Source organism: Myxocyprinus asiaticus, chromosome 1 (assembly GCF_019703515.2).
Source record: "Myxocyprinus asiaticus isolate MX2 ecotype Aquarium Trade chromosome 1, UBuf_Myxa_2, whole genome shotgun sequence".
NCBI classification, from domain to species: Eukaryota; Metazoa; Chordata; class Actinopteri; order Cypriniformes; family Catostomidae; genus Myxocyprinus; species Myxocyprinus asiaticus.
Window position 1 is genome coordinate 61,286,850 of NC_059344.1, and position 60,948 is coordinate 61,347,797.

Consider the following 60,948-nt stretch of genomic DNA (forward strand, 5'->3'; position numbering starts at 1 on the left):
TTCCTCCACATTGTGATGTCACACTGTGGTAGGCATTTGCATCTGACTGCCTCCACAACAACACATCAACGCCTACTTTACCTTATCACTTCTGTAGCTCTGCCCAGTAGTGGTGACCATGAAATGGCAAGGAGAGAGAGAGCAGGTAAGTCAAGAGCAGAGAGCCAATCATAACAGTGGGCGTTTACTGTCAAGTCTTAATAAAAACTAACCAAACTACATTGAAGACAGCACCTTACAAATGTTATTTGAATGCTTTACCATCACCCCACGCTAAGTGAATATAGATGATATTTCAGATTCAAGTGTTGAGCTGAGGATGGCTAATAAGCTAGCAGCAACACATTGCATGCGTTTGAAACATCACTTCCGTCAGCTGTTAAGCAGTGATTGCTCCCGTGTAGTAAAACAACATTAAGTGTTACATTTGGGACAATACTACACTTTGAAAATTCATTTTTAAATGTTTATCGTTGCATAGCATGTTGTATACAGTGCATACTGTTACGTGTGCAGCATGATAGCATTCCATTCCCAGCATAGCCTCTTGCTCTCTCTCCTTCTTACAAGGGTGCAGGTCTGGGGCAGAGGTGTAGTCACTACTCTCTACACCAGAGAGAGGCCATTTACAATGCTGCTGTACTATATCATGTTGCAGTTGTTGCGGCTTGTGATTGATGTCACAGGGTTATAGTTTCAGACATGAGCGAGCACAGAGCAATGCTAAACAGCTAGGCCTGTGAACACACTTAAACTGGGGCTCTATGTTCGGAATGGAAATATTAACTTGCTACTTAAAGGGATAGTTCATCCAAAAATAAAATTCTGTCATCATTTACTCCCCTCATGTTGTTCCAAACCCATATGACTTTATGTCTTATGCGGAATACAAAAGGAGGTGTTTTAATGAATAATGCAGTCTGTCTTTTCAGTAGAAATACAGTTAATTTTGCCTCATTTTAAAGCTCATAAAAGGACCCAAGTGTATCATAAAAGTAGTCCATGTGATTCATGCATCATATTCCAATTCTTCTGAAGAAGAAGACAATATGTTTTGGTTTGAAACAATGTGAAATTTAAGTAATTTAATAGTTAAAAACTTGATGTCTGTTGCACGTTCGTGAGCGCTGTGAAAGAAGCTTGCTCACATTGGCTCGGGTGTTCACGCGACAAACATTTTGAACAGTAGTAAACTACTGTAAATTGTTCTCAAATAACCTCAACACGTTGCTTGTGAGTGCCATCTAGTTATCACTTTTGAAATAAAAATGGTTATTTTGTATTATCAATTCAGTTTTGTGTAAAACTTTTCTAACTTTAGGTCTGATCAAATAATGAATCAAAAAGATGCTATAAAGATGTAATTTATTTAATTACACTGGAAAAGGAAGGCATTGCATGGGATATGGTACCAGTGCATTGTGCTTTGTTGTATACTGCACATTTTGGTAAATGCATACAGAAATTTGACCATTTCTGATTATAAAATACTTTATCCTATCCCAGCTTAATATGCAGAGTCAAATGTAAGTAAGCTATTTGTTCATTGATTTCCCTGCTAAGTGTAACACTGTGGCTCTGTGGCATTTTTAAACATTGCTCTGATAATTTGAGGACCCAACCAGCCCGACAAAGTAACATCGGCTCAACCAATGGTGTGAGTTTGGGGTGGAGCTATCTGTTTTTTTGAGCAACTGAAGACATGGGGAGTGTTTAGGAAACTTGAATGAATGATTTTTAAGATTTCCATTTGGTGACATTTCACCTTTAAGTTTAAAAACACAGGCATGCAAAAAGATGTCAAAACATGCCTCTGCTTGAAGCATTTTAAGTCAGTATCTGCTCACATAAAGAGCGAAGGGTTTAATATCTGCTGCCTAAGGTTTAGTAATTAAAACAGGCAAAGCCACCTGCATACTAGGCCTTCTAAAATGTTGGTTGTCTTGGAAATTATTTTGTATTCTATAGGTCAACTCAGTTACAGAAAAAATAAAATGCACACCTTTTTCTGTGTAATGCACCCAAAATGCAGTGGTCTCACAATGTCATTCACTCTCAAGCATTCCATTGTGTATAATGTGAGCTACAGTTGCTGCCCCTTCGAGCTGTAATCGCCCATTTTCATCAGCCAGTTGATCTTTATTAAGCAGGAAATTTGCACTGGTAACTGAGTCCAGCTTTAGAGCCGGTCTTCATGGTTTGAGAGGGTCGACCTCATGTGGGCGAGGTGTGTGTGTACATCAGTGTATCTTTGTGAGGGTGTGTGTGAGAGAGAAAGTGAGTGGGTGGTTGCTTGAATGGCCTTGGCCAGCAGAGTCAGTGTGTTCCACCTCTTGTTCCACTAATCGATCAGCAGATCGCATTAACAAGGCCACTGAAATGAATGGACACGGTGCTGCCCCACCTCCCAACCCCTCACCCCTGGCGCCCCTCCCTGTGTCATCAGTCTTGTCCTACAAGATGCCTCACACCCGGCAATGGCGTGGGAGAGTGACTGTGTCAGCCCACAGAAAGAAAGACCTCGTTGCGCCAAAGGAAGACAGAGGAAGACAACAAAGTGAGGGATTCTTCACATAGCTTCCCATTTTCATGCACTGCTGCCAGTAGAGAATCAAGTGTGTCCCCCTACTCTGGCACCTCGCTAGATATCTCTTGGCTCCCCCAACCTTTTATCTGCATTCAAAGGTAGCCCTATACCTTCCATTCTTCAAAGGAGTTCAAATGTGACCACCTTGCAACCCAATGCCATTTTTTTTCAACTTTCTCATTGGCCGGGGGCAAAAAGAAAAGACCAATGTGCCCTTTAGAGAGCCGTCATTCCCAGGCACTCTTTGAAGCAATAGAAAGGTCTTAAGGGAGCTGAAACAATTGGACATTAAATTGAATTACAGAACTTATCTATGTTAAACATGATTATGCATGCAAACTTGTGTTCCCAGAGCCAAAGATCTGCTGATATGAGCCTAGATTAAACCCATTTCTTTTTTTAAGAAACATACTGAAACTATAATGGCCATACTTTGCTCAATAGTACAATAAACAAAAGTATAGCCCCAGCAATAAATGTACATACCATTCTTAGGTCTTTAGTTGAATATGTTGTTGTTAACTTATTAATGCATTCACAATGTGTTAGATTATGAGTGCATAATCTGAAAAGAGTCTAAGACTCTGGTTTTTGTAGTTTGTAAGCTTTAATACACACAGGCACTGACAATGACAATGTTCGTATTAGACTGGAAATGCTTTCTTTTTCCCAATATATTGAGATTCACTTTAAGCACAAATGCTTTAATGGTCATACTACATGACTAAAAGATCCCAATATGTTATGTTGCGATGGACTTTCATTTGGCCTTAGTCATGAAACACGAGCAGAACAAATGTCATTGTAAATCAAGCATAAAGCCATTCGAAGGGAGGTTAAATGGCTGGCTGTCAGGTGCAGCCACAACAATATGGAGCAGAACACTCTCAAAACAGTGGAGATGATTGTGGACTTCAGGAGAAACAACCCAGCATTACATAGTATATAGTATAGTATAGTATAGTATAGTATAGGACCGTATTATAGTAGTATAGGACAATTGTACAGTATAATATTGGATAGGACAGTATAGTATAGTATAGTATTTTTTGAACTATTAAAAAGGGTTTTGGTGTCTCTCAAACCTCAAAGAACAAGAACAGTAATGAACCAAAACAAAGTGATGGAGGAAGTGAGAAAGAAAGCAGAAGAATGAGCGTGTGATCTAGCAGCTGATCAGACAGCTGATAGTGTAATGTTTTCTGAGCTCTTTGATGACAGTGGCCACCAGTTCATGTGTGAAGTGGGCCGTTCAATTTTGAGTGCACTTGTTCCTCACGGGTGCATCAGTACATAGTTTTAGGATGTTGACACATGGATCCTTAGAGATACCAGTTGGATTGAGAGCTTCTTCGTTCCGGAAGCTGTTTGAGAGTGCTTTACACAAACAAAAGGCAGTAATTAACAAAAACCTGATGTTTTTGTAACAAAAAAAAAATGCTGGTAGTTTGTTCCCCCTCAGTGATATCAACAGAGTCTCCTTCCTGTCCTGCATGTTAAAACAAGGAGCAAGCAGCAGCTTGATCGAGCTTCGAGGTTAGTTTGTCAATATGACTGCAGTCATATTTACAAAAGCTACTGATATAAAGACTAGGTTATGTTTTCAAAGCACCCACCACCTGAAACTTTCAAGCAAAAATTGTATTTCATGATTTGAAAGGAAAAAAAAAATGTGTGGGTGGGTGGGTTGGTGTGTGTGTGTGTGGGGGGGGGGGGGGGGGGGGGGGCGTTGGTATCCTTGAATTTAGTAATATAAGCTGTGGTTTTATCATCACTTTCTTGACTCATTATTTGATTGGACTGCCAAAAGTTAAGATGTTTTACACAAACCTGGATTACAAGAGCAAAATGACTAATTTCCAAAATGACAATTGAACATTCAATGTGGTAAAGTCATGTTATGAGGACGACAGTGTGGCATTATACATTTTAAAGCGTCTATTATTCCATAATGCATACTGTTTCACTTACTATTTTTAAAAAGTATAGGATACAGTATACAATATGCAGCATGCAGCAAGCAGTACACTAGTATTCCATTCTGAACCAAGCCTATTATTTATCTCATTATCTTTATGTTAACAGTTAAACAATAGTGTACCTCTTCTCAATTGGTTTCCGACCTATTTAGCTTTCACACTGTACTGTACACTGTTTCTGGTTTGGTTTGGTGCCTGCTCTGGTTTGGTCTGGTTTGGCCAAGCCATGGAATCTGCTGCAAAACATCTGTCTTAAACTTTCTCATGTCAGTCAAGAGCAGCTTTAAATGTATTTACTGCAGAAACAGCAGGAATAAGCCTGGGCTCTATTGTCATGCATGCTGCCCATCTCCCCCTGCCAATCACCCAGATAGAGAGAGAAAAAGATGAGGCAGGCCTGCGGTGCCAGACAGTATACATGTTCAGTGTGGATCCAGCCTGTAATGAGGTGGCAAATTACTGTGTTAAAGCCCAGTGAGAGAGAGCCCCTACTGAAGCCCACAGTCAGTCAATTTTCAAAGAAAGAAACAGACCCCTGAGGGCCTGACCTAAGAAGGTCCCCCATACGTCTACTTCTGTCAAGTGTTCTGCAACAATGCTGAACACTTTTATTGATCACCCTGGCAGACTTTTCACTGACTTGTCATTTCCTTGCAGCATTTGAAGTATTGATGTCTTCTCTTTATGGGACAGATGTGTGGAGAAAACAGTCATCTCTACAGATTGAGCACAAAATTCCTCACATTGCCTCTATAAAGGGGATTTGAGGTCATTAAATCATTCACACCCCATTAAAAAGCTTTTTTGATGGGCTTGTTGTTTATATAATGTGTTCTTTAAAGGAAAGGTTCACACAAAAATGAAAAGTGTCATCATTTAATCACCCTCATGTTGTTTCAAACCTTATTTCTTCCATAGAAAACAAAGTAGACATTTTAAAATGTCTTAACATAGTTTATTTGACTTATAACAAAAGTGAATAGTGACTCTGGTCAGTCAAGCTCCAAAAAGAACAACAAAACACCATAAAACCACAGTAAAAGGATTCAATATGACCCATGCCGTATATTCCAAGTATTCTGAAGCCATACAATCACTTTGTGTGATTAACAGAATTTTTTTTTTATTTTTTATTTTGAAGCCTTATTAATTACTTTTACTGTGATTTTATGGTGGATTTGTTCTTTTTTGAGCTTGACAGACACTGTTCACTTTAATTATTTGGCAAACAAATCCTTTGAACCCTGTTTTGTTTTTATTATTATTATTATTATTGCATATAATGACAGAATTCGAATTTTTGGGTGAACAATTCCATTGATTTCCTGAGTAGATATTTTTGAACATATACATCTTTGATAAACAAAAAAGTAGGGATGCACCAATGTATAAGCCACAGATATTTACGGCCAATTATTGTGCACATTAAAAATAGGCAGATGCCATTTGCACCCTGGTGCAAATAATGGTAAATACTAATTGCACCCTGGTGCAAATAGTGTCAGATATTATTTGCACCCATATTTAAATATTAACATACAGTATGGAGATCACTGCAGTTTTTATTTAGAGTCCCACAGACACATTACATTAACACCTAAACCTAACCTTAACCTTACCTTACCTTAGAAAAAATAACGTTGGTTTTACTACAGTAACCATGGTTTCACCATGGTATTTTTTAAAATTTAAAATAACCACAAAATTAACCATGGTTACTATATTACCACCATATTACTGTACTAACACCATTGTTAATTGCATTAAAGCTATGGTTTCTGCCAAAAAACATGGTTACTACAATATTGTTGTACATTGATGCAATCTACACGCAAGCGATGCCAACCTATGGGAACGAGTGTGATTGACACACCCCACCTCCAGATCAAACCCATGTTCGCACTCCCCGACATTCACCGTGACCAAATCACTGCGATGAAATCAACATTTATATTCATTTTTATCTATTATTTTAAGTAGTATTAAAGGAAATATTAAGAGTGGAAATAAGAAATCGGATGGTAAAAGAGTGGGACAAAACGTGGATTCAAACCGCGGTCGCTAGGACAACACTACACAATCACACACTGTCTTTACACCCCACGCCACTGCAGCAACATCTATTGTCTAGTTTGTCGTATATTTCTGTGGTTCCACCAGACTATTGGGGTGCAAATAGCTGCACTGTGTGGCAGATGCTATTCACACCGGGGTGCAAATAGACACTCCGTTAAAGATATCGGCATATCGGTCATAAGCATGAAAAAGTGTGAATAAAGTTTATAATTTTTCATTCTTTGTGTAAAAAAAAAAGCATTTAAAATACCTACCAACATTTTTGAAATCTGAAAGGTACAGCATGTTGTGAATTTATAATGTTCATATGATAATATGTAAAACGTGTGTTCTATTGTTTAGAACTGCAAATACAGAAGTGCAATAAAAAATTTAAAGGTGAATTTTTTTTAACTTTTTTTCTCCTATACATCAATCGTCATGTTATCATATTTTTAATCTTTTTATCTTGTTATTATCTTTTATTGTGGCTTTTAAAAATTTGGCCTGTCATGTGCTCAACAGATCCAATCAATGTTCAAAGGAATTTTTTGTTGTTAGAACAATAAAATAGCTTTAGTACCTCTTTTGCACATTTTTTAAAGCATATTCTTTAGCAAAACACTACTCTAGTTTTTTGCTAAAAACGGTATTGGTATCGGCTAAAGATTTTCACATTGATGCATCCCTTCAAAAAAAGACTATAGTCTTGCTATAGTATATGTACAAATAAAGAAAATGTATCTAAAAAGGGGCTTGACAGTTTTGAAAAATATAGACAACAAATAAGAACTGGACAAACTTAGCTCATCTAACCTGGCATAACTACTAAGTGACCCTTAAAACTTGTAAAAGGTCTTAACCAGTCATTGTTTAGTGGCGGTAACATTTGAATGAAAGCCACAGATGTTTGAGCTGGATCCCGCTTAATCAAAAAAATGCTTTATGATGCCGAAACCATATTATTATCGCATTACGCCAGCCGTCTTCTCAAAATGCTCAATCAACGGCAATTGCATTGTACAAGCACAATAAACAAGTCAGCCTTACAATTAGTGCAACACAGTGCGGTTAAGGAATACACACATTTAACCACTAAAACAAAGCCAGGGCTCTGTGTTTTGTGTATTGTGAGCTCACCAAAGGCACTTGAATCTTTCATTATGTGATTAAGAGGCCTGCCTTGATCCCTATCCAATTGAGTTGTCTCTTTCAGTCTGGAGGCCTAATTGGAGTCAGAGTGATTTAAGCGGGTTTAACAAGGTCACAATTTAACATTGTAGGTTTTTGTTCGTATTGACGAACATAAGGGCACAAGCTGTGTATGTGACGACCTGGGTATGAATTTCTGGTAAAGCATTTGAGTCTATACGAGTCGAATCCCCCCATCATTAATCTGGTTTCTTGTAAATGAAATAATGTTGCTTTCACTGCATTTTCCTAATTGTAAACAGACATTGAATATTTTATAAGAGAGCAGTGTCAGATGTAGTGACGTGAGTTGCTTTTCAACTATGCACATTACATTGTTGCAGCCAGCTTGGTGGCAAATCATAATTACGGTAAGAGAATAGTCATCACTGTTACATTGAAATATTTCTGGGAATGTCTATATTTGAAGCAGTGGCGTAGCCAAGGGTGGGCCGGGGTGGGCCTGGCCGACCAATATTAGACCCAGGCCCACCCAGAATATTACAGATTATTCTTTGACTTCAAATTTATATTTATAAAATAGCTTACAAAATGCATAAATTCTGATTTCTGAAAGTGTGAAAGAACTGTTTGAATGCGCTGCTTTTCTGTTATTAAGGAAAATGTGGTAAAAAAATAAATAATGTGAAAAATTTGGCCCATCCATTTTTATTAAAGCTCACCCAAAAGTACTTTCCTGGCTACGCCCTTGATTTGAAGTCCTTTAAAAGAGGCCAACTTTCATAAAAAAAAACGTATTTACATTTGCAAAGAAAAACTGTGCAAAATGCTTTCAGTTTCACAGTTTTGAGTTTCATAAACAAATCCTTAAAGGGCCAGTACACTGAAAAATTAAAATTCTTTCATTATTTATGCACCCTCATGTCATTTCTAACCCGTATGACTTTCTTTCTTCAATGAGGAATTTTTTTTTAAGAATGTTAGCAATATTGCTTCTACTAACAATTATTTTTATTTATCTTTCAATTATTTCTTTGATTAACCGATTAATCTGATAAAACAGACATTTCATTTGCTGTATTTAAAAAAAGATACATATATAAGAATTTGAATTTAAAAAAAAATAATGATACACAAATATATAAATATAAACAAAAAAATATAGATCTTATAAATCTTTCATTTTATATTTAAAAAATATAAATTTATGATTGCATGCTTTAAAATATAAATCTCATAAATCTTAGAAATATTAATTATAAAATATAAATCTTATATTTTTATATTTAAATATTTTTATATTCATATTTATATTCTGTATGAAATGATTGTAAATGTATTTTAAATGTTATATCATAAAATGCATACTGTTTTCGACAACAAAATTTGTCTCAGCCATTTATCAAATGAGTTTTATCACGCAAATGCATTTTTCACTGCTGTAAAGTGACGTCACTGATGGAGTTTCTCCATGCACTTCGATTAATCGATAATGTGGTTAAGTTGTTGCAGCATTAGTTGACTGTCCTTTTTCCATACAATGAAAGTGAAAGGTTGCTGGTCCCCAACATTCTAAGGATAAAAAAGGTCAGAATGACATGCGTGAGTATATAATGACCAAATTTTCATTTATGGGGCAACTATCCCTTTAATGGATGCTTTCAAGGCTAATCCAATCCTATTTTGTCCTTTATTTGAAGCCGAGAGTGACAAATCTGTGTGTGCATCTGTGAGCCAGAGCAGAGGTGGCTAATTCCTGCCTCTTGTGATAAAAACTTTTTGTCATTAAGAATAAACAGGGCATCTCCAAAAGGACTCCCTAATTGTTATTATCATTGAATGGAGCCATTAAAGCAGGAGCAATCAAAGGGGCCAGGCGCCGGCAGAATGCAAGGTGCCCACATCAATAGGACAGCGCTCAGTGCCTGTCGAGGTGGGTGCAAAAGGGGCGCCCTATGTTGTCACTCAGACCCCAGCGAGCTTTCTCATGGGAAAAGTAACACTTCGCTCTGCTCACCATAAAAGAGAAGAACGAGCCATAACAGTAACAAGTGCGACCGGTGTGGCCGTTTGATCTTAACATGTTATCTGTCCCCTTGGCTTTTTTGTTTTCTATTCAGAACATAACCGTGACCACTGAAGTGGTCTGCTCCATCTTCTCCAGGCACAAAAGTCTTTCACTAATTGCTGCCACATCAAATAAGTTGGAACAAGAAGGAATGGGAACCTCGCAACTGGGTTGGATTTCTTTTTTTTTTTTTTTTTACGTGTGATCTCCCATCAAAGATTGCTCTGGTGCTTTGAGGAGGTGGTGGAGGGCAGAAGGGTAGGGGGTGGTTATCACACAGGAAAGACCTCTTCACAGATTAGTTCTGCACCGGCAGCCATTCGCTATTCGATTCGGGAGCGACCAATCTGATGGCTGCCCTCTCATTGTCTTCTTGCGACAAGCAGGAACAGTACCCTGCAACCAGAGAACAAAAGCAAGGTCCAGTGAAACCCTGTGTGTTTTCAAAGTGTAACTCCTCTCCTTGTTGTCACGGCCCAGTGATATGACTGTCTTGGGGCCCTGTCCGCACCACACAGTGCAAGAAAAAGCTGTCAATTTAGGGGCCCTTTCAAAGGTGCATCACTTTTGTGCAAACAGTCCCTGAAAGTCACAGTCCATATATTTCCCAAAGCACGCTCCCGGTTAAAGAGCCATTGACTGTCTTTGGATCAAATGTGATTTGTCTCAACCCTCCCCCACCCCAGAACCCCCCTTCTCTTTTTGACCCTCGGCATTCTTGTTTCCCAATTGTGTCGTCTTTGTTGCAGTTCTGTTGGAAGTGGAGATTGATGGGGGAAGGGGACAAGGAGCAATCTCAGCCAGTGAACTGGTTGTGATCTGCATTCTGAATCTCTCATTGGATCTTGTCAAGGTTGCAACCTGGCGGCCATGGGGTGAACGGTGCCACCTTTATCCGTGTCGCTTTTGAAAGCGGGAAGATAAACATATCTGATGAACTCAATCCAATCCTTCACCACAGCTTATATTATATCAAAGTGCCATGCAAGGCGGCTGTTGGGTGGCGGAAGGGCGTTGTCATAAATTACATCTCGGGAACTTTACCCCATCCACACAAGCACTTGTGCCTTTTGACTCTTCCTCATAACAAGTCTCTATTGATAAAACTGGTCTCAAATGACAACTTCAAAACGTATGTGGGTAGTCGACATCAAATACTTTTGGGAAGTTGACATGTCTTGCAGTTTGACAAGTTATACTCCATCTAAAATTACTTTAAAGGGATAGTTCACCAAAAAAAATTATTTGGTCATTATTTACGCACCCTTATGTAGTCCCGTGTGACTTTCTTCTGTGGAGCACAAAAGGAGATGTTAGGCAGTATCAAAGTCAGCATTCACTGACTGTGTGTGTGTGTGTGTGTGTGTGTGTGTATATATATATATATATATATATAACTCAGCAAAAAAAGAAATGTCCCTTTTTCAGGACACTATATTTTAAAGATAATTTTGTAAAAATCCAAATAACTTTACAGATCTTTATTGTAAAGAGTTTAAACAATGTTTTCCATGCTTGTTCAATGAACTATAAACATTTAATGAACATGCACCTGTGGAACGGTCGTTAAGACACTAACAGCTTACAGACGGTAGGCAATTATGGTCACAGTTATAAAAACAGGACACTAAAGAGACCTTTCTACTGACTCTGAAAAACACCAAAAGAAAGATGCCCAGGGTCCTATGCATGCTGCATGGAGGCACGAGGACTGCAGATGTGGCCAGGGCAATAAATTGCAATGTCTGTACTGTGAGACACCTAAGACAGCGCTACAGGGAGACAGGAAGGACAGCTGTGGCAGACCATGTGTAACAACACCTGCACAGGATCGGTACATCCGAATATCACACCTGTGGGACAGGTACAGGATGGCAACAACAACTGCCCGAGTTACACCAGGAATGCACAATCCCTCCATCAGTGCTCAGACTGTCTGCAATAGGCTGGGAGAGGCTGGACTGAGGGCTTGTAGGCCTGTTGTAAGGCAGGTCCTTACCTGACATCACCGGCAACAACGTCGCCTATGGGCAGAAACCCGCCTTCGCTGGAACAGACAGGACTGGCAAAAAGTGCTCTTCACTGACGAGTCGCGGTTTTGTCTCACCAGGGGTGATGGTCGGACTCGCGTTTATCGTCAAAGGAATGAACATTACACCGAGGCCTGTACTCTGGAGCAGGATCAGTTTGGAGGTGGAGGGTCCATCATGGGCTGAGGCAGTGTGTCACAGCATCATTGGACTGAGCTTGTTGTCATTGCAGCAATCTCATCGCTGTGCGTTACAGGGAAGACATCCTCCTCCCTCATCTAACATGACCCTCCAGCATGACAATGCCACCAGCCATACTGCTCGTTCTGTGCATGATTTCCTGCAAGACAGGAATGTCAGTGTTCTGCCATGGCCAGCGAAGAGCCCGGATCTCAATCCCATTGAGCACGTCTGGGACCTGTTGGATCGGAGGGTGAGGGCTAGGGCCAGAAGTGGTTTTAACCACTATGCAAACCATGCAGTTGCATGGGGCACCGGACGTCAGGGGCCCCAGTAGGAAAGCTCCGCAAAAAATGCTTGAGGGGTGACATGTTGTTCAGGGTGCATGCTGTGGTCAGCGCTCTTGGAACGGTTCACGTTAGATGCCGCTGGGGTCGGGACAGCTGAGTAGGATTCGGGTTTGTAATTTATGAAAAAATGTAAGTAAATTAAAAATTTATATAAAAAAAAGCATTAATTTACACTAAGTAAAAAGTCTAGTAGATAAAAAAGTAGACATTCACACATACATATACATACCTACATATCAACCAAATACTAATGTAAAAAATGTCTGAAAATGCTTTTATATATATATATATATATATATATATATATATATATATACACACAGTATATATATTTTATGGATGCTTGGAGCCTGTCTAATTTCAGTTTGTAGTATGTTTCAGGTCTTTGGGGTATAAAACTGAAAAGAAATGGTGACCAGTTACAGGACCTAAAATATACACTTTCCCTTAACATACATGTAAATTTTAACCTAAAATCTTGATGTTGATGAAAAAAGGCCATGTTATACGTAACTACTCATATGTTCTTAGAAAGGAGGAAGGCGCACATCCACTGGCTGTTACGATGATCAGAGGGCTGCCGGCAGCCACTCTGATATGATGATATACTGTTAGCTTGAGTAAGTGGGCGGCTGCACTTTTTCCCATTGAACTTTAGTCTCTAAAAATAAACGCTGTAAATATTCCACTGATGTGGCCCAGTGTTGAAATCCCTGCTGTTAAGAACAACAGTTCAATGAGTGGCCTATTAAAAATTGCTTATAAATCTCTCATGCTATACTATTACCGAAAATTGGATTAAATATTTTTGTCAGCTTGTTTTCTTTCAATTAGGACAGGTTTTGTATTTCTATTTGGAACTTACTGATCGTAGGCCTCATTGACCTGAGCTTATGCACCTAATGTTTGAGTGAAAAAAAGCATTATTTGTGGATAATTTTGGCAATATTAAATAAAATATGAAAACATTCTGCACTATTTATCGCACAAGTGTGCTTTAATGTTTAACCTGGAAGTTTGTTTTGAAATGCTTTTATTTTTTTATTAAAAATGGCACAAAGTCACACTTGTGGTGTTCCCGGTCAAAATTACCGGTCATTGAAAATGAATGGGGGAGAACGAAAATTTTTTTTTGAGTGTTCAGGAGCATAGTACCTGCCTCAATCCCCAGTTGGCCTTGTTAAGCCCAAGGGTAATCGACAGGCCAAGGGCCATTGGCCAAGGAAGCCCGATGAAGCCCTGGAAGAGACAGTGGGAACGCATCTGGCCTTGGCACACACTAGCACACCCTCAATTGGCCCAATAGTGGAAATGCGGCTAATGTTTACTAACATACAAAAGCTTTCCCAAAGCTGTAAATAAATTCTCATAGGGCCTTGCTCATCATTCACTTTGTGAATCATCCTTGATTATGACACTAGACCACATGCCCTGGTTCATTTGAATATAAAAGTCTTGTTTTTTTGTGATCTTTCCCATTCATTTTCAATAGGCAGTCATTTTTGACCGGGAACACCACAAGTGTGATTTTTTTTTTGTGCCATTTTTTCACAAAATAAAAGTGCTTCAAAACAAACTTCCCTGTTAAACATTAAAACAAAGCAGTGTGTAACTTTTATAGCACAGGTGTTTTTTTATGTTATTTAATTAAGTCAAAATAACCCATAAAGAATTTTCACAAAGAAATTAGGTGCATGAGCTCAGGTCAATGAGGCTTATGAGCAATAAGTTCCAAAAAGAAATACAAAACCTGTACTAACTGAAAGAAAACAAGTTGACAAAAAGATCTAATCCAATATTTTGTGAGAATATAGCATTATGAGATTTATAAGCAATTTTAATTGGTCGGTCATTTTTGACCGGGAACATTACAAGTGTGACTTTGTGCAATTATTTACTAAATAAAAGTGTTTCAAACCAAACGTCCTGTTTAAACATTAAAGCACACTAGTGGAATAAATAGTACAGCATGTTTTCATATTTTATTTAATATTGTCAAAATCATCCACAAATAATGCTTTTTTTCATTCACAAATTAGGTGCATAAGCTCAGGTGAATGAGGCCAACAATCAGTAAGTTCCAAACAGAAATACAAACCTGTTTTAATTCAAAGAAAACGAGTTGACAAAAAGATCTAATCCAATTTTGGTGATAATAAGCATAATTAGACATTTATAAGCTATTTTTAATAGGCCGGTCATTTTTGACCGGGAAGACCAAATTAGGTAAAAAATGTAAAGACTGCACAAGGGTTAAGTATGAAACCTCCGTTTTCATTTTCCTTACGTCATCATTTTCCAAAGTATTCAGTAATGGAGAGCATTTTCAAATGTCTGTTTTTGGTGGAGGAAAACGGCATTCTATGTATTAGTGTGGATGTGGCATATGGGTTTGGAACAACATGAGGGTGAGTAAATTATTTTAAATTCTCATTTATTTGGATGAACTATTCCTGTAAATTATTTTTATTAATTAATCACATATTTTCATTATAACATACTGTTGAAATAATTATTCTGAAAAATACTTACCTGAAATCCTATTCCGTAGAGTGCGTGATGAGGACAAAAATTTTTTTCAACTGTTAATAGACACTTCTGACACGGTTATAAAGTATATTGTCTTTATTCTGGATCTCATATGCTTGCCATTTCTACAGCTAGTTTTGAGTCTATGGAGCGTCTAATCTTGCTAATCCATCTGCTGTACATGTTACAGACTTCGAGCAGGCCCCTCACTGCTAAAAATATTTGATGGAAGCCTCATAGGCCCTGTCAGAAGGGCATGGTGTTTGTGCATGGGATGATGGCAGATCTAAAAATACTTATTTTACCCCTGGGGATCTTATCCTTGACTTGCAGTGGTAAGATTGAAAGTCTAGACTGTTGAGAGGAGGTGATCCAGGTGTATGACAATATTTCACCTACAAGAAATGATATGATGTGATGAGTGTTTTATTGTGTGATTTTCATATATAGAAACATCTGCAAAGAACAGATGTAAACTTGATTTTAGACTTTCCAAGTAAATGTGAGTGGTGCTTGCCCATGCAAAAGTCACTGTCATTATGGTAAGTTGTTATGAGTGGTGGCCATGGGCATTGCTATGAGGTGGTTAAGGTGTTCACTATTAGCAGTATTATTAGTGATACTTGCCTTGCATGATCAGATCATTACCAAATTTGCATAATATGTCACTTTTTGTTTGCACACATGTTTGGTTTTTTTTCTCTCTCATGCTTATTCTCAGAATTCTCAAATTCTGTTGAGTAAATCCATAGCAGTGCATATTGCACATAATCAGTAAAACTTTATAATCACCCTCTGGAGATTCTAATCTGCACTTATGCCTGATTCTTTTAAATTTCCTACTTATCCCCTAAAATCTGTCATTCTTTTGTGGCTCATGAGAACATGGACATGGGCTTTTTCACTGTGTCATGGCCTGAACGAGGTGCAGTGCATGTCTCCTGGCTTTGCAGTCAGGATTAGATGTGTGATAATCTCTTTGTTTAGAATGGGCTTTGTCAATTGATTTGGGATTTTCAGGGACAAAAAGCTACAAGGACGAGGGGATGAGGTGAGTGGCCTTTTGTCAAAATAATGGGAAAATCCAGATTTGCTTAGAGTTGTAAAAATGTTTACTCAGCGGAATTAAGAGTATATCCCTTTAGTGTTTTCACTAGTCAAATGAAAAGCATACAGAGGAAGACTGTTATAAGAACGAGATGGCGACAAACAGCCTCCAGCTTTGAATTATGACTCAATTAATTTGTATTCATTTGTACATTTGAATTATTAATTCGAAGATAGAATGGTAAACACCAGTGTATTTAAGACAAAAGAAGTGATTTAAGTGAATTAGGACACCTATCTTCCTACATATCTACCTACAGTAGCGAGAAAAAGTATGTGTACCCTTTGGAATTAGCTGGTTTTCTGCATCAGTTGGTCACAAGATGTGATCTCATCTTCATCAAAGTCAAAAGTATAGACAAACAAAAATGTGCTTAAACTAACAACACACAAACAGTTATAACCGTGCATGTCTTAATTGAACACATCCCATTAAATGTTCACAGTACTGTGGAAAAATAAGTGAACCCTTGGATTTAATTACTGGTCGATCCTCCTTTGGCAGCAATAACCTCAACCAGGAGTGTGCAGCGAAGCCGTTATCTGTATTTGTATCTGTGTCTGTTCATATGACAAAATTATCTGTATCTGTCTCTGTATTCGTATAGAACCGGGTGTGGGCGGGGCTTAAGCCGGAAGTGCATCAAAACTAAATGAAATGCCCATTTTTAAATGTTACTCTTACATTTATAGTTTCTATTAATAAAATATGCCTTGTCATAATAATATCCTAATAATAATAATTATTATTAGTAGTAGTAGTAGTAGTATACAACTATTTTTTAACAAAAATATATTTTATTCTTTTTTTTTTTCTTACCAGATGAAGCTGAATTTGTAGGCTACATTAACTGTGGAATATTTTGTTAACTTTGGTTTCTCCTGGTATTTCAGATATTAATATCTGCATGAAAAATAATTTTTGTTCCGTCAAGCAAAATGTGAAATGCCTAGCATACATTTTGCAGTGAATAATCAATACATATACAAACATTAAAAGAAATGGAAATAAAAGCAATATAGCCTACAAACAGGTGAAAATCCCGTAATACATTTTTACGATAAGAAACCATTATTTGGTTAAATAATAATAATAATAATAATGTTAAATTTATATAGCACCTTACCAGAGGTAGCACAGTTTAAAGAAGAAGAAGAAAAAAGACGGAGCATGTTTCAGTTTCTTTTGTTATACATAAGGAGGAATATCCTAACAGATGAATACTTTATGGAGCATTTAAACCTTTATGGAGCATTTCAGATTTTTTTCGGAATAAAGTCTTAACCAGATAATTTCCTTAATCGCTGATGTGAATATAAATGTGGTCAACTTTAAAAGACGGAGATACGAGCTGCGACGTGAAATCATCACTTCAGGTCAGGAATTTAACATCGCGCTCAGGTTTAGGCTATAAATTAATACATAAGAATCACGTGTGAATCATGTGATACATTAACATAAACATTTCAAGAAGTGGAAAGTGTATCTGATGTCATATCATAATTATTGTTACACTTGCAAGCTCCAGCCGTGCACAATTAACGGAGACTGCAAACGGAGTCAAGACCACGCCCATCCGATCTGAAATCACACCATGCTCATTTTCATTCTTAAGGTTTACACTTTAGAAATATTGGCTGCACAGGTTCGTACATTCTTTGTAATTTTGGATATGTTTATTTAAAATATCACTTTATCCTTGTGCCTCTTGGATAATCAGTCAAACAAATATTTTTTTCTATTATTCGGATGAATCCATTATTCGTTTTGAAGTCATTATCCGTGCCTTTCCGAATAAGGTATTCGGCTTTGGGCACATCCCTAACCTTAACCAAGCATTTCCGGTAGCTGTGGATTAGACCTGCACAACCTTCAGAAGGACTTTTGGTCCAGGCCCAGAAGCAGCAAAGCAGCCCCAAATCATGATGCTCCCTCCACCGTACTCCACCGTTGGGATGATGTTTTCATGTTGGTATGCGGTGCCCTTTTTACACTATCTATCTATCTATCTATCTATCTGTCTATCTGTCTATCTGTCTGTCTGTCTCTTTGTCGGTTGGTCATCATCTGTCTGTCTGTCTGCCTGTCAGTCTGTAGATTTTTTATGAATATTCCAGTCAGTCTGTCTTTTTGATAAAGGGATATTCAGACTCACAAAGATATCTGATTTTTGTGTGAATCTAAAAATATAAGCAACATTGTAGTTCCCCCACAGTGTAAAAGCATTGCTTCAATTTGAGAAAGAGGGTCTGAACTCAATTTAAGGACCTTTTGTTGGTATTACCTAAGAAAGCAGTGGAGGGTCTGTTGGGTGAGACCACCATGCAGCATATCACCTCCCAGCAGTCTGCTGAGGGACTATTGGTGGTAGGCAGGGGGTCATATTCTCTTTTAGTCTGGGAGTTAGCGCTCTGCCACCAGGAGGGTGGCCCGGCCACAGTGGGGAAAAAATATCCCAAATCCCTGAACACTAACTTGCACAGCTGGGTAAAGGCAGAGAGACAGTAGCTGAAAAGCAGATTCAGTCAGCCTACAGCAACTCCCACAATCTCTCAGCCCACCTCCCAAGTCCCAGTCGGAGCCAAGAGAGAGCACAAGATAATGGGTCACACAAGATCATTCACAATTAACCTAACCACACCAAACATTATCAAGCAGTGCAATTCAACAGACCAATATCTTTGCTCTTTAAAGGGATAGTTCAACCACTAATAAAATGTTGTCTTTATTTGCTCACCCTCATGTTCCAAACCTGTAGGACTTTATTTCTATCAGAATGTCCAAGCTACTCTGTGCCTAGTCAGTTCCTGGTTAGGCTTGCAAACAAAGCAAAGACTTTGATAGTATGGAAATGAAAGTGAATGTTGACTAGGGACAGAGACATTCTTTCATATTTAACGTACAATGTTTCACGCAAGAAAGTAAGTCACACAGGTTTGGAACAAATTTTGGGTGAGTAATTGAAGACTGAATTTTGGGATAAACTATCCCTTTTAAAGCACTTTTATATGATGCAATATGCTGAATTTGATGTACCAAAATCTGTGCAGCTGTACTTTGTGCACCAAAATATTTTGTTAATTCGATGGGACATCCCATTGTGGAGATTTGTTGATGCTACGGGCAGAGGTAGGGGGTGGTGGTACAGGCGGTGCAGAGACTCACAAAGGGTTAAAGGTTCCCCCTCGGTGGTCATCTGAGTTGAAGGGTTTCTCAGTGTCGATAATTTGTCTAGAATAACTGCTGTGAACTGCTTGCCTTTAAAAAGAGAAAAAGAAAGCAAAAGAAAACCTTTTGCCCAAACCCACATTGCTGTAGGTCTATAGTGAATGAGCACTTCAGAGATCTTAAAGAGCTCTTGCTGTCAGAATGGAATTTGGAGTGACCACAGAACAGTCGTCCAGTCCATGAATGTCTCTCTCTCTCTCTCTCTCTTTCTCTCTCTCTCATATTCTGTTTCATCTATGTTTATACACGTTTTGTCTAGAGAAATTCAAACAGTTGTCAATTAAAATAAAATCAATAACTATGCTCTATAAGACTCCAAAGTAATAATTTTTTTATCATAAATACTTATGAAGACTTATGAAGATTCTCTTAAATAAATGCGAAATAAATATAAATAAATACAATATATATTTATTATGTATTAATTTTATATTTATAATTATTTAATAAATTGTAAAGTTATTATTTATTAATATTTATTATTATGTATATATTTTAGATTTATTAAATAATAAATATAGACATAAATATATAAACAAAGATAAATATAAATACATCTACTGTATAAATAATATTTTAATAATATTTTAATAATAATATATTTATAATAAAGAAAATACATAAGATAATATTACATATATACTAATATATATATACTAATATATATATATATATATATATATATATATACAGTACTGTGCAAAAGTTTTAGGCACTTGTGAAAAATGTTGCATAGTGAGGATGTCTTCAAAAATAATGAAATAAATAGTTTTCATTTATCACTTAATGTCATACAAAGTCCAGTAAACATAAAAAAGCTAAATCAATATTTGGTGTGACCACCTTTGCCTTTAAAACAGCACCAATTCTCCTAGGTACACCTGGACACAGTTTTTCTTGGTTGTTGGCAGATAGGATGTTCCAAGCTTCTTGGAGAATTCATCACAGTTCTTCTATCTATTTAGGCTCAATTCTGTCTCTTTATGTAATCTCAGACTGACACGATGTTCAGTGGGGGGCTTTGTGGGGGCCATGACATTGTTGCAGAGCTCCCTGTTCTTCTGTTTTAATCTTTTCTATTTGCAAAAGTAATGTTTGGGAGTCTAACATTTATATTTCCTATTGACACACTAAAGCTGAAGATATACATAACCATCTTAAGACAAATGCTTTTGTGAAACATCTTATGTGCCTAAGACTTTTGCACAATACTATATATATATATATATATATATATATATATATATATATATATATATATATATATATATATATATATATATAGTTGTGCTCAAAAGTTTGCATACCCTTGGAGAATTGGTAATATATGTACCATTTTTAAAGAAAACATGAGTGAGCAGGCAAAACACATTTCTTTTATTACTTATGGCATTCATTTTCAACTGTAGGTTATAACAAAATGGCACAATCATAAAACAAAACATGGTAACAAAGAAAAAAATGAAATGACCCCTGTTCAAAAGTCTGCATACCCTTAGTTCTTAATACTGTGTATTGCCCCCTTTAGCATCAATGACAGCATGCAGTCTTTTGTAATAGTTGTCTATGAGGCCCCAAATTCTTGCAGGTGGTATAGCTGCCCATTCATCTTGGCAAAATGCCTCCAGGTCATGCAGAGTCTTTGGTTGTCTTGCATGAACCGTATGTTTGAGATCTCCCCAGAGTGGCTCTATGATATTAAGGTCAGGAGACTGTGATGGCCACTCCAGAACCTTCACCTTTTTCTGCTGTAACCACAGGAGGGTCAACTTGGCCTTGTGCTTAGGGTCACTGTCGTGCTGGAAAGTCCAAGAGTGTCCCATGCGCAGCTTTCATGCAGAAGAATGCAAATTGTCTGCCAGTATTTTCTGATAACATGCTGCATTCATCTTGCCATCAATTTTCACAAGATTCCCCGTGCCTTTAGAGCTCACACCTCCCCAAAACATCAGTGAGCCACCACCATGCTTCACAGTGGGGATGGTATTCTTTTCACTATAGGCCTTGTTGACCCCTCTCCAAACATAGCGCTTATGGTTGTGACCATAAAGCTTTATTTTGGTCTCGTCACTCCAAATTACAGTGTGCCAGAAGCTGTGAGGCATGCCAAGGTGTTGTCGGGCTTCTTGTAACCAGGCTTTTTTGTGGCATTGGCGCAGTAAAGGCTACTTTCTGGCAACTCGACCATGCAGCTCATTTTTGTTCAAGTATCGTCGTATTGTGCTCCTTGAAACAACCACACCGTCTTTTTCCAGAGCAGCCTGTATTTCTCCTGAGGTTACCTGTGGGTTTTTCTTTGTATCCCAAACAATCCGTCTGGCAGTTGTGGCTGAAAACTTTCTTGGCCTACCTGACCTTGGCTTGGTATCAAGAGATCCCCGAATTTTCCACTTCTTAATAAGTAATTGAACAGTACTGACTGGCATTTTCAAGGCTTTGGATATCTTTTTATATCCTTTTCCATCTTTATAAAATTCCATTACCTTGTTACGCAGGTCTTTTTGACAGTTCTTTTCTGCTCCCCATGGCTCAGTATCTAGCCTGCTCAGTGCATCCACGTGAGAGCTAACAAACTCATTGACTATTTATACACAGACACTAATTGCAATTTAAAAAGCCACAGGTGTGGGAAATTAACCTTCAATTGCTTTTTAAACCTGTGTGTGTCACCTTGTGTGTCTGTAACAAGGCCAAACATTCAAGGGTATGTAAACTTTTGATCAGGGCCATTTAGGTGATTTCTGTTATCATTATGATTTTAAAAGGAGCCTATGTGATAATAAATGTCTTCATATGATCACTGTCCTTAAATAAAAGACAGTTTTTTTTTTTGCATGATCAGTCATATTTTCAAAATCAATGCCAAAATTTCACAATTTCTGCCAGGGTGTGCAAACTTTTGAGCACAACTGTATATATACAGTATATTTATACAGATAGATTGTCAGAGCGAGAGTGAGACAGAGACCCAATATCAGAAGACAGTTCAAAGGATTTATTAACAACAAATGTCAACTTAAACTGTGCTGGTGATAAATAGGAATCCCAGAAGCGGCTGCAGTAGCAAGAGGTGAGGAACAAGTCTGTGTGTGCATTGTGGCCGCACAGCGGGCAAAGGATGAGTGTGTTCGTAGACAGGTGTACGTGTTGTGGAAGTCAGGAGCAGATCCACAGCAAGAGTCATTGAAGCATGGCGTGGTGCAGAGAACAAAGCCCGGACGAAGGAGGGCAGTCGTATTCCCAACTTGCGGGCAGAAATTAAGAATCCTCCACTGGCAATTCGGATTTAAATTGGCAGGAAACAAACAAGGGGCAGGTGCAGCTCGCACCTGAAAGTTGTCATGATCAGCGTTCCCATGGAAACAATCAGGGTTCCCATGGAAACGCTGATTCCGCAAGCCAGCGGCACCTGACCAGGAACGACCTCCATAGTCATGGGGGCTGCCGGCTACTGGGGAACGGCCTCCGTGGCCGGGAGCACTGGCAGCAAATGGGGAACGGCCTCCGTGGCTGGGAGCGCTGGCAGTGACTGGGGAACAGGAGCCCTTCTCCTCCTCCTCTTCAGGGCAGCCAGGAACACTGCTGTGGGAGTGGCCGTCATGACAGAGGATGCTGGCACTGGGAGGGCTGAGGCTTCAGGCACTGGCTCTGGGATGGACGAGGCTTCAGACACTGGCTCGTTGACCATGGCAGGCATGGGCGCTGGCTCGTCGGCCGTGGCAGGCGTTGTCAGTGGCAGGGGAATGGCCCTCGTGGCTGGGGATACTGTCAGTGACTGAGGAGTAGGCGCTTGGCTCATCCTCTGCCTCCCCTGGGCGGTGATTGGTTCATCACACTGCAGCATGGCCAGATCAAACACCCAGCAGAGCTCCACGGTAAATGCCAAAAACGAGGCGCAACAAGGGAATTCATTGTCCCACATGGCAATTCCCCAATCAGCGGCCCTTCCGGTAAGGCACAGGATGGTGTAAGCCACCTTCATTTTCTCAGAAGGGAAGGCAGAGGGCTGTGAGTTGAAGAACAGAGCACATTGTGACAGAAAGGCACTACAGGATCCCGCCTCACCTGAGTAGGGAGCTGGAGGAAGGATGCGAGCCTCTGGGCACCAAGAGATGTGGGGAACCGTTGAAGCCGATGGGGGTGTTACTTGAGAGGAACCGGCATCGGGAGATGGGCAGAGTTGTTGGACCACCGCGGTGAGTTCAACGAGCTGTGATGCCATCATCTCCAATGCCCAATTAGAAGCAGAGATTTGGTCTTGTTGATGCCCTAACAGAGCTCCTTGCTGCGGGAGGGCGGAGCAAAGAGTAGATTCCTCCGCTGGGTCCATGTTTGGCTGAATATTTCTGTCAGAGCGAGAGTGAGACAGAGACCCAACAGCAGAAGAACAGTTCAAAGGATTTATTAACAACAAATGTCAACATAAACTGTGCTGGCAATTAATAGGAATCCCAGTTGCGGCAGCAGTAGCAGGAGGTGAGGAACAAGTCTGTGTGCGCGTTGTGGCCGTGCAGCGGGCAAAGGATGAGTGTGTTTGTAGACAGGTGTATGTGTTGTGGAAATCAGGAGCACATCCGTAGGAAGAGTCCGTTGAAGCGTGTTGTGGTGCAGAGAACAAAGCCCGGACGAAGGAGGGCAGTCATATTCCTGACACGCGGGTAGAAATGAAGAATCCGCCACTGGCGATTCGTGGGTGGCGAGGACAGGCGTACAGTAAGCTGGAAGGTAACCACACTCCCGACACGTGGGCAGAGACAGGCAACCAACAGATACACGAGACAGCACCAACTAGACACAGAGAGCAAGGTTAGTTGTCATTAGGCGATCATTAACAACCGGACCAGAAAGAAGGTACACAAAGAAGGTACACAAAACACAAGATAGGACGATAATGCCACGGTCCTGTCAGACAGAAACCCAGCCTAACAATGTGACAGGACCGTGACATAGATAGATAGATAGACTGTATATACTGTGTGTGTATATATACAGTTGAAGTCAGAATTTTACATACACTTAGGTTGAAGTCATTAAAACTCATTTTTTAACCACTCCACAGATTTCATATTAGCAAAGTATAGTTTTGGCAAGTCGTTTACGACATCTACTTTGTGCATGACACGAGTAACAGTTGTTTACGGACAGATTGTTTCACTTTTAATTGACTATATCACAATTCCAGTGGGTCAGAAGTTTACATACACTAAGTTAACTGTGCCTTTAAGCAGCTTGGAAAATTCCAGAAAATGATGTCAAGCCTTTAGGCAATTGGCCAAATAGCTTCTGATAGGCTAATTGGCTAATTGGAGTCACTTGGAAGTGTACCTGTGGATGTATTCTAAGGCCTACCTTCAAACTCAGTGCCTCTTTGCTTGACATCATGGGAAAATTAAAAGAAATCAGCCAAGATCTCAGAAAAAAAATTGTGGACCTCAAAAAGTCTGTTTCATCCTTGAGTAATTTCCAAATGCCTGAAGGTACCACATTCATCTGTACAAAAAATAGTATGCAAGTATAATCACCATGGGACCACGCAGCCGTCATACCGCTCAGGAAGGAGACGCATTCTGTCTCCTAGAGATGAACGTAGTTTGATGCGAAAAGTGCAAATCAATCCCAGAACAACAGCAAAGGATCTTGTGAAGATGCTGGAGGAAACAGGTAGACAAGTATCTATATCCACAGTAAAACAATTCCTATATTGACATAACCTGAAAGGCTGCTCGGCAAGGAAGAAGCCACTGCTCCAAAACTGCTTTAAAAAAGCCAGACTACAGTTTGCAAGTGCACATGGGGACAAAGATCTTACTTTTTGGAGAAATGTCCTCTGGTCTGATGAAACAAAAATGGAACTGTTTGGCCATAATGACCATCGTTATGTTTGGAGGAAAAAGGGTGAGGCTTGCAAGCCGAAGAACACCATCCCAACCGTGAAGCATGGGGATGGCAGCATCATGTTGTGGGGGTGCTTTGCTGCAGGAGGTACTGGTGCACCTCACAAAATAGATGGCATCATGAGGAAGTCAAATCAACCTTTATTTATAGAGCACATTTAAAAACAACAGAAATTGACACCAAGTGCTTTACAGATCCAACAAATAAATAAATAATCACAAAGTGATATAAAAACAGATTGATATAAAGTTAACTATAAAACATAATAATATAAATAAAAACCTTAAATACAGCATCATGTATTTATCCATTTCAAAGTATTCAAGGATCTATTGAAAAGCTACAGAATAAAAAATATGTTTTTAAAGAAGATTTAAAAATGGCTAATGATGAAGCTGACCTCACATGGAAAGGGAGACTATTCCATAGATTTGGACCTATCACAGAAAAGGCATGGTCACCCTTAGATCTATAGCGGCAACGAGTAAGGTAGAACTTCTACCCTCAGTAGAAGTTGATCAGTAGACCTGAGCATTCTGGCAGGGGAGTAAGGGAGGAGAAGGTCATGATATATTGGGGCGTGAGACCAGATAGTGCCTTGTAGACATAAATCAGAACTTTAAAATCGACCCTGAATTTCACAGGAAGCCAGTGTAGAGATGCTGAAACAGGGGAAATGTGATCCCTCTTTCTTGACCCTGTTAAAAGCCTAGCTGCCGTGTTTTGAACCAGCTGTAGGCGGGATAACGCAGTTTGGGGGAGACCAATGCACAATGAGTTACAATAGTCTATCCTTGATGTAATAAGTGAGTGGATCACAATTTCCAAGTTTTTAAGTGAAAGAAAATGTTTTATTTTAGTGATAGATCTCTAGCTACCCTTGACAACAGCACTGATCTGCTTATTGAAAATTAATAAGATGTCTAAAATCACTCCAAGACTCCTCACATAATCTTGTACATTCGACGACAGAGGACCTAACTGGGCAACCAGGCCAGGTAAGGAGGACATGGATGAACCTAAAATCAGAACTTCGGTTTTGCTTTCATTTAATTGTAAAAAAAATTGTTTGCCAGCCAATCTTTGATGCAATTTAGGGCATTCTCAAATGAACAATTCTTGTCTACACTCACTGGGAAATAAAATTGTGAATCGTCAGCATAACAGTGAAAAGATATGCTGTACTTCTGAAAAATAGGGCTCAGAGGAAGCATATACTGGGAAAATAACAAGGGTCCTAAAATTGACCCTTGAGGGACACCACACTGTAATTGAGTCGAAGTAGAAGAAAAATTAGGAAGGGAAATTATGTGGATATATTGAAACAACATCTCAAGACATCAGCCAGGAAGTTAAAGCTCGGTCACAAATGGGTCATCCAAATGGACAATGGCACCAAGCATACCTCCAAAGTTGTGGCAAAATGGCTTAAGGCCAACAAAGTCAAGGTATTGGAGTGGCCATCACAAAGCCCTGACCTCAGTCCATTAGAAAATATGTGGGCAGAACTGAAAAAGCATGTGCGAGCAAGGAGGCCTACAAACCTGACTAAGTTACACCAGCTCTGTCTGGAGGAATGGGCCAAAAATCCAGCAACTTATTGTGAGAAGCTTGCAGAAGGCTACCCAAAATGTTTTACCCAGTTAAACTATTTAAAGGCAATGCTACCAAATACTAACTATAAGTAAATATAAATACGAATCTCCTGTTGAATCAAAATAAGTAAATTAATTTTAATTGCATTCTGCATAGAGAGTGTTCTTCATTACCACTGACAATGTCCAAGAACGCATCATTAACTTAAAATGTCAAGGAGCCTTGATGTAGACAATAACCTAGTTTAGGTGTGCTTTGATGTTAAGATGCAATGTCATTTTATGGGGTTCTTTGGTCATTGGTCCACTAATACGTGACTGAGAACTTCAGTAGTTAAGACATAATTGATGGTCCTGATAAATATAAAATGTAATGCATGAGAAAATAAACTACACACATGTTGAATCATTGGTTGTACAGAACATAGAGGACATTTTTCTTTATTTTAATATATTCTTTGCAGAAAGTAAGCGTTTGATCTTATTTGAACCCATGTGCTTTCCAGTAACAGGTTGTCCAGTTGTTGATTCGTTGATTACTTTGACAAATGGGGACCTCTAGTGGATCAGGAACAGCCTTTCATTTGAAAGAACCATAGAATAAAGGTCTCCGTGCACAGATAGTTCCAAACTCTAGTAGATCTGGATCAATTATATATAAGGATATTTAAATAATAATTAGTTAATGGTGTTGTATTTTATTAGTCACTATAAAGAGTGCTCACCCCCTTGGAAGTTTTTCTCCCTGAAAGTTCTTTTGAAAAATCTATTTATTTAGAACTATGTTATTAATTTGTTTGTACATGAAATAAAAGCTATGTTTCAATGATTATGATCTTTGTACTAACAGAGACATTGTTGGTTGATAGCTGGTACAAATATGATACTTTCTTGTTTTTCTTGGTCACCTTATATTTTAGCTTTTGTTGCAGTGTTAACTGAATGTAGACATAGGTTTTTGCACTGGTGCATTTGTTTTTCCCCAAATTATGTAGTTATGAAACTATCAGAAAGTTTAGCTGACATTATTTAAAATGAAAAGCAAGAGGTAGTTATCAGTTTTAGTTCCCTTAATGTTAACATTAGAATAGATCAAATTGTTGTATGAAAGCAATTTGTCAATGCTCTATGCTAATTTAGACAAAACAAACAAAATACTAATTTGAGCAAACATGATGATTGATTGATATGATTGTTTGATAGGAATGTTGTTCAATGACCAACAAAGGATGTTGATTCAGGAAAATGATGTGCTGTGATTTACCGTATTGCTTAACAAATGGTACATATTAGGCAAATCAAGTAATGGGCATCTGTATGCTGTTTCAAAATCTGTCCAGAGGGGTTTTAGCTGTGCTGTCATCAATGACGTCACTCTATTTGTTACAGTGCGTCATACCTCCTTCAATATAACATATGCACTCCAGTGAATGAAGCATTACAGTCTTATATAAGAGAGCGTCTCCCTTTGCCACCCTCTGTGAGCTTAGACATGTTGCCAAAGGGTCAGTTCAGTTTCTTCACTGTTTGTTTTCAGATTTCATGCTCTTTTTGAGGTCATTCTGATGTCATAAAAATAGGGGTTCACTGCAGTCTTTTCGAATGTTCGGGCACCTGGGTTCACACATGACTCTCTGCTGAGGTCAGATCTCTGGTCACAATACTGACTTGTGTCTTCACTAAGGAATAAGAGCCTGTTCCATCTACATATTTGTGTAGTCCTGAATATCACTTTTTTGAAATCCTTTCAAAACCAAAGGTTTTAAGTAGAGCTGTGACTTTGCAAATTACCCTTGCCTCTTAACGTTGGATAGGGGGTTTGCCAAAAGGGGTGGCAGTGGGAACACCTCCAAAGATGTGTCTTCAGGGGCTTGCCTGAATGTAGGGTATTCCTATTTGTATTTCATCGGTAACCAAAAACATCTTTTCATGTGTGATGCTGCATTCATGCTGATAGGTGTCCGTATAAAGTCCAAGACCACTTGATGACCGTCAGTGGCGTCTCAGGGTCATTATTTAGTGTGGGGCACAAACAATCACTTAATCAATTATTTGACCGATCTTTGATCATTGATCATTTTGACAGATAAAAAAAACCCAAGAAAAACAATTTAATCTAGTGCATCAGTTTTAACTTCACTCTTTGTCCCTCACATTCACGCTGTGCATGTGCCCTGTTTATTCCCTGGTATTAATATGCATATTAGATGCGTATAACTGGCACCATCATCATTTACACCTGGTATTGTGCGTCTCTTTTGTGTTTAGATTTTGAGTAGAGGGTATCTAATTTCATGACTGCATACATCAATCATTACTTCAGTGTGTTAATGTATGATAATAAAGCACAAACAAAAAAATTATGCATGCATTTTAGATAAGCGCAAACATCACGTTTAGAGCAGAATTGTCCGTTGTTTTAGTGGAGTAACTGTGTTAACTGAGCTTCACAGATGTGCTTCTCATGTTACACATTATGTTCACATCAGGGACTAGGAAGTTCTCTGAACTTGTGCATGTGTGTAGGCGCTTTAACCGGCAAAGTTTAAAGACCTAGTTTTAGCACAGCGGTTGATTGACAGGTAGAAGTTTCACACTAGAACTCATTGGTTTCACTGGACTCAAACAAGGGGAGTCAAAAAAAATCTATCATAAAAGCCAATCTACTGTCATGTATGTGCCATAATAATAGATGCTACGCTCCTCAATGCCCTAGTACTTATAAAATAAAAACAAGTATGACTGATAAAAATAGATCACGACAGGTATTTTACGAATAAAGACATTTTTTCTAGCGCAACCTCTGAACATGATGACACACAAACATCCCTAATAATTCAATCTAAGCACAAAACACCACTAAGACGTGCACATCCACGTCAAAAAGCTCAAGTGACCGTGAAAGTAAACCACAAATAGGTAAATCGTCAAAGGGTCTGCATATTGTCGCATATTATCTCACTAACTTGAATGAACAGCATAACAAAACTAATCAAAATGACAGACTCCCAGTGGGGTGTAAAAAGTACTCAGAAATTATACTTAAGTGAAAGTATGGATACTGAGTGAATATTTTACTTAATTAAAAGTCCAAGTATCTAGACAAAAACATACTCGAGTGAAAGTAAAAAAGTATTCACATTAAACTGTACTTAAGTATTAAAAAAGTAAAAGTATATATTTTTTTCCTAGATAGAATGAAATCAAGAGAGGTGATTGTGTGAGAGAGGATATTGTTAAATTCGATTGGTTTGTTAAGTTGCCTTTTTACTGTCTCCGATGACGACGAATGCCCCAGTGGCATTTGCAACCTGTTCATAGAATCATGTTACAATAACTAAATTTTTGCAAAATGATTTTTATGTGGCCTGTTCTATGTAACACTGCAATTTCCTGGTGGAATGAACACTAGATGCGCTAAAACAACAATTACATAACTAACTACATTAACAAGCTTGTTTAAGTGTGATCAAATTGCACGGTAGCTCAACTGATAGAGTGTTGCATATGCGATACAAAGATCTGGGGTATGAGTCCTGAAGATCAAGCGAGTCGAAACATAAGCCGAAAATGTCATAGAAGCACCAAAAAATGATGTGGTTTCATCTCACATTTGCTTTTTATGACACTATCATTTAGGTTTAGGTTTTATAGTTATTATTATAATTTATAGTTATAATTATATATTAAAAAAAAAAAAATAACAATAATAATTCAGCAAATAAGGAGTAGAAATTCATAGATATGATTTAAATATGAAGGCAAGTGTAGAAATGAATTACATGTACACATTTAATTACAAAAGCCTTTTGTTTTCATATACTGTATATATTTACAACGTGAATGAGAATTTTTCACTTCATAACTGTCCAATCTGTAGAAGTAGTAGGCATTTAGAATGAAGTTTAGGACAAAAACCGTGAGTGTTTCTCACTTCGTGCTCATAGTTTTTAATGAATACATCACATTCAGTCGGGCAGTCACATACGGTCTAGTGGCACAAATATTTCAACATATCCAATGCTCAAATCAGATCCAAAATTCCACCTCTGCAGATGGTAAGAACTTCACACTACCACCGTGCTACACTTCATTTGAAATGACTGACCTCTGGTCCATCATCTGTTGTTTGTCAGATGCAGTGAAAAGGCGGCTTCAGTCCAGTAAGACGAAAGAAAATTATTGCAAAAATGTAATGAGTACTTTTCAAGCTAAAATAAAATTGTAAGGAGTAAAAAGTACTATTTTTCTTTGGGAATGTAATTAAATAAATGTACAATTATTCCGTTTCAATTGCACTCGAGTAAAGTACAAAATCCCCAACAATAATACTTAAGTATAATACTTACTCAATTACTTTACACCCCGGTCATTGATGTCTAATACAAACCAATGCATCAACAACACAACACCTCAATGCAATGGCACACAATTCAATGAAATGATGAATGGTGCTTAACTAATCCAACCAACAGCACATTAGAAAAAAATTAGCTTTTAAAACTTACCAATGAAGTTCACTACGCAGGTCTACTAGTCTGCACCCGTTAACTTCCGATGCTCATGTCAACAGCTGACATAAATATGATCAAAGCTTTTGATTGGCTCAGGGGCAAAGGCAAACTAGCCCCTCAGGCCATCGTTTAACACTCATTGCACATTTGCATGACATTCTCCAGATCTCCGTTGATTAACATTGAGGGCCTAGCCCCACACATAGCAAATGAGAACGATTAAAAGGCTTTTACACAACAAACCTTAATAATAATAATATCATTTCTCAAAAGAATATATACTTTTTTCTTGTATAATGGACATAAAACATGTTTAAGTTGTGGAAAATATATTATTTCTTAAAATAAATGTATGATGATGCCATGCAATTTGCACAACAGTGCCATTTCTGGTGGGGCTAGCCCAACTTGCCCCTATTGTAGAGATGCAGCTGGTGACAGTCATGTTGTGATCACATGTCTTGAAGAGTACTTCTCACATTATCTCAGTAACTCCCGTTCTCACCCAGCTAACAGTTTTTGGTTCCCAGAATGTTCCGGGAACGTTGGTTTTTGGTTCCCTGAACGAGCATTCTAATGTTATCTTTGGGTAGCAAGAAAAGTTATTTTTGACGGAAATATAACGTTCCATTTAGGTTTTGCAGAACATTCCCCTAACGTTCTCCTAATATTCCACTAACATTCACTAAACATGTTAGTTATTTTGAATATTTTGCAACATTAACACATCTGTGGGTCAATTCCCTTCATTTTAATGTAAATTTTGTTATTGTTTAATTTAGTTATCACTGTACAATATGGTTCTGTTCCTTAACATTAGTAAATACATTATTATATATTTACTGTGCATTTTCACATTGACTTTCTATAGCTTAGTGTTACTTAACATTTCACAGTTTAGTCCTGCTGTCCACATACTGTATGTGGACATACATTTTTAGGAAAACTATTTGCTCTAGATTTTTTTTTGCTTATTTCCGTGCTATTGCAACAAATCAAAAAGGGAAATGGAAATGCACACAGCAGTCACGCGGGGGTTTTAGGAGGTTAAATCGGAAAAATGCCCCCCTGAGGGCAAAACGCCACATATTGAAGTGCTTACCCGCATTCTGTTATCTCCACTGCTTTGCATCTACATTTTTTTGTATGTAAGAATGCATTCTGTACTGAGATTGCCTACTGTCCCATATTAGCTTTTTTTGGCTGAAATTATGGCAGTCGTCCCATATTTTAGCAGCAAAAATACACCGGAAATGCCCCGTATTGAAGGCATCGTGTCATCAGTAAAAACGCCTCCATATGGCGAAACGCCCTCTTTGGCGAAAAGTTGGCAACCCTAGTCTGAATGGCCCCTAAGTTTAGTTGCAAGTCACTTTTAAGCTGCTTTACTCACAAGCACTGACTCATTCTTTTGTTGTTTGGTTTCAAATAATGCAGAATAGCAGCCAGGTTACCTTGACTTGAGTTGACCTGACCTGTTGCTAAATAAGTGTAAAAGATTATGCATTGCACAGCAAGCCGTTTGTAGCACTGCAAATGAGGTAGACCCCCCATAGCAATCTGTACGTGTCCTGCTCAGCTCTGAGTGGGTGCTGACAGAGTCGCACACCCCAAACTCAGAGTTGCACACTCCCAACAACTGTAGATATAGAAACCTGCTATGGAAAGGCCATGTGGTTTGTCTAGATGAGTTCCCTGCACTGCAAAGATCCACAGTTGGGGTTCCACAGGTTTTCTCTTGTTTTCACCAGCGGGGGTCTTCTATGCGTCAGAAATGGCAACATGCTCGTTCTTGGGGGTCCATAAGGACACTGACAACTACTGAGGTCGCTACCAATGGGGGCGTTACTCTGAGTCATTGCTAAGTATAACCTTTGACCAACGACTAGAGTTTCACCCAAACAATAGAAAGGTTACAGCTTAATTTGGCTCCCTCCACTGAGACCTGACCATAAGCAATCATGACAAATTCCTCAAGGAAATATCTCTTCTTTATGTGGCCTGTCTGAACACAAAACACTGGCCGCTAGACGACTGACTGTGCTCATGACGGATGGCAAGATACGTAGCGGCCTACAGTGGATTGTTTAAGCAGTCTTCAGTAAATAATGTGAATGTGCAAAAGGAGTGAAATATGTAAGGGATAATGTATAGTCAGCCAGTTGTTATCGCACAATAAACCCCGATAGGGTGATCAGGACTTGTATCACCCTGAAGGGGTTTATTTTGTGATAACAACCGGCTGACTGTACATTATCCCGCTTATTAAACGGCTGCTAACCAAATAAATAAATACATGAACAAAAAATATTGATTTGTGTTGAAATTATGCAATTTGAGAAGAAAGAAATCGCTGAACAGCTGGAATCAACCTCCAGTCTGCGTCAGAGTTCTGTTTGTGTTTATTTTGTGAAAATTACCGTCTGACTCTTCATTATTCAGCCTATTACAAGCCTACTTGTCAAATAAATAAATAAATGCACATGAAACATTGATTTGAGTTGAAATTATTTTATTAGCTCACTTGTAGTGATCACACAGTGATCCGAAAAGCAGGAGAGATGGCTCGCAGAACCCAGATGAGCGGTCTGATAGGTCTTAATCCCCGGATGTGCAGTTGTTACAGGTATATCTGACCGCTAGATGGCGCCATTGACCAATCAGAAACGAGTATTCCGGAGAGCCGTAATAAGTCTCTATAATTGATTGATATGTTGATAAGTCATAATTAGTGGTGTTAATATTTGCAGCCTGATCTCATAAAAATGTGACTGTGGCGACATTTTTGCAAAATTATATTTTATTGTTCCTTGCACATATTGCGCAGTTCTGAAGTTAAACGTTTGGCGCTAAAAGCGAGTAAAATTTTCCCCCAAATAGATGAGGTTTTTAAGGTTAATGCTCTATCGAGTTTTAAATCAACAAAACCTACCTCCTTCTAAGCGATAGTCATTCAAAGCAAAAATGACATGGGAAAACTCAATTGCTATGGCAACCATGTAATTTTGTGGTGCTTCCATAACACTTTTGTCACATGGTCTTCATGACTCATACCCCGTCCTTTGCATCGCAAGTGCAACGTCAGTTGATCTTCCGAGCAATTTGATTGAACTTGAACAAACTTGTTAATGTAGTTGGTTATGCAATGCAAACATAAAATGTATCGCCTTACAAGTTATGCACTATCGTTAAAGTGTTTATATGTCATGAGGGCAAAAAGTAAGTGTTTATTAACTGATAATCTGCCGTTTCACTCATGATTTGTGTGAAAGGGAATAAAAATCATTGTTGTTGTAGCGCCTCTAGAGTTCATTTTACCGTGAATATGCCACAATATGTAAAACGAGGCACATCAAAATTATTTTGCAGGTAGAAAAATCATGTAGTTATTGTAACGTGATTCTTTGAGACCAGGTTAAATATTTATTCAGACAACAGTTGCTGTTCATGAATGCATCAAGAAATCTGAAATATGCTTGTGACCCCAAACACAAAGTAAATTAGTGATCTGAGTTTGGGGGACATTTGTAAATAAAACAAGAATTCGAATTTTTCAGATAAGTTATAACCAACACATAATGCATTGGGTACTAACGTATTTTAATTAGTGTTGTTTACAAAGGCAAACAACACTATTGTTTTGATTTGATTTTATGAGATTCAAACAAACCTCTTAACCTTAAAGGTATAGTTTACCCAAAAAAGAAAATTCTCTCATCATTTACTCACCCTCATGTCATCCCAGATGTGTATGACTTTCTTTCTTCTGCAAAACACAAATGAAGATTTTTAGAAGAATATCTCAGTTCTAGAGGTCCATACAATGCAAGTGAATGGTGACCAGAACTTTGAAGGTCCAAAAAGCACATAAAGGCATCATAAAAGTAATCAATTTGACTCCATTTTTTTAATCAATGTCTTCTGAAGCGATCCAATTTTGGGTAAGAACAGAAAAAATGTAATTCTTTTTTCAGTATAAATCTTGATAGCAGTCTCCTTGGCGATCTTGATTTCAAGTTCGATTACACTTCCTATAGCGCCATCTAGCACTCTGCACACGCATCAGGAAGTGTAATCGAGCTTGAAATTATGATTGTGCCGAGAGACTGCAATGGCAAGATGAACAGTGAAAAAGGAGTTAAATTTTGGTCTGTTCTCACCCAAATCTGATTGGATTGCTTCAGAAAACATTGATTAAACCACTGGAGTCACATGGATTACTTTTATGCTGCCTTTATGTGATATTTGGACCTTCAGAGTTCTGGCCACCATTCAGTTGCATTGTGTGGACCTACAAAGCTGAGATATTCTTCTAAAAATCTTCAATTGAATACAGCAGGAGAAAAAAAGTCATACATATCTGGGATGGCATGAGGTTGAGTAAATGATAAGATCATTTCCATTTTTGGGTGAACTATCCCTTTAAGTAACACATTTTGGCACGACATGAATGATACCTCAGAACCGTGTAACTTGTTCAAGAGAGCGGTGCTATTACTTTTCCCAAAGACTTAGCCAGTACGTAACCACGCAGAACACCCAAGCAACTGAATGGCAATGTGCTAAAAAAAATAAAATAAAATCAGAACACCTTGCAACCACCTATAACACCCTACCGTCATGGCAGTGAATTTTACACCACCAAGTGTATTTATAGCAGTTGTAATCAATTAATATATTCCATTATTGATGCATTGAATTTTATTTGTCAGATTGGAATGCATCAATGCAATCTTACTAGGGCTGTCAATCTAGTTAGGGGTCTAAGAACCAAAGGTCATAGAGATCCCAAACTTGGCAGGGTGGTCCTGAATCCCAACAGTGCGTCCGATTCGCACAAAATTTGGTATACATCATCTACAGACCATCCTGACAAAACGTTATCAAAACAATGTTGATTCGTCAAAGTACTTACAAGCCAATGAAATGTGTGTCCATGGCCCATTTTCACTTATCGACCTATGAACACTTGGTCATTTTTGACACAAAGACATTTTGAGGATAAACAACCAATTTCGTCCAATTCTGCCCTTGTGGGCACTGTAACTAAAAAAAAAAAAAAAAAATGTCTTTGCATGCATACATGAATCTTATTAGGTTCAAGCCCTAACATATCTTTCAATTACTGATTTGACAAATCAGCAAAAACGGCTGCCAGCAGTGAATCAGATTTGCATTCATTGCATTGTTTCTTAGGCATCCACTTACAGGTTGCCAAAATTAGGCTGTAAACACATTTTTTGTGAGAATCGACCACAAGGAACCTAATTCTCATTTTTGCTCAAAACTCCAGACACCGTACAGGCTAGAATTCAAATTCATATTTCCTTTGAATCCTTTAGTGCCCCCAAATCATACGATCATGTGGATTTCCATTTCCGCATGTAAATTTTACCACTTAATTTTTTTTTTTTTTCAAACTCGTCCAAGGCCATTTGTCTGATTCACATGAAATTTGGTATGCGTCATCTTGAAAATAATAATAATAATAAAATATATATAGAGAGAGAGAGAGAGAGAGAGAGAGAGAGTGAGTTTTGATTCATTAAATTGTTTGGAAGATATAAGCCATTACAATGTATAATGACTAATTGGCCTGTATCTTGTGAGCTCAATATTAAAACTTAGTACACATGGACAAAAGAACAATCTTATGTCACATGTCAAACTAAATTGATTTCTGATGCTAGGGGCTACTATAACTGAATAACTGTGATCAAAGTAGTAATAATTTGACATCAAAACAACTGTGTCAAAAGCATCCATCGGATCTCTTCTTTTGGATTTGGCTAATTTAGTCGTTTTCTCTTCACATATGGTTGAACCCTGATAATTGCCACTTATTATTTATTATTTATTTATTGCTATATTTATTATGTCATATTTGTTGTACCAAGTATGGGTTTTCTATATGTATGTAAATGCTTTTACTCAAGTGTATGAAAGTCTTTAACCCTTTCTATAATCCATTATGAAGTGTCAAGTACTCTGCTGCTGTAATATTGAAGAGAGGCTATAATATATTGGCATATCATAGAGAATTATAACCACATCTGCATAAATTGCTAATCATAGTTTCATGAGAAAAACTGACAGATACACTCAGGAGGGACTTTTCTAATTCAGTACATGACCTGACATCAGACACACAAACCTACAAGACACATTGCATCATTGAGAGACTTCCCAGAAATGTTTAAATACATGACAGGAGCCATCTGCTTATTTATTTGTAGCAAGAGCTCATTATGCTCAGGTGCAGGGCTCATTTGCACAGCTGTATGTACTGGAGGCGGGCCAGAGTTCTGTGATCAAGTGAGTGTCTATTCTAGATTAGAAGAACCCACATCAATACCACTCATTACACGTGAGCACTGTGACACTGATCACTTCAAAAGACTCTTATACTGTGGCATGATATGTGATCACAGAGATGGCATATGATTTCAGACCTGTTTTGCTATTACCATACACTTGAAAAACAAATAAGGCCAGTTTCTAAGAAAACTACATGAATTTAAATGGATTGTTTAGAGTTTTGTAAGCTCTTGATTCATTAAATAGAATTACCAATGAATGGCTTAGTAAACTGCTGTGTTTATATTTTATTGTGACTATTATATTAGTGGTGCTTATGTAACGGGAGGCAGCTGGTACGTGATAGCTGTGCGGTATATGTAAATTTCACTCCCTTGTACACTAGTGACTGATGCTAGAAGCTGTAGCCTTTAGCCTCCTCCTTAGAGTGCCCACCTCCCATGCCGGCTGACGCCGGTTCGAATCCCGCTTTGAGTGGGTTGAGCAGGACTGGTAACACTTATAATTACATTTTTCAACTGGCGGTCCATTAAACTGTTTGCAACCAGTGAGCAACCACCCAAAACAGGCTAGCAACTGCATCACAACCCCTTTGCAACTACCCACAACATCCTAGCATTGTGGCAGTGAGTTTTGCAAGCACCACTTCTAAATCTAGTTTCATGCTGTATGTCCATCTGGCATCACATCAAAACAAGGGGCTTTTAACTTTTTGTTTTACCTAGTTGTTTACCATGTCTAGCTTCTGAAACAATCCAGCTGATCATACAATGTTTTAGCAGGCAAAGTTCATAACGACATGTGAAATAGGAGGTCTGAAAACTTTGCTCACTGTCACGCTGGCGATCCAGTTTGCAGTATTCTCTAGCAGCTGAGCTAACACAGGCACTGGCCTGCTGCTTATAATCACCTTGAAATGCCTAGGGTGTCACTGAGTTCAAAGCCACTATGGTGGATTCTCGGAAGTATTGACGTAAAGCCTGAACAGCAAAGGAACGATTATGAAGTAGTGTAATATTTAACAATAAGCAGCAGAATTAAAAGTCAAAATAAAAAGTATAATTCTAAGAGAGAATGTTTCTATAAACAACACCCAAGTTTCACTATCATATTTTGATGTGTCAAAGCTTGTCAGGAACATATTATATTATATTTCTCCACAAAACCATAATAAAAAAAATAAGAAGTTATGTGTTGCATAAATAAAATTAAACCTAAAGTATTTATATGTCATGGTAGTATTTGTTGTACTGCCTTTAATTAATGCTGACTTTAATAATAATAATAATAATAATATATTAATAACAATAATAATAATATATTTGTATTTAATACTTAATTGGCATCAAAATATGTCACATAGCAAAAAATCATGGTCCTAAAGTTAGGCTTAATATTTCGCTTTTTTATTTATATTCTGGGGCTAAAAATGACCTAGACGTGTTCTTGACAGGCTTTGTAAGATTCACCAAGTAAGCAGGAAATAACACTGAATTTGTTCAACATTGGTCATGGATGTTAATTTTTTAGTGGTTTTTATGACTGAATAAATGCTTGTCTTTAAATCTGTGTTCTGTAATCTGGTCTCTGTTAAAGGAATTTCACAGAACATCTTGTCAGTGGATTACTGTCACTGAGTTTCACACACTACTTGTGATGTGCATTGAGGTGTTCACAGCATGTAATTGATTTGGCTTTTTTGAATTTGTACTGAGTTGTAAAACTGTCAGCTAGTCCAACTGAATATGCTCTGATTTTAAGATGATTCAAATGTGTATGCTATGCTCTTAGACTATAGTAATCCGAATACCAAAGGGTGAGTTAAAACATGATCTCATTCCATGTAACCATTTACCTAACATATAAATGAAAAAGTTTTGAAAAGGTGGTAATAAGAAGTCATAAGATACACAGCAGAATCTGAAAAATACAAACTACAGTTGACCACAAAAATATTTGTATACTTAAGCCACACTTAAAATGTATGAATGTCATTGCATTAGAGAACAAAATTTAGAAGACAGATTGCACAATTATGCTTCAAACAAAACATTTCTATTTTTCTATTCAGCATTTTAGAAAATACATTTGATAGGTTTCAAATGCTAAAACAATGATTACGATGTTCAAAATGAAGACGAAGTATTTGGACACATGTCCATGGTTAAAGTGATGAACTCTGCTAGGACATCTGTGTGAACTTCTTTTTCTCCAGAACTCCATGTGGCTACACATGTGCTGTGTATTCCTTACATCAAACCATTATTTTATTATTATTACAAATTTTTAAGTTTATTTTTTAATACAATTAATGCAAAATTCTTATTTCACCATTATTTATGTAGATTAAACTGGTGTCCATCTGCTTTTACGAGTGTAACTGAGCTCTGATTCGATATAAGAGACTGGAGGAAATAGTAAAACTACTGTTCTTCCCTTCATCTAACACATGGAGCTTCTTTCAAGTGGTTTGAGATGACAACAGACCTGTAGATCCATCGCATACATGTTTCAGATTCAAAATGCATGGATTCAGTCACAAGAAACAATAAAACAATAAGGGCCCTCAGCTAGGGACTTTGCATATGTCCGGCACTAACTGCTACTCTCTCATACACTTTTTCTCTCTTGACTGTTGGTGAGCTGTCCTGTGGAGAACACTGAGGCCAGTAGGGTCAAATAAAACATAATATTGGAACTCGTGATTGGGCAGTCAGTGTAGGCAGGGTTGGGGAGTAACGGAATACATGTAACAGGATTACGTATTTAAAATACAAAATATTAGTAACTGTATTACATTAAATCATTGGTAATTAGAATACAGTTACATTCAAAAAGTATTTTGATTACTGAAGAGATTACTTTGCATTTTATTGTCATTTGTTTCATTTAATATTTAGTCCTTTCAGATGGAAAACATTTATACATATAAATGATGCAATCAAAAGTGCATTTGAACAGCGGTGAAACACTTTCTTATGATGTGTTACATTCATACGAGCAGACAGAGAAGTAAGTTTGAAGTAAGTCTGGAGCACAAGAAATAGAAATAAACCTTGTGTAAATTGTCAGCTTTACGCTAAGCTAAAATGCTATTTCTAGCCATTTTAAATGCACGTTACCAGCACAATCATATTTTGTTTATCAAGAAAATTCATGTTGGATCATAATTTCTTTTTTCTAGTAAGACCTTTGGTATTAGGGCAAAATCGTATTCTTGATAATAATTTTTGTATTGTTTTCCTATAAAAATCCTTAAAACAAGATCAATTAGATTTATCTTGTTTTAGAAACAACACTGCATAAGATATTTAGGTTTTTTAACATGTGTATTTTGTCTTACTGTACTGGCAGAGTTTTTATAGTCAAAACAAGTGACAAAATCTACCAGTGCTGAAGAAGTAATCCAATGTATTTAGAATACGTTACTGACCTTGAGTAATCTAATGGAATACGTTACAAATTACATTTTACAGCATGTGTTCTGTAATCTGTTGTGGAATACATTTCAAAAGTAACCCTCCCAACCCTGAGTGTAGGACATGTTAAAGCTCATAAATCCACTGACAAATCTTTAGAACATCTGACTAATGGTCCAATACACTTACAAAAAAGAACTGAGATGCTTCCATGGTACATTGATGGTACAAGATGATAATACCATGTTACTGAATGACCCATATGAACCATATTCATATACTGTGGTTGGTATTTACTTGGAACTCCAAAGTGTACGATGCCCTGACCTTCTCTCTCTTTGTGCCTGTGAGCTGTGTTTATAGTTCGGGTACCTTTGAACTACCAGCTTTCTTTATCACATATTTTCCCACTAGAGAATGATAAAAGAGAAGAGAAGCACTTCTCTGTGTGAGAAACTTTGCGAATCTCAGATAAAAAATTTCTCAATAAATGTCTTTACAGCTCTCCATACGTAAAGGACTTTACATTTTAGAAGCTGTCCACATGTTAACATTGTACGTATCAGTGTATATGCAAACATAAATGTTATGTACAGTACACTTAAAGGGTTAGTTCACCCAAAAATGAAAATTCTTTCAACATTTACTCACCATCACCCTACAAAGGTCTGATCACCATTCACTTGCATTGTATGGACCTACAGAGCTGAGATATTCTTCTAAAAATCTTTGTTTGTGTTCTGCAGAAGAACTATTCACGTCTGAGTAAATGATGAGAGAAGTTTTATTTTTGGGTGAATTATCCCTTTAACGTACCATTCCCCACAAATGCAAATGAGATGCTTCCAACTGCGTAAAATTTGCAGCAGGTCTCACATCCACTTTTTGGAATCTCTTAAGTTGTACATACGTGAGGGGTTTACATTTTACAATTTATCCACATATTGACATTGTGCGTATCATTTTTTTATGCAAACATAGAACATTTTATGCACATCTTACATCCAATTACCCATGAGATTACGTGGATTTATTTCCACTTACACTGTAGCGACTAAAAGCTTTGCACTTGAGCATCAATCCAACTTTTTGGTAACACGAAATTGCACAGTGAATCATTTGAGCCCGGCTCAGTGCTTAACGTTCTGCTTCTCAGGAAGCGGGAGTAAATGACAACATCCAGAGACAGGGAAGGAGTGAGCATAAAGACCTCCTTTCTGGGGGACCTTTGGGCTCGGCGTGCCCTGTGCAGAGTGGCGGTTTACCACAAGGGCATGCTGCTGGTGAGAGTTGACCCTTTGCTCTTCTCCGGGTGAGGGGGTGGGTGCGGGGACAATGGTGTCTCTCTCTCAGGCCTTGCATGGCTCACTTTCGGCCCATTTTCCACTTGTCCACACCCCACCCAGAGCGAACAATGCCTGGCCTTTTCACAGACCCCCTCGGACCATCGTCTTCAATGGACCGGCCAGCGTAAATGATGGCACCATACTCTCAGCAGGGAGTGATTCAAAAGTCTACATCACTTTAGCCACAAGGGCAACACGTAGGCTACAAAGGCCTCCATCAAACTAAAATAACCTCATGAGAACTGAGAGTAATGGCAGGGCAGTGCGGTAACGACAGTCTAAACTAACAGTCACACTTGAGTTTCTTGAGTCACCCTTATCAAACATGCATTAATGACATGCAAGGAAATAGTAGAAACTATCCTCTTGATTAATGACTTTTATATGAGCTTCCATATAAAACCATATGCCATATATATATCAAATAATATTTTAATATAATTCAAACTCTAGATACCTGAAATGTGTGGTTTGTTTGATTTTATGTGAAGCAAAAACCACCATGGGTAATTCATATTTAACCCACAAAAAAAATACAAAAACAGTTCAATACTATTTCACATAAAGAAAACTTTTTTTTTTTTTTTTTTTGTACTGTGACATTTTACCTCCTAATTCTCATACAGTAAAAAAAAGTTGTACAATTTGTTTTTATTAAAATCAGAGAAAATGAAAGGCAGTACCAAGGGAGTACTACTTATAATGTATATATATATATATATATATATATATATACACATATACATACAGTACTGTGCAAAAGTTTTAGGCACTTTTGAAAAATGTTGCATTGTGAGGATGTCTTCAAAAATAATGAAATAAATAGTTTTCATTTATCACTTAATGTCATACAAAGTCCAGTAAACATAAAAAAGCGAAATCAATATTCGGTGTGGCCACCTTTGCCTTTAAAACAGCACCAATTCTCCTAGGTACACGTGTACACAGTTTTTCTTGGTTGTTGGCAGATAGGATGTTCCGAGCTTCTTCCATCTATTTAGTTGCTTCTGTCTCTTTATGTAATCTCAGACTGACACGATGTTCGGTGGGGGCCATGGCATCTGTTGCAGGGCTCCCTGTTCTTCTATTCTAATCTTTTCTATTTGCAAAAGGAATGTTTGGGAGTCAAACATTTATATTTCCTATTGACACACTAAAGCTGAAGATATAAATAACCATCTTGGGCCTGGGTAGCTCAGTGGTAAAGACGCTGGCTACCACCCCTGGAGTTTGCTAGTTCAAATCCCAGGGCGTGCTGAGTGAATCCAGCCAGGTCTCCTAAGCAACCAAATTGGCCCGGTTGCTAGGTAGAGTCACGTGGGGTTACCTCCTCGTGGTCGCTATAATGTTATTCGTTCTCGGTGGGGCACATGGTGAGTTGAGCGCAGTTGCCACGGTGGATGGCATGAAGCCTCCACACGTGCTATGTCTCCGTGGCAACGCGCTCAACAAGCCACGTGATAAGATGCGCAGGTTGACGATCTCAGATGCGGAGGCAACTGGGATTCGTCCTCTGCCACCCGGACTGAGGCGAATCACTATGTGACCACGAGGACTTAAAAAGCACATTGGGAATTGGGCATTCCAAATTGGGAGAAAAAGGGGGAAAAATCCAAAACAAAATAAATTACAAAAATAACCATCTTAAGACAAATGCTTTTGTGAAACATCTTTTGTGCCTAAGACTTCTGCACAGTAATATATATATATATATATATATATATATATATAAGAACATCATGGTACTTTTTTGTTGGTGAAAAGAAAACGAGCTTAAACTAGCTTAAGATGATTTACTGGTCTTCCAACCTGGTCAGGCTGGTCTGTTTGCTGGTTTTAGAGGGGTTGTGGGCACTTTTCAGGCTGGGAGACCATCTTAAACCAGCTAAGACAGGCAAACCAAACTGGTTTTAAAAAATATTTCAGGTTCAATTCAAGATAAGCTCAATCAACAGTAATATTGGATATGACAACACAGAAAAGGTTAGTAAGTTATTGTGTCACACTAAAATCATGTTAACATGCATATTGTTCAGGTCTTGTAGCTACAGTATATATCTGTAACAGATAGTATTTTTATGTTTACGGATTGGCCCCATTCACTTCCATTGTAAATGCCTCACTGTAACCCAAATTTTACTTGTATTGAGTCTGGAATATTCCTTTTTGCAGCAGCAGCAGGTTTATATATACACACTGTATACTGTAATACAATAAAAACAGGATAAGTAACATTGTATTTCATCATTTTTATTTCAGGTATGCAAGAATTGTCCATATTCATTAAGATTTATCCCTTTCAGTTATTTATTCAACTGCATAATAAAAATCTGTTAAGGTTTAACCTTCTTTAAGCAGGTCTAATATATTGCATTTGACTACTTTTTATGCCCTATAAGATCATTTAAAAACTTGACAGTAAACATTTGGTCTTAGATATTTAGCTGATTGGAGGTAGGGCTGGTAACTTTTGTGGCAAATTAAAAAGTTGATATGTGAGTGAGAAAAAAAAAAAAGAAAAAAAGACAAAACTCCTTACAGTTAAAAGGCACGGATGGAGAAAGATGCGGTTTCTTTACAAATCTTTACGTAAAGCAACACATCCCTGTAAATAAATAAATCAAGGTGAAAGTTGTTCCTTGACTCAACTGCACTGGAATATATAAACACCTAAAAAAAAAATAAAAAAAATAAAAAAAAGGGCTACTGTATTGTCTTCTTTGTCTTCTTTACCAGTTACATGACTTTAAGCCTTTAAACCGTCATTTATGTAGCAAAAATATATGCTACATGATTGGTCCTCATGATCCAAGATGGGTTAGTTTGTTTGCAACAATTACACATCGTATTGCTTTTAATACGAGTTTCCACATTTGTGAGATCGCAAACTGGCACGTCATGACTTTCATTTTTTCTTAGCGAGTTCTTCTCCAGTAAACGGCAGCTACGATGAACGCCACCGCAGCGATGCAGGACACAGTGTGCCATCTTGACATCCTACGGCAAACACCTTCCTGCAACACAGAACAAAGTATGTATTATAGTACGTTCACAACTCATCATGTTGGGATTCCTGTAATGCGCAAATATTCACGTCTTTGTCAAACTCGAATTACAAGTTGGAAACTCTGAATTTTATAAAAGCACTGACTTGACCATCCTAAACATTTATAAGCATTGTTATAAAACATAATTTGTGATCCCGAGGATGTGAACAAAACAGAGTAGAATCTACGAGTCATCATCTAGTAATTACAGTAATTACAGTAATTCTGACAAAACGTGAACACAGTAGGCCTGAAACACTGAATATGGCACTGGAACATAGAGTTTGAGACTGTTAATAACACCTATCATATATGCAAGCATAATATCTGACAAATGAAGCCCATATAGAGTAATCTGTATATATTAATTAAAAACAACAACAACATTACTATTAAAGTATCAAGAAACTCCCCTAGTTCAGTACCAGTCATTCACACCTCAGACATAAAAGGATCATGAAATGGGTGTGAAAACGTGTAAAAAGATAGGAGGGTAGTGGGTGGGAAGGGGGTTTGTGGGAGTGTGTCAAGCACAATTCACTTCCACAACACACTCACACTAGAGATGTCTGAGCATCACATGTAAGTGGAACACTAATGGAGTTTTGGGGCACTTTTCTGTATATCAATCATGGGACAAAAGTTATGTTCAAACTTTGGAGAATGGAGTAAAAAAAAAAAAAAAGCACTCAGAGCAATACATTGGCACCAAAACCAGGACTGCTATGAGACTTGACATCAATTCATAGATATTTATTCTTACAAGGAATGTTTTGGGTTTAATTCACGATCAACTCTATTGAAGGCATTTGTGGCATAATGTTCATTACAAATACTTAAGATTGTGCTCAGTAAGGCACACAGAATAAAAGTAAACGGGTCCACAAACTACACACTGTTTTAAAAGTATAGCCAGTATACTTAAAGGGTCATGAAACCCACCTAGTTGAGCCCCAATATTTCAAATCTCAGGCTGACAAACGACTCTCGAAATGGGTGGGAAAATTTGTGGGTTGGAAGAGGGAAAATGGAAGGGGGTCAAGAGCTTTTTCCAAAAAAACACAAAACAGAGATGGCTGCTGGACCTCAAATTGAGTGGAGATGAAAACAAAAAGAGTTTTGGGCTGTATATTAATCATGGGACAAAAATGTGAAGAGTGAAAACGATAGAACAGTTTGCAAATCTGCAAAAAGATTTGGATGTTTTGTTCATACTTTTCAGAATGAAGTGAGAACAGCACTCAGTGCAGACATTACCATCAAAACCAGCACTGCTTTGAGAGCTTTACAAATATCATTCACAGATATTTATTACAAGGAGGTTTTTCAGGTTTAATACAAGTTCAACTCACAGTATTTGTGGCATAATATTGATTGCCACAGAAAATAATTTCGACTCATCCCTCTTTTCCGTGTGCAGTAAAGCACATACAATGAAAGTAAACAGGTCCGAAACACAAAATATATACACACTGTTTTTAAAAGTATAGCCACAGGGGGCCTGGGTAGCTCAGCAAGTAAAGACGCTGACTACCACACCTGGAGTCGCAAGTTCGAATCCAGGGTGTGCTGAGTGACTCCAGTCAGGCTTCCTAAGCAACCAATTGGCCTGGTTGCTAGGGTGGGTAGGGTCACGTTGGGTTAACCTCCTCGTGGTCGCTATAATGTGGTTCTCGCTCTCGGTGGGGCACGTGATGAGTTGTGCGTGGATGCCGTGGAGAATAGCGTGAGCCTCCACACGCACTACTTCTCCGAGGTAATGCGCTCAACAAGCCACGTGGTAAAATGCATGGATTTGATTGATGGTCTCAGATGCGGAGGCAACTGAGATTAGTCCTACGCCACCCGGATTGAGGCGAGTCACTACCCCACCACGAGGACTTGGGAATTGGGCGTTCCAAATTGGGGAGAAAAAGGGGAGGAAAAAAATAAGTATAGCCACAATACTTCAGCATAATAAGTTTTAACATGACTCTAGTGTGATACAATCGCTTACTAACTTTGTCAGTGTAAAGTTATCCAGTATTTCAACTCAACTGTCATGATGACGGAACACCGGTAAACCATGGGCGTAAATCACGGAAACTTAATGTAAAGTAGATTCTACAATAGAGTTGGCATGACTTTGATTTTTCGGTTTTCATCATTGTCTTCTGTTTTTGAACAAGCCATTTTGGACAGTGGACTGTCCGTTCTGATTAAACCACTGGAGTCGTATGGATTACTTTTATGCTGCCTTTATGTGCTTTTTGGAGAAGTTTTGTTCAGTATTCACTTGCATCGAATGGACCTACAGATCTGAATGTGGCTGAATGTGAAAATGTAAGACACTTCCACACCAAAATGTGGAAGTGAAAGTGAAAATGTAGATTTACAGTTTAAAAATGATTTAAATATTGATCTGTTTGTCACCCACACCTATCATATCCTTTCAGTAGATATGGATTTAACCACTGGAGTCTTATGGATTACGTTTATACTGCCTTTTGGGCCTTCAAAGTTCTGATCATCATTCACTTCAATTTTTGGGTGAACTATCCCTTCAATAAAACAACAACTTGCATGTTGGTCGGTTTCTCACACAAAGCTACTCCAGAACAGACTTCAGAAGTCTTGAAATATAGTGCATGAGTATGAAACACTTTTATGTCTTTTCTTTTGTGTTTCATGGTAGAAAGAAAGCCATGCAGGTTTAGAACGACATGATATGACATGACGATAAATGAATAATGGTGATCACATAACTTTCATTTTTTAGGTTTACTATTCCTGTAAAAAGGGTGGAACATTCCCATGCAAAACTACTAGAAACGGCAGGTGCCTGATCTTCCTTAAATTTTCCGAAATGAGGGTCAAATGTACAGGCATCACTTCACCTGGGTTTGCACACTTCAGGCTCATGCTGCTTAGTGGACCATAAATACTGTCACATGTTCACTATATTCCTGTTCTCAGGGCCACAGTATGCTCCATGACGCTTCATGAGTGTTTGAAGTCTGAACCCAGAAGCCCACATACTGCTTCCTTTATGATCATATGCATGCGATTAAACTTGAGTGGCCCCAGGAACTGCAGCCAGCACTGCCTCTGCAGCATACACGCAAACTGCATCTTCCTTAAGTATAATAATGTCTTATGTGATCGCAGAAAGTTAAAATTTCTCATAATATTTCATCCCAAAAAAAAAAAAAGGAGAAATCTTGATGTGGTAAAGGAAAGATCCATTATTATGATAACAATAGCCTCAGCTGATTATTTTAGAAATGTACCGTGCTATTCACATTGAAAATGTGGAATTAAAAAACTAATTTCAACCTGGCAATTAACAGAAAGTTTCAGGGTTTTGAAAAATGTAGAATAAATGTTATGATGTAAAAGAAATATTAAAAGACTCTGCACTATTTCTAGGTCACTAATCAAATAGGCAAATTTGTGATGTTGAACATGTTAACTCCGTTGTATAAAAGATCAGGTTTACCTGCTTTCATTGATGCACACATGATCTCTTTGGAACATTCTAAAATCATGTTGGATAACATAAATCATCAGGTTTTGCACAAACTTGTGAAGTCCATGTCAGGTGGAGTGTATGCTGTCACTAAAGGAAAAGGGGACATACCGAATACAACGAAATTCTGAAACTCATGTTGAGTTTTCACTCAAACTGTTACACTGTCAATATAATTTGCAATTAAAAACTGCATTAAATGAGAAAAATGCAAAATAGAAGCATTTTCTCTAGCACACTTTTAAACACCAATGTAAATGCATGTATTTGTGAGTGTGTTTATGAGTAATATAAAAGCTCATTATGTTTAACAGCTAGACAACAGCGAATGGATACATACTAACTGTTGAACACAATGTCAACTACAACAAATGTGTATGTATGGCTATGTACCATAGTGGGTCAGTGGGTTTTTGTGTCTGTATTCCTAGACGGGATGTGTCTGTGTTTGTGCCTGTGCACTTCCTGGCTCGAGTGGGTGCGTCTCTGTGTGTGGTGGCCCATGTCTGGCTCGACCTGTGTGGCTCCACTTGGGTGGGCAGACACCACTCATACACACATAACCAAAAAACAGCAACTTACCCATCCTCCTTGCTGTCTGATCCAGGCAGAAATGTTTTCCCTGATAAACTGTAAAACCCAGCTAATGATCCTCCTGATAATATCCAAGTGGTTCTGAGTCAGTGCCTTAAGGAATGAAAGGTAAAAATGTTCTTAAACTGGATTCTTATAAATAACAGAAGTTTTAAGCTTTCAAGATCAGCATAATGCAGCAATTGTAATGGTACATCAAAGCAGCATTCGTTAAGACTTTGCTGTGATGCAGCTGTCAGAGAAAAAAACCTGCAAAACAGGCAATTTTTTTAGATTTTCAGTCATAATCAATTACAGATGAATAAATTAATTCTACATTTCTTATTTAAATTTTTTATGTGCTGTGGCCCCAAAAAGTAACACTCAAGCCCACTTAAAATGTATGAAGATCATTTCATTAGAAAGCAAAATATCGAATCAAATGACATATGCAAACAAATTATGTTTAGACCTTATCTCAGATTTATCTCAGTCTTTTTGTGCCTTTTCTGTGATTACTTTTAAAGGAATGTTCCAGGTTCAATACAAGATAAGCTCAATCGACAGCATTTGAGGCATAATGTTGATTATCGCAAAACATTTTTAGACTTGTCCCATAGTTTATTAACTACACAGTACTGTGCAAAAGTCTTAGGCGCATTACATTTTTCACCAAAATATTCATCTTAAAACGGTTATTTAATATATTCTGCTTTTAGTGTATCAGTAGGAAATATACATTTTAGATTTCTAGATTTCAACAGGGCCTCCACACAGCCCGGATCTCAACAATGTGTCAGTCTGGGATTACATGAAGAGACAGAAGCAATTGAGACTAAATAGATAGAAGAACTGTGGTGAATTCTCCAAGAAGCTTGGAACATCCTATCCGCCAACAACCAAGACAAACTGTGTCCAGGTGTACCTAGGAGAATTGGTGCGTTTTAAGGCAAAGGTGGTCACACCAAATATTGATTTAGATTTTTTATGTTTACTGGAGGTAAATGATATATGAAAATTATTTACAGCATTATTTTTGAAGACATCTTCACCATGCAACATTTTTCACAAGTGGCTAAAACTTTTGCACAGTACTAATATATATATATATATATATATAAATAAAAGAAAGGATGGTTATAGTAAGACACTTTCATTGGAAGTGAATGGGGCCAGTCCATAAACATTAAAACAAACATTGTTTCAAAAGTATAGCTGCAAGACGTAAACATTATGTGTGTTAACATGATTTTAGTGTTTAAAAAAAAAAAAAAAAAAAAAACATATCAGTGTAAAGTTAAATTCAATATTACAACTTTGCTGTCATGACAACACAACGCGGGTAAACCCTGTGATCTGGTAAATGCTTTAATGTTGGTAAATCCCAGATTTTATGACACTAAAATTATGTTTACACATATAAAAATTCACATCTTGTGGCTATGCTTTTGAAACAATGTGTATTTTAATGTTTTTGGACTGGCCCCATTCACTTCCATTGTAAGTGCTTTACTGTAAACGCTATTTTTGCTCATTTTAAAATAAACGAGGGACGAGCCAAAATTATTGTCTGAGGCAATCAACATGATGCCCAAATGCTGTCAATTGAGCTTAAAGGAATAGTTCACTCAAAAATACAAATTCTCTCATCATTTACATCATTGCCATCCCAGATGTGTATGACTTTCTTTCTTCTGCAGAACACAAACAAAGATTTTTAGAAGAATATCTCAGCTCTGTAGGTCCATACAATGCAAGTTAAAAAAAACCTCATAAATCAGCATAAAAGTAATCCATATGACTCCAGTGGTTAAATCCATGTCTTCAGAAGTGATATGATAGGTGTGGGTGAGAAACAGATCAACATTTAAGTCATTTATTACTATAAATTATCCTCCCTACTCATGTCAATCTCCACTTCACTTTCCCATTCTTGTGTTTTTGGTGAATCACATTCTTTATGCATATCACCGTGTACTGGGCAGTTAGGAGAATTTATGATAATAAAAAAAAAAAGACTTTAATACTGATCCGTTTCTCACCCACACCAATCATATAGCTTCTGAAGATATGGATTAAAACACTGGAGTCATATGGATTACTTTTATGTTTCCTTTATGTGCGTCAAAAGTTTGGCACCCATTCACTTGCATTGTATGGACCTACAGAGCTGAGATATACTTCTAAATATCTTTGTTTGTGTTCTGCTGAAGAACGAAAGTCATACACATCTGGGATGGCATGAGGTTGAGTTAATGATGAGAGAATTTTCATTTTTGGGTGAACTATCCCTTTAACTTCTATTGAACCTGGAATATTCCTCTAAACAATAGTGTTAAGGTATTTTTAGTGGATATATGAAGTCAGTCCCCCTCAAGTTTACACATGTGTCCTAACAGAGTAACCACAGGTACAGTTCATCACATTAACAATGAACATTAGCCATATTTGGTTTGCCATTTCGACATGTAGTGCAATTATTACATTAAGTGTGGCTTTTAGGAGTCCGAATTCTTTTTGTGGCCACTGTATAAACTGGGTTTTTTTACCTTGAAAATAAGCTTAAATGCGAGGTGAAACAGAGCCACCACACGTCCCCAGTTAATGCCATCTTCAAAAATGCTCCTGGCCACGGTCTTGAAGACATCCTGAGCGCAGTTAGCCTCCACAGTGTTAATGAGACTGTAAGGAAATAAAGCATTTTATGTCATGCAATATACGTAATCATCTGACAATCATTTGCTAACATTAAGTTGCGACAAAATGAAAAATAGAACTGAAACTGTTTGTTTCTTTTCTTAAAATGCGCATTCATAGAAGGAACAAAGCATGAGACATAAGCTATTTCGTATGTCTTCTACATGTAAACCAGAGTCACATTATTAATACTTAAATTAATTTTTTTGATCTTCAATGTATGTGGTTCAAAGTTTTACTTTTGTAATAAAGGTTCCTCTAATGAATGATTAAATGAAAATGTTGCCACCATTCACTGTGTAGAAAAAAAGATACAATGAAAGTGAATGCCGACTGAGGCGAACATTCTGCCTAACATCTCCTTTTGTGTTCCACAGAAGAAAGTCATGCCGTTTTGGAACAAAATGATGGTGAGCAAATGATTACAGAATTTATATTATTATCTAATTAATATAATTATGTGTGAAACGTTGACTTGGTTAAACAATACCAATTACAGCTTCTTTCCAAAACAACATTATAGACAATGTAGTGAAAGCCATTTGCAATTGATTACAAAAGGACATTAGAATTGATTATAACAAGGTTCGGGAAAGGAGGAAGCAGGGACTGGATTAACAATTAACAAGACTTTAAATCAACACAAACTTTGAACAGAAACATAACAACAGACGTCGACACCCACACAGCGGCCGTGTGTCTCTCTCTCTCTCTCTCTCTGGCATCCCCGCTCCTCCTTTATTTCTCTCCCGCTGATTGGGCAACTCAGCGCCGGGAGTGCATCCTTTCGGCCCGGCCACGCCCTCCTCCTCATCACATACCCCCACCGCCCAATTAAGGCCGGGTAAACCTGTGGTCTGACTTACTCCCCTCCGCCCCTTCCTGGAGGGGAGGAGTTGTCCCTTCGGCAATTCCGTTGCCGGCTGGTCTTCCCCGCATCCCTGGCAGACGGCAGCGGTGAGTTCTCCCAGACAGCGAGCTCTTCCTCCCTTCCCGGGTTTCGGCACCAGTGTAACAAGTTCGCAAGATGGGCAAGGAGGCGGCGGGAACCGGCTTAGCAGTCAACGTAAACTTTAATGATACAAAGGAACTGAAACATAACAACACAAAGAGTGGCCGTGTGCATCTCTCTCTCTCTCTCTCTCTCTCTCTGGCGTCCCCAGCTTTTCCCGCTGATTAAGCAACTCAACACCGGGCGTGCATCCTCACGGCCCGGCCACGCCCTCCTCCTCGTCACACTCCTCCACTGCCTGATTCAGGCCGGGGCACCATCCAGACTTGAATACTCCCCCCCCACCCCCCCATCTTTGGAGGGGAGACGCTGCCCTTCCGGCTGTTCCGCCACCCGATGGTACTCCCTGCCTCCTGAGAATCTGAGAGAGACGAGGAGAGGGAGAGGGTAAAGGGAAAGAGAGTGGGAGAGGCAGAGAGGGGATTGAGAGAGAAAAAAAGAAAACGCTCTTCTTCGGCTCCCGCGGGCATGCCGCCCACCTGGTCCTCAGCTGCTCCTCCGTCCCCCGGCGGACGGCAGTGGGCTCCTCCGTCCCCCGGCGGACAGCAGCAGCGAGTTCTCCCGGACAGCATGCTCTTCCTCCCTTCCCGGGTTTCGGCACCAGTGTAACTAGTTCGCAAGATAGGCAAGGAGGAGGTGGGAACCAGCTGAGCAGTCAACGTATGATACAAAGGAACTGAAACATAACACACACAAAGCATCCACGTGCGTCTCTCTCTCTCCGTCTCTCCCTCTCTCTCTCTGGCATCCCCGGCTCTTCCTTTATCTCTCTCTCACTGATTCGGCAACTCAGCACCAGGCATGCATCCTCACAGCCCGGCCACGTCCTCCTCCTCATCACATTGATAAATTATTAGAATTTGCTAATTAAATCTGTAACATTCTCAGACTTTCAGGGCTTGGACGAATCTACATTGTCGTTCACTTCTAATACTTTTGCTATTATAGTGTGGGGAGAATATTCATTACTTTCTCATAATTAGTGACCCCATATTTATAAGGACTGATGAGATCAAATACATTTGAAAACTTACTGTTGAAGCTCAGCATTCCGGTTAAGGTCATCTGCTATCCTCAAAAGTTGATCTACAACCTCTTTGATTTGAGGATCATCTGATTCCTGAGGTCTTCCTCCAAGGTCCTCATGGCTAACACGCATGCCTGGTTCCTCTACATTAGCGCGCTCAATAACATACCTTGATTTCAATCCGAGGGAAAAACCAAAGCAGAGTAACAGTGAGAAAAATGATTGATAGCTGGGTGACGTGATTGAGATTGAAGGGTCATTCATTCTATGCGGTGTATTTTCGTGTCCTATCATGTCTTAATATTTTGGGAAAAAAATACTATTAAGCAAAAACGGATGAATTTTAAATAATTAATGTACTTTAGTTTGAGCAGATGTAGCCAATTTTACAGTGGCTCCAGGTGCTATGCACTAACTTGAAAAACTAAACTAACTAAAATGGAAAACTGGTCATTTAAAAAGCAATATTACAGGTGTTTTTTTTTTTTTTTTTCATACTATATTTTTGCTTTCTGTTGATATGTTATAACAAAAAGAAAAAAAATTGGAAACATATATTTTTAAATTGGTAATCAATTCATAGGTTTTTCTTATGTCCTCAGTGTTACTTTCCATAGTATTTTGTTATATCCCATTTCCCAAAAAAAAAAAAAAAAAAGGGGGGGGGGGGGGGGGCAGTTCCTTAATGACATCATTCTCCAGGAAGTGACATCATTTTTGGTGGGAAAACACTGGAATAAACATAATTAGGTTATAATAAATAATAATAATAATAATAAAAACATCAGAGTATTAGCAATGGATTCGATTAATTTATTAGATGTTTTGTGGTATTGGTTGGATTGTCTCACTGTAAAAATATTCTGTCTGATAACATTTCTAAAATAAATTGTAATATCAATATTCAAAAAAAATAAATAAAAATAAAATAAAAACAAAACAAAATAAATTAACTGAAACTTGGACTTAAAGGTCAGTTAAATATCAAAGATTAAGCATCCTGGTACTTTTCACTGTGTAAATTGTCAATTATAATCTAAGTAATAATTAATAAAGCTTAAGAGCCTTAGTGTGACCAGGACATATTTCTGAAAGTCTGGTATACCTTTTAGAAGAAACATTTTAAATTACTCACAAGCATATTAGTTTGTTAAAAGTTAAAGAGTTAACAAAGTACTAAATCTCAGGAATGACCCATAAAACATTCAGGATCCATATAACATGAGTAGGATTATATCAGTTTACCCTCTTAGTAGAACTGCACTTTGCTCGACAATCACATCATCCATGACATCTGAAATACAGAAAAGCTGCTTAATATGTTGTTAATATGTACATATTTACTAATCATTATAACTGCACAACATTTAAAAAGAAAATGCGCTCAAAGTGCAGACAGCTATCTTTCCTTTTCTTGGTCTGTTAATATATATTCCAAAATGTGGTGAACACTGACCTCTACTGGGCACGACTTCCTGTTCTAAAACTATTTGGTCCCTATTTATGAGAACATGTGGTGTAGCCAAATAACCCTATTGCCACATTTGTATTCTCACTTCTCTTTATTTTCTGTTCTTGTCAAATCCTCAAGATTTGGTGGTATATGCCCATATTTCTCTGTGAATAGCCTTGTTTTAAAGGTATATAACGTTAGACACTAGGGCAATTTTTGGAACAGCATACTAACATACTGTTCTTACTATTTTGAATGTAGTATGTATACTGTGCAACCTAAGCACAATGCAATGCGCTCCACTCCCAGTATGATTAAAGTATGTTCACCCAAAAAGGAAAATTCTCTCCATCATTTACTCACCCTCATGCCATTCTAGATGTGTGACTTTCTTCTGCTGAACACAAAGAGAAAAAATCTCAGCTCTGTTAGTCCATTCAATGCAAGTGAATGGTGGCCAGAACTTTGAAGCTCCAAAAAGCATATAAAGAAAGCATAAAAGTAATCAATACGACTCCGGCGGTTTAATCCATGTCTTTAGAAGCGATATGATAGGTGAGAAACAGATTTATATTAATAAAGTCCTTTTTTTACTATAAATCTCCACTTTCACATTCTTCTTTTGTTTTGGGTGATTTGCATTCTTTGCACATATCGCCACCTACTGGGCAGGGAGGAGAATATATATTAAAAAAGCACTTCAATATTGATTCGTTTCTCACCCACACTTATCATATCGCTTCTGAAGAGCTGGATTAAACCACTGGAGTTGTATTAATTACTTTTATGTTGCTTTCGTGTGCTTTTTTGAGCTTCAAAGTTCTGTCCACCATTCACATGCATTGAATGGGCTAACAGAGATGAGATATTTTTTCTAAAAGTCTTTGTTTTTGTTCAGCAGAAGAAAGAAATTCACACACCTGGATTGGCATGAGGGTGAGTAAATTATGAAGAGAATTTTCATTTTTGGGTGAACTGTTCCTTTAATGAACCTGATACCTTTACAGCCACGAGTTTTGACATATCTTTGACTCAATGTCTGACTGAAATGTTATAAGACGTTTTTACAAAAACTTCTATTGAAAATGCAAAGTAAATCTGTTTCCAAGATGACAACGGGATGCCACTCACATGTTTTTTTAAAAATAGTAAGTGAAACAGTAGGCATTATTTCACAATTAAGTTTCAAACACTGTTGTCACATGACCTCGTCACGTGAGATCCAGTTATTGTCATGAAAACTGTTATTTTGCATCTCAAATTAAAATTTTCTTTAAACACACTTTACTAATGGAGATCCGATTAAATGAGTTGTCAATAAAGATATGTGAAAAATAGGGCTGGGTATCGCTACAGATTTCCAGATTTGATACAGTTCTGATATGATTTGATTCTATTCTGATTCATTTGGTATATTTCAGTTATAATGTCTATTTTGCTTATGCTACATGTGATAGAAATTCTCAGATAATGCTGTAAATTCTACAGGGAACCTTCTTCAACTTGGTAGACTACGAAAATATTAATTTTCAAAATGAACAACAACTGTAAACTTCAAAGTAAAAGACTGATTATGGGATTTCAAAAATCGATATCATGATAGTTTGGAAAGATCGATATTTAAACCGAGCCCTGGTGAAAAATCGTGGCTCATTTGTATTCTGCACATTTTTGGGGGAAATTTGCATACGGTCCACACAATACACAATGTTTCCACTGTAGAAATAGTAAAAGTAGTATGATTGTATGCTATGCAACTCCTTTTTTATTATCATTATTCAATTAAACTTAGCATTATACATATTGTGTGTGTGTGTGTGTGTGTGTGTGTGTGTGTAATTAATTTTACACATTATACAGCAGGAAATTTATAACATTACTAATAAAATACAAAAATAAAAAAGTGCCACGGGAAAGTACAAATATAAGCAAAATAAAGCAAACAACATATATATAATTCAAATAAATAGTTCACAAATATTTAGTCTTTATAGCGTTTTTTTAATTTTTTATTTAAAGAGTCCCTAGTAATATATTCAGTCACTAAAGCCATAAAGTTGGGTGTTTTATTAGTGAATTTGGATTTATGAAGATAGTATGCAATTCCGACCACAGCCACACTGGTCGGAGGAAAAAAAAAAAAAAAAAAAAAAAACGTCAGACAGGCTTTAAGATGACGTCAGAGGAACTTCTACAACTGTTAAAACCCAACTTCACTAGACGGGTTTGTAGGCCAAAAACAGTGTACATCAGTCAATAAACCTGCGGAACTAATCTAGACCAAAATCTAGTCATTTCAGCCTTTAACACCCCATACATTCCTAAAAAGAAAACGCAGTTTTCCGTACTAGTGTAGTTGAGAATTCACAGTCGTCCGTCGTTGTGACGTCACACAATGGCGTGCAAAGAGTTTGAAATGGAACCTATTGAAGCCGCTCTCATTTACTGTCTTACCTTCACCACCTGTAGCCCCCTTTAACTCGTTTTCATCCGTCCTCTCTCCGTCGTTCGCGTCAGCCATGGTTATATTAAGCAAAAACTCGCCGACTCAAGCTTGCCAAGTAGCCGGACCAGCCTAACAACTTCTGAATCCACTAAATTCACAGTTGCAAACAAAATACAACATAATCTGTTGACGTGATCGATGCCTGTGGTTTATATGTCCTCCTCGGTAGCACATTTAGACTGACCAAAACATGATCTGAGAGTAAAAGTGGCCGAGGAGCTTTACCAAGAGCTCCACCAGAACTCTGTCAAAGACGGTGAAAGTAACACGGAAATGGAGAGCTGACTTTTTGCTATGCTAACATAATGGCAGATTCGCTGTGCCAAGGAAAACCACTATATAATGTATTTTCCCAGCAAGACTGCTATTATATATATATATGCTATTATTAGTTAAAAACTGTTTTATACATGATGTCCAGTATGAATCATGATCTGAAAGGCCCCTCATTCATATCAAACTGATCCCTTACGTAACCCACAAAAAACGAATAAAATGCAGTTTTATAAGATGCATAGATTCACGCAAATAGTGCATTTATTTATTATAATATTGTATTTAATTATGAAGTTGTTAATTATGAATAAATGGAGAGGCTTTGGGAAAATATAATTAAATCATATATAGGATAGGTATTGGACAGTCCTAAATCCCTTAAGTACATAGGCTACTAGATCTATCAAGTTTTCTTATTCATTTGGCACAATCAGCCTGAACCCACTAAGATGAGATGAGTGTTGTATAAAAAAAAAAAAAAAAACAATCAATTAAGTCCGATTAAGCTTGGTTCAAACAGAGGGAGTACAATTTTGGCATTCAGACCATGTGGATATTTATTGCTGCTAAAGTAGATGCCTTCTGTACAATATACACCATAAGATGTCGCTGATGTCTATAATTCTGAACCCAATCACCCTACTGGTTAAGTCCGTTGTACAAAGGTGCCTCAGTTTGTTCCTGGGAGGCAACAGACGTCCTAACCCCACCCCCGCCCTAACTCTAAACATAACCAAACGGAGCCTGTATGGCTGAGTAGCCTGCCAGGAACAACGCATGGCACCTTTCACCCATCGCGACTGGTGAACTAGGCATCTGTTCCGTTTACTGAACATTTAAAGGTGCACTCAGTAATTTTATCCTCAGTTAAAAAGTTTTACTCCTCAAGAAATTAATTGCAATTTTGAAACATATGCATAAAATCTCGACTACTCACATGAGATGAAGATCCCAGTTATATCAGTGACCTTATAAAAGCTGTTTTATTCTACATGGAGAGGGTCCCCTCATGGGGCCACCATGTATGGACAAAGTGGCTTTAAAAGCAAGTCAGTCCACTCTGCCACTATCTTTGGAATGCTCCCGGGCAGGCTGGGCAGCTATTTACAATGTAAACAAGAGGCATAAAAGAACAGCTTCTATCTACTTAAATGGGGAAAGACCGAAATTTCCAAAACGGTTGGTCAGCATTATGATCAAAGAAAATATTTAAAATCAGCAGTAAAATCTGACAACAGTGGTCTCATAAATTGTGCTTCTTAAGCTCAGATAAAAAATAAAAAAAAAGAATTCAGGCTGGTTAACCTAATGCGCATGTGCATACTCAGGTTGACTGACAGGCAATGTCTGTATCTAAAAGGTGATTAGCTGTAAGGCCGGACTTGCTTTTCTACATCCATTGGGTGATACAATTTCTCCCATTCATTTTAATAGCAGTGGTCCTTCTCTGCTAAACTGTCTCTGGTAAGGATCACATGACCAGCCGAATACTACTTATCTCCGTAACCACTCTGTTATTGGACACTTTCACTCATGGATTAATTTAATCATGGCCGACAGTGATTAGTGAATTTTTACAATGGCATCTTTAAAAGTGGAGTTTGGGGGCCTGGGTAGCTCAGTGGTAAAAGACACTGGCTACCACCCCTGGAACTTGCTAGTTTGAATCCCAGGGCATGCTGAGTGACTCCGGCCAGGTCTCCTTAGCAACTAAATTGGCCTGGTTGCTAGGGAGGGTAGAGTCACATGGGGTAACCTCCTCATGGTCGCTATAATGTGGTTTGTTCTCAGTGGGGCGCGTGGTGAGTTGAGTGGATGGCGTGAAGCCTCCACACGCACTATGTCTCCGTGGCAATGCGCTCAACAAGCCACGTGATAAGATGCTGTCGAAACTGCAAAGACTATGGAGCTGCAGAGACTTTAAGTTGACGATTGCGGTTTTTTGGGTGAAAAAGGGGTGGGGAATTTGAACAATACTTCATCCAGGCCCCTAGGTGTCAGTGAAAATCCAAGACGACTTACTGAGCACCTTTAAGCATTAAATATCTATTAAACAGGGCTGGCAATGTTATAAGCAAATGCCATAAATAATAATATTTGCAGTCTGTAGCTATATTGGTACATTTTGCGTATATAGCTACAAGTGTGTGACTTATTACATATTTGTTGGTGAATCTGACAAGAAAAATCTGAACATTTGTACTACTAATCTACATATTTGTGATGCTGGATTGTCAGCTTTGCCATGACAATTTGTACAAAACCTCAAATAACACTCTCAAACTGAGTGCCAAACTCACTGGACTGTAGAGATTCATTAGGATTCATTTAGGTTGTAGGCTTAACCAATTCACTCAACTCTGGAGTAGACTTGGAGAGATCCATGATGAAGGAAAAGAAGCCAGTGTGCCCACAACTTGCTCTTGCAGTTCCTCAGTGCAAGTACCGGAACATCACCTAGCTGGTCAGATATAATTATACAGTTTATCTCATGTT

The 60,948-nt window shown here is 38.0% G+C and overlaps 1 protein-coding gene across 2 annotated transcripts; it reads right to left on the reverse strand.

Moving 5' to 3' along the window:
• Positions 1-44,858: 44,858 nt before the first annotated feature.
• On the reverse strand, positions 44,859-58,458 carry zgc:153993 (uncharacterized protein LOC767645 homolog). 2 transcript variants are annotated; one of them, XM_051704719.1, is made up of 6 exons: positions 58,125-58,458; positions 55,463-55,511; positions 54,225-54,386; positions 52,031-52,163; positions 49,491-49,595; positions 44,859-45,367 (listed from the first exon to the last, which is right to left on the reverse strand). In XM_051704719.1, the coding sequence occupies exons 1-6, from the start codon at positions 58,189-58,191 to the stop codon at positions 45,269-45,271; spliced, it is 615 nt and encodes a 204-aa protein (XP_051560679.1). In that variant the 5' UTR covers positions 58,192-58,458; the 3' UTR covers positions 44,859-45,268. The 2 variants fall into 2 exon arrangements, with proteins under 2 accessions (XP_051560679.1, XP_051560688.1); XM_051704728.1 differs by lacking the exon at positions 44,859-45,367 and adding an exon at positions 48,879-48,998.
• Between the last annotated feature and the right edge of the window lie 2,490 nt (positions 58,459-60,948).

Excerpts from the sequence above, each read along its gene's own strand:
- zgc:153993 (XM_051704719.1), bottom strand. The coding sequence starts at position 58,191 with ATGGCTGACGCGAACGACGGAGAGAGGACGGATGAAAACGAGTTAAAG. Across the intron at positions 52,164-54,224 it reads CGGAATGCTGAGCTTCAACA|TCTCATTAACACTGTGGAGG; the intron begins GTAAGTTTTCAA and ends ATTTCCTTACAG. Across the intron at positions 49,596-52,030 it reads CATTTAAGCTTATTTTCAAG|GCACTGACTCAGAACCACTT; the intron begins GTAAAAAAACCC and ends TCATTCCTTAAG.